Below are 72,089 nucleotides of genomic sequence, written 5' to 3' on the forward strand. Positions count from 1 at the left end.
AAAAGACTTTCCTCTACAAATGCATGACTCCTGTGAGAGACCACTTGTTATGGTAGCATAGACCGACCAAACAACACCAAAGAACAGTCGTTCAAAACAGTCAGTACATTACAACAGTTTGTACTAGCTTGGAATAAAATTAATAAAAAACCTGCAGGAGCTGTGAGATGTTTTTGGGATACTCTGGTGAACAGATTTGGATCAAATGAGCCAAAATGAGTTTACATTAAGTCACTCTGAAGTTTTTGCATCATACTTATACTTCATGTTAACTTACTGCAGGGCACAGTGATGTGCCCACAGTGCCCCCTCACAAGCCCCAAGGAGGGGTATGTTTGTGGTATCTCTGCTGCCGTGACAACAGTACAGTCCCACACTAGAAATAACATATAAGTAAATAAATATAAAGGAAAGGTTCCTGAGAGCATACACTGCATTACATTTGCATTTATAGATTATTATATATATTATATTATAATGTATATCATTATAAAGCAATATATTACTGTCTATAATGTCCTCAGGTCTGAAGTGCTGAATGGATCAGTTAGAGCCCAACAGCAGGATTCTGGTACTTGAATTGGTGAACTACTTCAGTGAAGAGTAGACGACATCTGGCTCTGGTTTCCAGTCGAAAACATTTTCAAACACAGAGTTGAAACAGCATGAAGGGAAAACAAACAGTTCTACACAAATCCAACTCTGTTTGTCATGATTATTCAGTGATGAGTACATAGTAATGAACACTTCAGAGCAGATCACATTTAAAATAACATACAGGTCACTTTTGGGGCTGGATCTTGTGGGCCCATGGGCTGTAATGTACGGTGTGAGTTAATAAAAGAACAGGTTAGCAATATGCTGCACATGAATGACCATGTTCAAATGCTGGCTCCACCCCTGTGCACTAAGATCAATAATCTACAAAAATAAATGGACCTGTTCTTATACAGTATGTTTCCATTCTACTTGAGCACTCAAAGTGCTTCATACTACATGTCCCATTCACACACAAACACAGGCAACAAAAAGAACTTGTAAGAATGGGAACAAAAATAGACATTCACACGAGTTTGTTTGACAGTTATTTGTCCATAAGTGAAACTTTGAGTTTGTAGCAAATAAAAGACAAAAATAGGTCATTGCATGCGATGACTTCCCCTGTCTTTCTCTATCAGATACACACACAAACTAAAAAGAACTGATGTGAAAAAAAGAATTGTACAGTGTTATTTATGATAATACTATTATTTTCCATGTACCATTACGGAAAGATGTCTTACTTTATAACTGGCAGCAAGTTTCAGCAGCTCTGTGGTCATCACCTTTTTTGTTTTGGGAAAACACCACCAGCTATATTTGGTCATTGTCATTAATCACACTTTGACACACTATATAGTATCACCACGTGAAATCTCACTGTAAAGCTTTTTATAGAAACAAAAAGAGGAACAAAAGAGGAAGCAACTGTTGTGGTTTCACATGCAGAGTTGAAAGCATAGAAAACAGTTAAAACTGTTAAAGGACAGTTTGAGATGCTGAAAACACACATTGCTCATTTTTTCCTTTACATTACGGGCAGCCAGATTTTCATGCAAAGTTCTACTCTTAACTTTTATTTAATCAAAAGAAAAATAAAAAGTTTGATTTAAAAAAAAAAATACAATATTGATCATCATTAATAGCTGATGTAATGCAGAGGTCTAATGTTGTCTTGGCTCTTATTTGAGTAAAATAAAATGTAGAATAAAGATTTATATTTTCATGTTTTATACAAACACTGACAATTCACTGATTACTGATTTTCATTGAAAAACAGGGAAACGAGATCGAAAACAGGTGAAAACAAAACCTCATCATTACTAGGGATGGGTACCGGTCATGGCACCGGTTCTGACATAAACGGTAGTAACCAGACCGAAAAGCAGCGCACATTTCGGTGCTTTATTTCGGTGCTTTTTTTTCTGAGCCAATTCTAGCCAATCATTTTGCGTTTTCGAGTATAGTAGGCGGGCCCAGGTACGTACGTTCTTTTAGAGCAGAGCTACAGATTAAAAATGCGCAAGGCGAAGCGGTCAAAAGTCTGGCTGTACTTCGCAGCAAAAGATGCAAACTCAGCAGCCTGCAACAAGTGCTTTAAGCTGATACTGTGATACTGTCAAAGGAGGTAACACCTCGATGAAACACCTGGCGACGCATAGCGTTTTTTTAAAGCCGAGAAATGCGCCGTGTTCGATAGCTTGCTGCGAGACCTCACACCGTGCACATCCTCTGCGGGTGTGGTTCCTGTTATCGGACCCGGAGTTACCAGCATCCCCCAAAAACCCGAAGAGGAGAGTCCTGGCCCCTAGCCCTGCCAGTGTAGCAGAAATGATGAGGATGATGATAGCAGCAGCAGCCGTTCTCCTCTGCGTGAGTAGCTTAATGTTGTTCGTGTGTAATTTACGTTGAGTAGGCTAACCACGTTATTACATTAATGCATGCAAGATGAACTAGCAAACACCGTCGTAGTTACATGCGGCTGTCTTCTTGTTTGATGGCAGATACTCCCTTCACCCTGGCCAAAAAGGCTAAAATGACCAAAGAAAAAGTGGAAAACAGTTAAACATGAAACAGTTAAACATGAGAGGTTTTTAGACAAAGTTTGTGTTTTTTCCATTGTTTAAGCACTGCTTCCAGCCAAGAGTGATACCATATATGCCCTATAGCTGATGAAAAGCCTTACATTGTTATCTTTTTACAAAAAACAGCTGAATATGAGAGGTTTTTGGACCAATTTTGTGTTCCCCATTCTTTAAGCACCGGTTTGAGCACCGTTTAAGCACCGGCACCGATTCAAAAGTACCGGTTTGGCACCGGTATTGGATAAAACCTAAACGATACCCATCCCTAATCATGACGTTTTTTAACTGACTTTGAATTTGACTTGTTACAAATACTAGAGCTGTATTTATGATACAAGATAATTGATTAAGTATAAAATGCAGTTTTAATACCAAAAAAGCTTTTATGTGGAGAGCAACTGTAACAGTTCTATAATTTAACTCTTTACCCCTTGAAATCCTGCTCGGAGTAACCCTTGAAGCTTTTTCCTGAACCGAGCAGTTTCTGTCATGTTTCAGGCCTGATTATTTTGCATTTGTATTACAAGTTATTGAGAGTGGTCTTTGTCTATACAGCTACCCTTGGAAAACCCCCTATTGTACTGTTATTTTTCCAAACGTTGATTCTGTTCATCTGGACGTAGCGTTTTGTGGGAGAAACGTTTCGTCACTCATCCAAGTGACCTCTTCAGTCTCAGCTGACTGCAGGTTTCCCCAAACCTTATAAACAGTACATGTGCATAATGACTGAAACCAGCCCACAGAAGGAACAATGGGCTGTGAGGTCAGTTCCTTCATCATTTTCATGCAAATTCTCATGACCATTGCTCAACAACCACTGATCAATGGCCATGAGTACCATTCACAGAGAGTTGGGGAATGGCTGCAATCACAGCATTGTAAGATAGTGAAAGATGTACCCTTAGGCCCCCTCCTCGATTGAGAGATGGTCTTTCCCTTTTCACGTAAATGGCCTCCTTGACTCCGCGCTCAAACCAGCGTTCCTCCCTGTCCAGGATGTTACATCCTCATCCTTGAAAGAGTGTCCACTGGCCTGTAGGTGTGAATAGACTGCAGAGTCATGGCCTGACGAGGTTGCTCTTCTGTGTTGTGCCATCCGCTTCGCCAGAGGTTGTTTGGTTTCCCCGATGTATAAATCCTGGCAATCCTCCTGGCACTTAACAGCGTACACTATGTTACTCTGTTTGTGTCGGGGGACCCGATCCTTGGGGTGGACCAATTTTTGCCGCAGCGTGTTTTGGGGTTTAAAAGCCACAGAGACCCGGTTTTAGAAAAAATGCGTCTCAACTGCTCTGATACTCCTGACACATACGGGATCACTACAGGTTTTCGCCTGGGCAGTGGTTGTCTTTCTCTGCTAGATCGGCTGGAGCTTTCTTTTGGCGCCTTCCCAGCTGTGACAAACGTCCAGCTAGGATAACCACATTTATTCAGGGCCTTCTTGATGTGATGTTCTTCTGCTTCCCTGGCCACTGTGTCTGTGGGGATGGTGTTCACTCTGTGTTGTAGTGTAATTTAAAGTGCAAAAAGCCTTCTTCAGATGTGTTTTCTTTGCTCACCAATAATTAGCCATTAGCTAGTAGTGTCCTTTGGTTCAAACTGAGCTTACATCAAAGGCTGGAGTCTTGTTCTCATTCTGAATAATGATGCAGACAAAGTATATTGTGCTTTCTTTGTGATTTTTTTATGTTTAAATTGTTTTTTTGTTTTTTGTTTTTTGCTGATTTTTGTTTTCTTTTTTGGTTATCGGGGAGCAGAAGCAGTCTCTTCTCTACTTTCTTGCTGATTTAAGAAAACCTGAAGGTAGACTCAATGAGTCTGAAAGGCCGCTTAGCTGCAAGCAAATTATTGAGGAGAAGAGTGAGCGACAAGTGAAAGCAGACAGAATCAGAGCTGAAAGGACCTGCATCTTGGGTCCTTTTTCCTGCCTGCCTGCCACACAGCCAGCCGTGACAGAAAGGTCCTCAGCATCACAAGAAATGGTAAAAACAGCCCGGTTTAAAATATATAGATGTTATGGCCAAAGGAGGAGATAGCACTAATATCAAGACAAGAAAGCTCTTTGCCATGCAGAGAGAGTCACATCCCAAGTCAAGTACCCTGAGATTGTACACTAAGTGGAAGTAAAGAGATCAAGGACTAGGGAGTGTCAAAACCACTGACCAGGATGAAGAGGAAATGATAGACACATTCTATCAGTGGCTGGACAAAGCTGTACTGAAAGACAGCACAGAGGCACTAATCATGGCAGCACAGGATTAAGCTCTAAATATAAGAGGCTGGGGTCTATCATACACGCAGGACCCCAAGTGCATGATACTAGCAAGCAAAGTGTACATGGAACGCCATAAACAAGTGGCTGGCATGGTATACAGGAACATTTGTGCCGAGCAAGGTCTGGAAGTCCCGAGGTCAAAATGGAAGACACCCCCTAGGGTGGTCGAGAATGACTGAGCTAAGATCTTGTCGGACTTCCAGATACAGAAAGACAAACTGGTGATGGCTAACCAACTGGACATAGTAGTTGTAGACAAGCAGAGGAAGATGACCATAGTGATGTAGCAACATCAGGAAAAAGGAATGCTGAGTGCATGATGAGTGCTAATGACTAAATAGAGTGCACCTGTGTGTAATCCAATGTCAGTACAAATACAGCTGCTCTATAACGGCCTCAGAGGTTGTCTAAGAGAATATTGGGAGCAACAACACCATGAAGGCCAAGAACACACCAGACAGGTCAGGGATAAAGTTATTGAGAAATTTAAAGCAGGCTTAGGCTGCAGAAAGATTTCCCAAGCCTTGAACATCACACGGAGCACTGTTCAAGCCATCATTCAGAAATGGAAGGAGTATGGCACAACTGTAAACCTACCAAGACAAGGCCGTCCACCTAAACTCACAGGCCGATCAAGGAGAGCGCTGATCAGAAATGCAGCCAAGAGGCCCATGGTGACTCTGGACGAGCTGCAGAGATCTACAGCTCAGGTGGGGGAATCTGTCCATAGAACAACTATTAGTCGTGCACTGCTAAAAGTTGGCCTCTACAGCAGAGTGGCAAGAAGAAAGCCATTGTTAACAGAAAACCATAAGAAGTCCTGTTTGCAGTTTGCCACAAGCCATGTGGGGACACAGCAAACATGTGGAAGAAGGTGCTCTGGTCAGATGAGACCAAAATGGAACTTTTTGGCCAAAATGTAAAACGCTATGTGTGGCGGAAAACTAACACTGCACATCAATCTGAACACACCATCCCCACTGTCAAATATGGTGGTGGCAGCATCATGCTCTGGGGGTGCTTCTCTTCAGCAGGGACAGGGAAGCTGGTCAGAGTTGATGGGAAGATGGATGGAGCCAAATACAGGGCAATCTTGGAAGAAAACCTCTTGGAGTCTGCAAAAGACATGAGACTGGGGCGGAGGTTCAGCTTCCAGCAGGACAACGACCCTAAACATAAAGCCAGGGCAACAATGGAACGGTTTAAAACAAAACATATCCATGTGTTAGAATGGCCCAGTCAAAGTCCAGATCTAAATCCAATCAAGAATCTGTGGCAAGATCTGAAAACTGCTGTTCACAAACGCTGTCCATCTAATCTGACTGAGCTGGAGCTGTTTTGCAAAGAAGAATGGGCAAGAATTTCAGTCTGTAGATGTGCAAAGCTGGTAGAGACATACCCTAAAAGACTGGCAGCTGTAATTGCAGCAAAAGGTGGTTCTACAAAGTATTGACTCAGGGGGCTCAACAATTACACACCCCCCACTTTTCAGTTATTTATTTGTAAAAACCTTTGAAGTCATGTATGATTTTCGTTCCACTTCTCATGTGTACACTACTTTGTATTGGTCTTTCACGTGGAATTCCAATAAAATTCATGTTTGTGGCTGTAATTTGAAAAAATGTGGAAAAGTTCAAGGGGGCCGAATACTTTTGCAAGCCACTGTATTTGTTTAATATGTGCGTTGAAGGACATGTCCTGGTCAAAAATGACTCCAAGGTTCCTCACAGTGTTACTGGAGGCCAAGGTAATGTATGGTGGCCCTGAAGTGCAAACCACAAAAACAAATCACAAAACGCACAACAAATTGAAAAGCGCAAAAACAAATTGAAAAGCGCAAAAACAAATCTCTTAACGCAAAAACAAATTGAAAAGTGCAACAACAAATTCACTTACCGCAAAAACAAATTCACTTAACGCAAAAACAAATTCACTAAACGCAAAAACAAATTGAAAAGCACAACAACAAAAACCAAACCGGAAGAGGTAGGTACCAATGCTGCAACAACAGGCATCACTGATTGGATGATGGATCCGGTAGCCTTTTGAACCGGAAGTTGTTCTGCCGAACGTGGTTATGAGAAAGAGCAGTCAACGGCTGTATCCCAATTCAGGGTCTGCAGCCTTAAAGTAAGCAGCCTCAACGATCCTCAAGGGCCGCGTACTCAAAGACCGCTAAGGCCGGAAGTGCGAGGCTTGTGAAATGGGACGGTCTAGCCTCCGTCGCGCTGCCCAGGTTGCCTAGCAACCATAACACCAACCGCTGGAAACGTTTCATACAGCTTTGACGAAAATGAAGGAGAACATATTTTGTTCGTGTGTTTGTTTCTACACGAGCTTTGTGTGATTTAATAAGTATCTGAGGCTGAGACCACAGGACTGTAAAATATGATTGCTGGCCTTCATATCTGTACTGAACAGTCATTTAAGATTAGCTAGTAAATAACAATTAGCTAATGTTGTTCATGAGACTAAAGTCAGTGTAAATATGATATGGCCAATATTATAGTTCTTATATTAATCATAAGTTATTACAGCAGTAAGTTTGAACTCTCAAATCAAATCACTTCTATTGTCACATCACATGTGCAGGTACACTGGCACAACACATGTGAATGAAATTCATGTGAGTGAACTCTGTGTCTAATACTGAGCTTCAGTAAAGATTCAAGTTGCAATTATTTATATGTCCTATCACCTTAAATCTTCACTCAAAGACAAGTATCTTTGACAGTGTATATGTAGATGTATTAGATATAAGAGACAAATATTGTCCGTGTAATATGTTGGTATTACTAAATTTGGCTCAATGCTTACATATATGTGTAAAAAGAAAATGTACGAGCTGTGATAACTGTTGCTGATAACATAAAGAGTAGACTGATATATTAAATATTCCTTTATTGGGTGAGAAAATCAGACCATGTCATAACTGCTTTAAGTCATACAGAATAGATATCAGAGCCTTAAACAGGCTGACTTCTGCTAAATGGGTCAAACTGGGCAGAAAGTATACAAACACATAACATCCTTATAGAATATGATGTAACACTATAGATCAACTTACCTCAGAATATATAAAGCATATAAACAATTACAGCAATATGATGCAACAAACACAGCAGTGCTACTAATCCAAAATACTCAAAGCTTCATAGAACTGAAACAAACATTTATTTTTAGCTCCATTCTGCTGCTGATACATACTTTAGGTTTCTGAATATTAAACTTGTTGCTGCCTTTCATAGTGTGTAACTTGAAGGCCCTGAGTACTTTCTCCCACACTGAAAACACTGGAATGATAAAATTATCTGAACATTACCTAATAAGACTGATTCAGGACAGACAATTAGTTATGTTAAACTTTCCTAGCAGTCCTTCACAAACAGGGAACAGTCTGTCTATTCTCTCCATCTGTCAGCTGCTGCTGGCTCTTCCTCCTCCTCTTCCTCACACACTGCTGAGTTTGTCCTGGTGGATCATCAGGGGTGCAAAGCCTCACAGATGATGTGCAGCAGTGGGTCCCTCAGTCTGTCCTCACTCTGGACACTTGCAGTCGTCACACATGGAAATCAAATGTGTGATAAGCTGCAGGATTCAAACACAAGTGTAACTTATAAATACATGTTCATACTTTTATTCCACAATCAGAGAGAAAGAAACAGAGAGAGAGTGCAGGACAGACAGACAGGTGACAGTCTCAGGTGTATACACTGCTACAAAACAGCACAAGAGAAGGAGGATTTAGTGTTTGTGTTATTATGAGTGCTAAAGAAGAAGAGTTCCCAGATGGTACAGTGGACACATGTGTGACTCCTGTGATTAAAGCATCTTTCTTTCAGCTTAACGAGTGAACCGTCAGCTCGTTCAAACACACGTTAAAGTCCGTTTGGCTCGACACCACCGAACAGAGGCAGCAATATAACATAGCTAACATTAACAGTGCAGTGAATCCTGCTTGTGCCGTCATATTCAGGACTGCAAACCAAGCAGCATCACTGACTTTCAGCTTGTTGTGTTTGTGGATATATGACTGACTTTAATTATCCATAAAATCATCAGATTCTCTGTAAGATTAAGGTCAACTATTGTATTATTATATTTTAAATGCTTTAAAACCAAGTAAACGCTGAAAGTACAAACATCGCTAATGGCAAATAACTTTGCCGACATGTGGCCAACAGTAATGTTTTAATGTTCCTCATTATTAAACATTTGCACATAAATAAGTGACATCATATTCAGTACTTACCTTTAACAGTTTACTCTTCGGCCGCTCCGCTTCTGCCGTCTGCGGCAAAGTTATCCACAGTGACTGCTGCGCTATAAATTGTGGGATATGTTGGGCCACGAAGTCTACACCGCCACAGCCTTAAAATTCAGTGAAATGAAGGCCGAATTTGAGGGCCGCATTTCGAGCAGCCTTTGAATTGGGACAGCCTTCGGCGCACCGCTGTGACGTAATCGGCCTTAAAATGCAGCCTTTAAGGCTGCATTTTAAGGGATACAGCCAACATGTTTTGGGATACAGCCAACATGTTTTGTCCAAGTTGTGGAAAAAAGTTGGTAGAGCAGTCACCAAACTTCCGAACAGAACAACTTCCGGTTCAAAAGGCTACCGGATCCATCATCCAATCAGTGATGCCTGTTGTTGCAGCATTGTTACCTACCTCTTCCGGTTTGGTTTTTGTTTTTGCGCTTTTCAATTTGTTGTGCGTTTTGTGATTTGTTTTTGCGCTTTTCAATTTGTTTTTGCATTAAGTGAATTTGTTTTTGCGTTAAGTGAATTTGTTTTTGCGCTTTTCAAATTGTTTTTGCGCTAAGTGATTTGTTGTTGCGCTTTTCAATTTGTTTTTGCGCTTTTCAATTTGTTGTGCGTTTTGTGATTTGTTTTTGCGCTTTTCAATTTGTTTTTGCGTTAAGTGATTTGTTTTTGCGCTTTTCAAATTGTTTTTGCGCTTTTCAATTTGTTTTTGCGCTTTTCAATTTGTTGTGCGTTTTGTGATTTGTTTTTGTGGTTTGCACTTCAGGGCCACCGTAGTAATGCCATCCAGAGTAAGAATCTGGTTAGACACCATATTTCTAAGATTTTTAGAGCTAAGTACAATAACCTATTTTTTTATCTGAATTTAGGAGCAAAAAATGAGAGGCCTGTAACATGGTAGACTAGTGTGCCTGTGTTAATTCAGCTCCATATTATTGTGTGAAGTTGCACTGGGCTGGGAGTGGTTGTGTGTGTGTCACATTTTTGGTGAGCCAATGGCTGTAATGGGGTTGGGCTAATTAGAGGCAGGTGTACTTGATTGCACTGATACACTGGTCTACTTATAGCCCACACTACAAACACTGCTGTGTCATTTTGTCTCTCTGTGCAGGTATGTTATGTGATGAAATTGGATATGTTTGGGATGGATGGATTTTGCGCTATGACTTCTATTGTGAACGTGTCGTTTTGTCTCTCTGTGCAGGCCAGGGCCTAATATATGCCACAGCCTAAGGGCAGCAGAGTTGCAGAGGCTGGAGTGACAACTGGATATATGCTTGCAGGGTGGTGGGTCTCCAAGGACAACTTCTAACCCTGTTAAAGGCAACACGTGGAGTGCAACTGGCTGTGTGGCATAGCTGGCTCTGGCCTTAGGACTGTGTGTTTTATTTGATTCATAAAAGGGACACTGGACTGTTTTATATTTTATCTCTTGATTACTTTTGTCAATAAATTATCTTTTAGAATTTTATTGACTGTCATCATTTTGCCCACGACTGAGACGGTTGGTCAGACCTAGGAGCTTTCTTTGGGTGTGTTACAGGCCATCCAAACTTTATGTGTTTAAGACATTCCTGGAGTTTAACTAATTGAGCGTGTGCTATCTAGCTTCATGGATAAAGTTGGGTGTCAGAGACTGTGTTTGTGGAGTCTCCTCTTTTTGTTACTAACTGGGCTCAAAATTGGCGATAAACTGAGAAGACTTCACAGAAACAGCTTAACTTGCTCAGTTGATTTATTTTACATAGAATCCATTGACAATGGCCTCAGTAATAGTACACATTAGTGGAGAAATGCCCTGCACAGATTACTGTAAAGCACAATATGCTGTAAGAAGATGCGTGTCACAAATAACATTAAGCATGCTGACAAGCAGCCTCACAAAGAGATTCAAGAGAGAGAGATTACATGATCAGGCTTTGTATACTCTGGTCACTCCCACCTCCTCAGGTACAGTTGGATCATTAACAATCTAAGCTAGCACTGGAAGGAGGGGAAAACTGTGCAAAAAAAACAGTGCTACTAGGCCGTCATGTCAGTTATTGAGTATTTTGTTCATTAGTTTTAATGTTTCCGTAGCTAAATAAAGAAATTAAACTGAAAAGTAAAAGTAAAATGTATTCCTTATCTTCTGAAACTTTTTTTTTTTTGTGGCAACTTCAGGTCTGTCAGCGTGCTGAGGTCACAGAAACAAGAAAAGCAGCTTCAGACTTCAGAGTGTTGTTTACAGTTTTCTGTCATCATGATCTCCCCTGAAGTTTATCAAGCATTAAGTCCACAATACTGTAATGATGATTCTGACTTTGGTCATGGTTGCATAATATTTTAATAATATACAATTAATTCATATTTTTTATGTTAATCAAAAATTAACTTTGTGAAATTTGTATTTGAGAATGAAGAATGTGACAATATATTTTGGTTCAATATTTAATTCATTCAGATGCAATTGTTAAATGAAAGAAAAATATATTCTAATTTAGCAAACTAATTTATCAAATATATATATATATATATATATATATATTACTTTTAATACATTAATTTCACACCTGTATTGACAATACTATATTGTATTCATACAGAATCAGTTTGGTATCATTGTCTGTCTGTTCACTGATTGCTGAAACTAAGAGCTACTTTGATCTGTTTAGATCTAAAGTATCCAAAGTTGAGCTCTAATGTTTCTTCACCCTTGTGTGTGTGATATGTGATTTCCTACATGCTGGCAGAGCAGAGCGGCTGTTTGTGCTCACAGATGGTGACGGTGTGGAGAGACGGTGGTGTTTCCTCAGAAGAACTAGCAGAGTCACCAAGGGCACGAGTCCTTCTCACCACCTTGACTTGCTGACTGATGCTCATCTGCACTGCACAGAGGAAATCAACTAACCGAGGTTTGTCCAGTGCAGTGTTATGAAATGTATATTTGTTTTATGCTTACAGATATGTTTTTCTTGACAGAGGCTCTGCAGAGGTTAGACAAAGCAGAGAAAATATGTGCTTTACATTTTACTGTGATTTATTGAGATATTTGTTGCCTGATGTTTAGCAGGAATGGAGAAATGGAATCAAAGGGAGATGTTTTTGATGTTTTTGTAATGATGTAAGTAAACCTTCAATATTATTTATTTTCTTGGTTATATTAGGAGTGTTTCTGAGTGAGGGAGAGAGGAGTCATCATCCAGGTAAAGTGACGTGGATCAGTGGATACACTTGTCTCCCCTTTAAAGGAGATACTCTTAGAGAGAGACGATCCGAGTCATCCTTAAATGTTAGTGCTTTCAAATACACAAACATTTTTAAAGGACAAAAACGAACATCCAACTTTGACTGTAACACAAAATAAATCTTTGCATGTGTGTTTTCAAACTCTCAGATGGGCAGGATATCAGTCTTGGACTGTCTAACCTGCCGGAGCAGCACTGAATGATCACCACACATGAGCATGTTCCTGCAACATTCAGCATCTGATCTGCCATCTGTGTGCTTCTGCTTTTGGTAAGTAGAGTTAACTAACTACAGTAACTATAAACACATGCCATCCATTTCTAACAGCCTGGTTACTTCCTGTCAGTTATTTTAGAAACCATGTGGTCACCTGACCTAACACTGTTTCTTCTTCTTCCCCTTAATGTTGAAGTGTCAAATGTCAACCAGCTGGAGAGGAAACTACACCAGTGTACTGGGATGTTTCAGCAACACCTGCCAGATGCTGTTCCTTCATGGTGACATCACCAGAGACAGCCCCGCCCACCTCAGGACCTCGCCATTGATCATGATGATTATAATGATGACAGCGAGCGGAACTAAGACTGTAAAAATCCACGACCAGAATGTTTAGATGCTTTCTAATTATTAATGAATACTGAGAGCCTCTTTCTGTGTTTTGTCTGTTTTGGGTTTTTTTTACCTCATTTGTTACTAACAAAGTTCAACAAACTCACACAGTTTACATTCTGTATGTTTCCATCTTTACCAGCCACACTCTTAACTGCAATTAAGAAAACAAACCGTAGAAATCGTTGCTTTTCTCTTTTGTAATTGATGATAATTCAGTGAATATACTGCGCTGCTTCCTTTTGTTTCGTCTCACATTGCTTTAAGTTTTTCAGTGTTCAGTTATTTTTTACTGCTGTTTGAATTCTCTGTATGTTTGACCCTGTAGACTGTTTAATGGACTGCTTGTCTTCCTGTTTGTAACCGCCGCCTGTTTTTGACTAAAGATTTGGATTTCTGACTTTAACACAGCCTCTGCGTGTCCTCCCTTTGTGTCCTCTTCCTCTGTGAATGTGTTGCATGTGTCAGATTCATTTATTAACAGCTTTCCCACAGTCAGTTGCATCAGCATTCATTCACAGCACATTTCAGAAGGATTCAGATTAATACAGTGATCTTATAGTCAGAATTATCCTGACAGACTGCCACTGTAAATTATCTTTCATCAGGTCAATTTTAAAGTTCAGTATTTCAAAGCAGGAGTTATGAAGAATCATATTGGCATTAGGACTGTAACAATATGTACTTACAAAGTCAAAGTTTTTTAATTATGCTAGAATATTGGAAGACAATCAACTTTTAGTGTTTTCTGCATATTAATTATACTGAAATAGAGATGGTGACCATAACTGTACAGAAGCACTAAACAACTGACAATCTAACAAACATTATTGGCCTGAGCTGTCATGCACAGTGAGTCTGATCCTGTGCTGTGAGAGTCTGATAAGCATGTTTCTGGTCAGTTTGGAAGAAATAATATCACAATGTTGATCTTTTTTCAATATTCCTTCTCTTTTACAACATAAACTGTGATCAAAGCTACTTATGTTCACAGCATGTAATAATAGTGACAGTCCAGGGCATTGTGGTCTGTTGAGCTAGGGTTAGGGTTAGCAATTCAGACATATGTAATCAATATTACTCTTGCTGGAACAAACGCCTAGGAATTTATATTATAATTCATGAAATATTCAAATTCAGTATCAGTCGTTTTATATTATAACCACGTATCCACCCAGGGTCATGGTGGGGCAGGGCTCTGTCCTGGGATGCTTGAGTGAAAGGTAATGTACACCCTGACCAGGTATCCAGTCTGTCACAGTTGTTTTCAATATTTGGTTCTAAAATATGAGTGAAAACAAAAATCCAACTAGGATTCTTGCATATGATGGATGAAGTCTGTCTTTGACTGTATTGTCCAGCTGATCCATCAAACCCCCAGCAGGTGAACCTTATTCATGACATAACACAGTAACAATCTAAAAAATTAAACAGCAACAGTCTAAATCTAAAGTGCATTCTAAACTCCTCTTCAATAAACTATATAGATGTGCAGTGAGTCATTCAGGACTGTAAAACGTGAACTACAGAACCCAGAGTCTTCATCATTAAATCTCTGGTTGCTTCATTTTTCTATCCTATATCAGATACTTTAAAGGTTTTAGTAAAGTTGCATTCTCATGGTGAGGCAAAGTGTTTTATGTGTGTGTGCGTGTGTGTCATGAACGGCTGTAAAAGCCCTTTAATTAAAGAACAAAGCGGGGTTTGAGTTCCTACGGCGGACAGCTAATAACAGGAATCGGACGCGCGGTCCACCCTAGTCCACAGCAACCACCATAGCAACAGCCTAGCATGTCTTTAAAAACATATTCTGTCTTCATAACTATCAAAAACGTGAAATGATTTGCAAAGCGTGAAAGTGTTGCAGAGAGCTATGGCGGTATCTTTGGAAGCTGTTTACATATACGATGTAACCATGGAGACAGTCAGTCACGTGAGCTAGCGGTGCATGTTTACTACAGTGAATAAGGTGATTGCGTGCACAGCGTCCACACGCTGCAGAGGGTAAAGACATTACTTCAATATTGTTTTATATTTATATATATTTGCCTTCTGTTGACCATCACCTCAGGTTCACCATTACAGTTTCAGCATACAAATGTCTAAATATGAACACATTAAAAAAACTCATGTCTCAGAAATAAGCACAGCTGTTCATGTTTGTCATTATAGTTTTATTTGTAAGAAAATTGTGAACTTCAAATTGTGTATCTAATCAAAGAACATTTGACAAGTCTGAGTCATTCCTTTGCCCTATGAGAGCTGGAATAAATATATATCCTGACAGTTACAGTTGAAACAGTAGAGACAGGTAGAAATGGGCTCAGATTAATCTTTGCTTAGTCAGATACCTCCTGTGTTCAGTCCATCATATTAAAAAACAAACAATAGCACGATCCGTGTGAGTTTGCATCCATTTCCAAATCGTAGTCAAGCAGCCCAGTCTCATAAATAGGTAACAGAAATGTCTCTAATGTAGACGTGTACAGTATAGTGTAAGCATTAAAAGATCATAAAGGAAACACTAACATTTATGTGAAACTAATTGTAATAAAAAATGAACAGGTGATTTATAGATTTAAAAAGAAAGAATCTGAAAACAACACTTTTTTGGTCTAAGTGGTCAAAGTAGAAAACAGAACTGATGTTCAAGAACAAACCGTAGCTGCACTAATATTACACATCTCCATTGTTGTGGTGAACAATGTTGCTTTTAAAACCACATGCAGTGTGTGACCATGAACGCCACTTCGCTGAAGCATTTTTCTTCTTCTTCTTGCCATCAGAATGGAAGCAGACAGAGCACGAGCTGCTTTGATCTACTGAAAGGAAAAAGCAGAACATCTGAGCTGAAACCATTAAGATAGAAACAATAATTCAATGCAGTGTCTCACATAGCTTAGCCTGTTACAACTGTTGATACAAGCTAAATATAGTTAAAACACAGTGTCAGGGAACTCCAGTGTGGGAACTAGTGGCTTTAGGTTTGTAGTCATTTAACTTTCATCCATTCATCCATTTAATTCAGGAGGAAGAAATGTCAGGTTGGTGCAGGCTGGTTACATGCATTTGCTCCCATGCTGTCTTTAACTAAATGACTTGGTTCACTTTATGGCTGGGCTGTATGTGAGGTTATATCATGTTATTTGGGCAGGAGTACCTGTCCCCTGTTAGGCTTAGAAAGTTTCTCCAAGGGTTTCTCCATAAGCAGAGCTTCTAACTGTTATAGCTTTTAGCACATCTGTAGCTGTGCAGGCTGACAGGTTTTTGATGGCTCTTTTTACCCCACACTGGTTGTGTGTAAATAGCCCCACTAGTTCTTTTGGGTTGCAGTTTACTTGGGAGGAAGGGGTGGGTCTGCCAGGACTAGATGAATAACAATTATCTGGCATACATAAATTTCATAATGCATGCATATATCTCTATCAATTAAACCTGGCCTGAGAGCTGCCATTTTTTACATTCAGTTGTTTCTCTTAGAAATTTTGGATCTAAATAATGAATGTGTTACAGTTAAAGTGACACTGGTCAGTGTAAATGGCTCATAGGGACACAGAAACCTTTATATTAGATACCATCACCTGACATCGAGTGTCAAACAATATCAAAGCTGTAAAAGCTGTTTACAGTCAGAATTTATAAAAACTATGATTGTAAATAAATTCAAACAAGTGAGCTTTTCTCTTTGTGCTGAATATCAACACTGTGACTTCTTAGACTGTAAGCTTTACTTCAGCACAGTTGTAGAAGTCGTCACTCCAAATGTCTTTTGATAACAAGAAAAAAATACCTTTTCAGTCCACGGCCTGAAGTTCTTCTCCAAACATCTTCTGCCATCGGCTTTGTCTGCTGGTTTGAAGACAATAAACCACAAAAAAGATGATTTAGTCACTTTGTCTGCATCATGCAGCTCGAATGTGTTGTGTAACGATGTTGAATAGCCGCTGTTATCCCTCTGCTGTGTCAGTAGGATTGTACTGTACAGCATCTCATTGATATGTGAGGAATGCTAATGTAACACGATAACAGACGTCTGGTCTTACATCATTAAAATATAAGGAGCAGGAGATATTTAGATATTTTTATTATATTTTATAGATGACAGATATTACTAAATAGATAGAATTTACTAAATAGCTGGATGAACATGAAAAATATGTCCATAATCACAAATGACCATGAGAGCCAGTAGAATTAATTCAACTAAACACTCAAAAGACGTCCTTAAATGCTCTTTAAGTGGCAGAACAAACAAACAAACAGTTAATCGCTTACTTGAGATGAAATCTGCTCAGCTACTTTGAAAACAGCTTCTAACTGGTTCCTCCTTTAACAGGATGACTGCTCAGGGGTAAGGCCATCATGCAGTCCAGCAACCTTTATGGTCCTGCTTTGATTCACCAGGAACTATTAGGGAAACCTTTCAGCGCCTCCTGTGAAAGACACAGGCATAAACATACAAACATTTATTAACATGTTCCACAGTCTTCCAGTTTGATTTTCTCATCCTGTGGACAACAACGTACAGAGATGCAGGTTTATGTTAACTTTTGTAAGGTTTCTTTACTGAACATATCCAGCTGCAGCTCCACTGTGATCCTGAACTGGATAAGCACTTAAGAAAATGTGTCAATAAATGGACAAACATCAGCTTACTATATTTATCCAAACAGACTGGACCAATAATGCTTCACTGAGTTAGAGACTTTAACAGTCTCTTCTATGTAAGAATGTCTCGTGATAGACCTGCAAACTTGACAACAAAGGTTTTTCAGACTACATGTAGCTGTCCTCTATGTCAGCTCACACATTTACATTCATGTCACACTTATTTCTGCTTTCCCATTTTTATCATTATTACTTACTTTTTGATTAGATACCTTGAGTTTGTAAATGATCAGATTACATAATTGGGATACAATTCAATACAATTCATGTATCCAATTCAAGGTCGCGGGAGGATGAAGCCTATCCCAGCTGATACAGGACAAAGACAGGCTGCCAGTTATCGCAGGGCTAAGACAATACGTGTAACAGAAAATCCACTTAAATGTTTGATATTTCTAATAATAATCATAATTATGACTATTAATTAAAATATTATTTAAAGGTTTCTTTATAAATACATTTCGATTTTTTTTTATAACCCCTAGAATATAAACCTGAGCTGTTTCAGATTCTGACCTCTGACCTCAGTGACCAGGCTGTGTCCTCACTGCAGCTCCCTCTTCACACTGACAAATGAAACTTCTGTGGAAGAAAAATCTGGAATTTTTTTTATTTCCAATCCACTTAAACTATTAAGGATTAAGCAACAGTGCTCATCTTTGCTCTTCTGAAATCTGTGTTAAACAACAGCAAACATAGCTTTACACACCACCAGCAGCCATAATGCTAAATTTTAATCTTCAAATGTTTCTGAGCCGTCTTCAACCTGCTTTTAACACAGAAAAGTCCCACAGTCAATGCAGCCTGACTTTATCCTAAATGTTTAGCACACACAGAGACACAGAGGGACTGTTTAAAGTTTAGTGTTAACCTGAGTCACTGTTCATTTACAGTATTACAGAGTCTGGCAGTCTTTGCATGATGTCCACGTCACTGTAAGCTTCTAGCTGACTCTCAGGTGTGACAGGTGTGCCAGCAGGAAAGAGTAATAATAACCTGCATCCTGAGGTTTGTCATGCAGGATTAAAGGAGCCAGGCTTTGTTCACACAGCTAGGATTGTATTTACACTGACCCTGGGTCAGTACAAGTATCATACAGTTTAAACGAAGCACTGAAACTTGCACATATTTATAACAGATGCATTGAAGCTAATCGAGATATTTACTGTTAATCTGTGGCTGCGATTAATCACTTTACTGGAAACTTTATTAACTAGTAACTTCATCAGTCATGACAGAAACTAATATTTCTGTGCTAACATCGTTTAAACAGTAACAGCTTTACTACAATATAAGCTAACGTTTACACCGTAACTTTAAGCTAGCACCATAAAGACGGTAAAACACGTAATAATATCTACAAATGCATCTTAAAGCTGTTATATTAGCACTCGCTGTATTACTATAACCACATTAACATTATTGACACTCGCTGACTTTTAATAGTCATTTTATAAATGCTGTCCGTTTAAATGGTCTTACCTGTAACACTGCTGTATCCACCGGATTCCAGCCAGAGTGGATTCTGGAGTCTTCCCACGCTCCAGTTACTGATCCTCCATCTGGATGGATGATAACAACCTTCTAAACAATCTAGCAGGTGGAGATGGCCCACATCTATGGGACTGATTTCTGCTAATAACGCCTGATGGACTGAACATCCGAAGCGGGTGAATAAAGTCACCCGGTCGCTAGCTGTGCCATTACCCAGCATACACCTCTCCCTCCATAAATGCAATAAACGATACAAAAGTAATGGCCTATAATTAATTTATCTGCTGTATCTGCTGTTTCTCAGGTAGTTGCTTACATTATATAATATATTGTGTTCAGTACACGTCACTACAATGTGATTTCGGAAATGTATAAATATACGGACAACAGGCTCTTCGGCGGCAATAAACAACGTTTAGGGAGCAGCATAGTATTCAATGAGAGGACCCTGCACGTCAATTCTCGACGCGAGGGGGGTACCCTGCGCGTCGATAAGTGAAGCAGAGGGAGCCTGACCATGCGTCACACATTTGACGAGTTGGGAGTGAGAACGTGTTGTACAGGCTGAAGAGGAGGGAGACCTTCCAGCATGTTATTGTCAAGGTCAGCGGTGGCAGACCATGGAGTTGTGGGGAAAGTAGGACACAAATGCAGGACTCTCTGATGAATGTGTTTATTTACAGTGAGACAAATAATAACACAACAATAAATCCAGGACAACACAAAACCACATATTGCAGCTATTACAACAGCATACCTTTGTCAGAGAAGAGTAGAACTAAGGCCTTCTTCACTGTGTTTCAAAAGAAGCTTCATGAAGGGTGAAGGGAGCAAAGTTATGCTTCACAAAAAGAGTTGAAAGGCCTCCCAAACTCATACTGACTGTGTGAGATGCATCTCATTCCAAAGACAAACATGTGACAGTCTTATGAAGTTAAAGAGCTCTGGCTCAGGCTCTGCTTACAAGCTGCACATTAGTTAAAAACCATAAATAAAATTTAAAAACCATACAATAAACAGACAAAGAAATACATATAAATAACAATAAAATAAATACATAAATGAAAAAAGAAGATAAAAATAAATCAGTATATATTACAACTGTGAGTGAGACTGAGCCTGTGCAGACGCCTGTGTGTCAGGAAACTTCATCTTCATCCTGCTGTGGGGTCAAGTGATCGGTTACTGAGGAATTTACTTAGTACAGCGGAAATATGAGATTAGAAAGGAAACACAACTCACAGTGTGCACGTGAACACACATACGTATTCAGACCACCTTCACTTTACTGGCATGAGTTATGTTGTTTGCTGAACCAGTTTCCAGTTTGCATTGTGTGCCAGTATTCTGGTCTTGTCCCACAGGGAGGCCCCGGGGCAGGCCCAAGACAGGCTGAGAGATTATATCTCTCAGCTGGCCTGCCGGACAAGCTGGAGGAGGTGGCTGGGGAGAGGGAGGTCTAGGCTTCTCTGCTTGGACATTCTACCTGCTTCCTGGTCTTGGATAAGCAGAAGAAGATGGATGGTTATTCAGCCAAACGGGAAGCAGATGGTTCTTTTTACCAACAAAAGGGAAGCTGCTGCTGATGATAAAGGAAGCTACATCGTTTATATACATGAATGCACAGAGGATAAAACTGAGAGAACAGGAGAAGATAAGTTATTAAACCAGCTCTCTGACGGGTCAAAACCAGGTCTGCTCTCATGTGATGTGTGCACAGTCTGCTCTGAGTGTTGGTACTGTGTAGATAAACTCAGAGCAGACACACAACATGATTCCGACTGCAGCTGTTTTGAATCCACGTGATTTCATTTATTATTAAGTTGTTGTTCATTAACAAAATTCCAAGAGCAAAAAAGAAAGTCAAACAGAAGGTTTTACTGTTTTACTGCAACATAACAGTCTAACAGCCGGGTGGGAAGTTTCCAACATTTCCTGTCTGGTTTCAGTCATTATAAACATTTTAATGACATAAAGATCACTGTGTGTGTGGCTCTGATGGATTAACAGAAGCTTTGCTGCTGAACTGTGTTTGAGCTTCATGCAGCGCAACTTTTAACTCTCCATTGTCACCAAGCTTTAAATCTCATCCTCCTGAGACATTTCCACCATCAGGTGATGTTGGATGACCTAATCTCATTCCTGCTGGATTATTTATGAAACACAGCAGTGACTCTGAGTCAACATTAGAGCTCACTGGATTCATTCAGATGTCAGTGTAAGTGAGGAAGCTGTTTTTTGCACCTCAGGGCCACCAAATAAAAGAGTTACATAAGTTTTTTGTGAATGTAGGGACACCGGATCGTTTTTCTTTTTGTTTCATTTGTACTAAAGTAAAATTGTTGGGAGTTTTCTGAACTAAAGTTAAGCTGAAATATATCACAAATATATAAAGAGAAACTGAACTGAAACAAAACTTGTTTATATTTGTTGTATATCTGACATTCACAACGTGTCAGAGAAATACAGAAACAAAGTCAATAAAGAGTTTATGCTTCTTCTTCACTCTGGTAAATGTAATTCTGTCTATGAAGTGCCATAACATTGTCAAAATAGATGCAAACTGTTTATTAAGCACATTATTAGAAAGACCAGTAATATGTACATTGCTAGTAAATCGTTTTTGTTAACCCCAATAATCTGCAGTTACCACAGTTTGACCAGAGCAGAGATTAAATGCGAGTCAAGATCATTTAAAGCTCACCAGAGTTTTTAGTCTTCAGCAGGTTGAAGCTCGTTAATGTGCTGGCCTCCTGCTGTGCTTTCTTTATAAGCTGATATTTAACAATAAAAAAAATAATGCTGCGCTGTTAGTGCTCGTGGTATAGGTCTTAGCTGATCAGTGATATTTAAAGACAAACAATCATTATTGTGTATTTTTACTTATTTATTAAAACTTTATATCACACTTTACTTAGAAAAATGACGACATGAACAGTTTATGAACTTTTTTTTACATTTCCAAGACCTCTGATTTCCACGGCCTTGAGTTCAGAGCAGAAACTTATAAATCAGCTGTTTAGTATCTACATCCTCTGCTCTTCCAGGTAACTTTAACAAAGAAACTGCTGAGTTTGACTCTCTCAGCTTCCGCACTGATATAATTTAAACAGACAGTCTCCCACTCCTGTCTTCAACCCACTCACAGAGGAAGCGCCAAAACGCCGAAGTTCCAAAAATGGAGAGGTGCTCGACAGCGGACTCAACGTCATCTTCATCGCTCTGCGCCGTCCCCGAGGCGCTGCAGGGCGGGTATAAAACACTGTCAGTCCACGGAGACCTTCTCGAAAACACCATTCCTTCCCTTCTCTCCTCCTTGTTCCAGAACCTTCTGTGTGTCCTCAGAAATCCTCAGCAGGTTTTTATTTAGATTAACTTTTAGATTAACAGTGTTTGATCTCGTAAAACCAGAGACAGGTTCTCGGGATCAAAACATCGCCCGTGAAAACAATCAGACTGATCCACAGAGTGCCTGTTGCACCAATTTAAGAGCTGGCAGGGCGGCTGAAGCGCTTTCTGCGTGCACACAGAACATGTGGAACATCACCCACGCGGCCTTTACGGCTATGCTGTGGAACATGATCTGCGTGATTGTCGCCTCAGCCCACGAAGGTAAGTAGAAAACACGTCTAAGAGTTAAATTGTTTGTTCTCACTGAACGTTTTGCAGACAGTCTGCTGCTTGTTACGAGCTGCAGAGCCTCTTGAACACTTGTTAGATTTTACACGTTTTCAGTTCGTTTTTGTTTAATTTTTAACACTTCGAATCCAATCAGATTTCAGAAAATCAACGCCAGCCGAAATTTAGCTTTCAGAAGTATTTTTAATTATGTTTTTAGAAAGTTAGTGAGGTTGTAAGTGTTGTTACAACCACCAGAAGAATTGGTGAAACAGTATTTATGTTTCCTTTAAAGTGTTTTTGCTCTGGGTTTGCTCTGGTGCAAAGGAAAGTTATTGGTACACATACCAATGCTTTTTTTTAAAAAAAATCTCAGTGAGACAACCTGTTTAAATAAAGGATTCAGTGTTAATTTTAGCATTTTTTTTTGCCTCCATTAGGAATCACTGTCTTATTTTTTTTTTTATTTTTTTTTGCTGTGTGTGTGTGTGTGTGTGTGTGTGTGTGTACAGTGTACTAGATATTACGGTAAGAGTAACTGAGACCGAATTTCAGAATAAAAGCCTAACTTCAGATCACCAGTACACACCCTCACAGTGATACTCGAGTAAAGTTAGACTGGTTTTAGATTTCAAAATGAGAGCCCTGTGAAATTGCCAGAATGCATATATTATGTATTTGTTTCACCTCCAAATTCCATTAAAAGTAAACTTCCTGTTTATATGTTTATATGTAAAGCTTCAGTCTAAGTGAATGTTAGGTGAGACATAACTTCAGTTTATCAAAGAAATGCAGAAAATATGTTCCAACCAAGAATAAGCCAAGTAAAAAAAGAGTGCTTACCCCCAACAGCTGAAACTGTACTCTTTGCCTCAGAGCAACGACTTGATTGGCTTGTATGTCTAGTATGTTGTAGATGTAATTGGGAAAATTGCCATTTTTACTCATTCGGAGTTCTCGCAATGTTTTAGCCAATAATTCTTTGAGAGCCACGTCTCTCTGTGATAACAAAAATCACTGTGTGCCAAACGTCACTGTCGGTGTCAACTCTGCCTCCTGTGGTTCAGGGAGCTAAGAGGGCTTTTTAAGCTAAAACCATTTTTAACCTCTGCTTTGTGTTTTCATTCTTTCAGACCACAAAAACATCACAACTGAATCTGGACAGAACATCACTCTACCATGTCGAGCTTCAAACATGTCCTTCATAGCCATAGAGTGGAGCAGATTTGACTTAAAGCCAGAATATGTACTTTTAAGCCGTGACGGGCACTTTGACCCACACAACCAGCATTTATCTTTTGAGAATCGAGTTGATCTGCAGGACAGAAAGATGAAGGATGGAGACGTGTCTTTGATTCTGAAGAATGTGACGACTGATGACACTGGAACATACGAGTGTCATGTCTTCATGGAAGAAACACGCTCATGGAAATCCATCAGCATCATCTACCTGAGTGTTGATCCTCCAGGTGAGTGAGTAGAGTTGAGTGTGTGTGTGATCAGAGGTGAAGCTGCTTCCTGGTTGTTGATGTTTGTTTCTAAAGATGTTGATGAGACTTTGTAGAAAGCAGCTGACACCTCACACCTGTTTCTCACCTGCAGGTCCGCCAGTAGAGAATCGACCTGTGGGACTGATCATTGGAGTCATCGTTGGTCTGTCAGCTGTGGTGATTTTTGTGGCCTGTCTCATCTATAAAAATCCCGAAAAAAGACAAAACATATTTCTTGTTCCATCTTGTCACGAACGGATACGACATTGTTTCTGTAGACGAGCAGGGGCTCATGTAACATCGGCAGTAATATAATTTCCCTTCCCCTTCCCCTTTCATCCCCCTTCTTGAATTGCCACCTTATCGTGGTGGAGGGGTTTGTGAGCTCAGACGATCCTGGGAGCTGAGTTGTCTGGAGCGTTCAGCTCCTGGTAGGGTCTCCCATGACAAACAGTTCCCAGGTGATGAGCCAGACTAAGAGCAATTCAAAAAAACATTGTCCTGTTTGTACCAATCATGTGGACAACAGCTAAATCTGATTTAGCGACTTAGTGTTACCTAAGACATGATTGCGTATTATAAAAACCTGTGATAATGAAAGGACAATATGTAACTGTTAAATGTAATAAAATGAGTTAGACTTGAAACACGAGACCACAGAGTTCTGTGTGAACACACCAACATGTTGGCTGGTGTGGACCAGGTAAAGACAACATGTACTCATACAAATATCAAAGATGAGTAGCTCAATTACATTTTATGCAAAGGACAAGTACTCCAGCTGGCTTCTGTTGTTACCTGGTGTTACTTAAATATAATTGTATTGACAGTATTTGAATTTACTGACACAACTTCTTTTTTTACTGTTTACACGTCAAATCTGTATCAGGTATCCTGTAAATTCAGCTGTCATAATAACAGCACTGAAGGTAAAACAGCTTTCTATAGACTGGGACACTTCAGGCTAAATTATGTGTTCACTGCATCTAAAAAACAATAATGATGCTAATGGTTATTACTGTGTTTATTATCAGGTGATTTGTATGTTTATGCCATTAAAAGATGGAATCAAAATACTTCTAATGGCATTTATTGTACAGTTTTATTTATGTTTTATTGTTGCTGTGCACTGAAAGCAGCAGTTTGGGAATCAGATTGTTTAAAATGAACTTGATGCAAAAGTGTTTTTCTCTTCAGTACTTTGTGTGATCCTGATACTGACTGTGATTAGTGTGACTGGAGCCATGGTTGGTTTTCTGTCCTGCAGAACTGTTAATAAAAGCTGTTTGTTGCATGTTTGGTCTGTGTGTCTGGTCTCTCTGGTATCAGTAACTCAGATTATCAGTGGTTAACCCTTTGGCTGCTGGTTATTGGTGCTATTCTATCACACCAGAGAATACGAGGGAGAGAGAACCAGGATGTTTATACTGCAGTTGAATAGAAAGATGACACATCCAGGAAGTGCAGGGAAACATGAGGAAGATATAGATTTTAATGAAGGTGAGCTAAGAGACTTTATGAACTATAAGACCTCTTAACCAGTGAATCCACGGTTATTTAGTTTGACTAAAACTAGATGTGGGGAAAAAACCCAGAACATTCTGGTTAAAATACAAACTAAACTATTGGGGGGAAAAAATAAAAGTGATCTGTTTTCTTTCTTTTTTTAACTTCAAAAATTATTATTAACTACAATAGATATACAGAGGAAGTTAATTTTATTACCCTAAATTTTAAAAAAAAATCTGGAATTTTGAAAGTTAAGACTTTCAAATCACATGAGCCAAAAAAATTTTCACAACAGAAAATAAATAACAAATGTTAGAACTGAGAAATTTTACAATCCAATCATTTCAAATTTGATGCCTAATGTAAGTCTCAAAAATGTTCTTTTAGACAGGCAGAGACCCTCAAAAGACACTTTTGAAGTGGACTGTTTCAAAGTGGGAAAGACTTCTGTGTTCAGACAAATCCAAGTTTGACATTCCTGTTGGTAATCACGTACGCCACATTCTCCGAGCTAAAGAGGAGGGAGACCTAGAGTTCAGTTCAAAAGCCAGCATCTCTGATGGTATGGAGGTGTGTAAGTGCATACAGTATGGACAGCTTACATGTTTTGGATGGAACTATGAATGCTTAAAGTTCTATAAAGGTTTTAGAGCAACATATGCTCCCCTCCAGATGACTCAGGGAAGGTCTTGTTTGTATTTGAGCAGGACAACACAAAATCATATACTGAACCTATAGCAACAACATGACTTTGTCCGAGAAGAGTAGAACGAGCAGCTGTTTCCATTATCTAAGGGCTTCTTCACTGTGTTTCAAAAGAAGCTTCATGAAGGGGGGAAGGGAGCAAAGTTATGCTTCACAGCATCAACCTCACTGTGAGGAAAGAGAGTTGAAAGGCCTCCCACAATGACTGTATCAGATGCATCTCATTTCAAAGCTATGATGGTCTGATCCAGTTAAAGAGCCAGGCTCTGCTTACAAGCTGCACTTATCTTCATCAAAGACAACCTCAAACTATTCAGCTGCTAGAAACCTTTATCAAAGCAACACTAAAACTCCAGAAAGTCATAAGTTTGATGCTCAGACACCTTCAAACTGATTTGAAAAGAAGAGGACAGGCTACACCCTGGTAAACTGGCCCCTGTCCCAACTCTTCTGAGACCTGTAGCAAATTTGAAATGAGCTCATTTAGTGGATGAAATCGTAATTTTTTTCAGTTTAAACATGTGTTATGTTATTCATGTTAAATAAAATAAATAAAACATTGGTTAATTTTGTTCAAATTTAAAGAATGGCCCAACTATTGTAGAATTCAGGTTGTAGTTTTGTTTGGTAAAAATGTTTTAACTGCCTGATGAGGCACTGATGGGAGTGTTTACTGACTTATTACAACTGTGAGTCAGACTGAGCCTGTGTAGATGCCTCTGTGTCAGGAAACAACTTTAACCTGCTTTGGGGTCAAGCAATCAGTTACTGAGAAATTTGCTTAGTACTGCGGAAATATGAGATTAGAAAGGAAACACAACTCACAGTGTGCACGTGAACACACACGCATTCAGACCACCTTCACTTTACTGTCATTAGTTTTATGTTGTTTGCTGAACCAGCTTTCAATTCGGATTCGGGAGACAGACACTGTCTCTACTTTTAAGATTAGCCTTAAAACTTTCCTTTGTGATAAAGCATATAGTTAGGACTGGATCAGGTGACCCTGAAAGTGCAGGCTGCTGGGAGATTCCCATGATGCATTGAGAGTTTTACTCTTCAGTCATGTTTTTCACTCAATGTTCTTACACACAACTCTGCATTTAATTATTCGTTATTATTAATACATGGCTGTCTTAACCACTGTGGTTTTGTCCTGTCTTAGTCCCCTCATCCCAACCCAGTTACAGTTTTTCTCACTTTCTCCAAACCTACACATTAAAAATGCTGTTTTTTTCATAACTCAACTCCTGGGTAAAAGCCGTAGGTTCGTAAGTTGGGTTAGTTTGACCAAATATTGGTTCAAAAGTTGTGACTCAGGACTTCTTGATGCATGCTCAATCATCCAGGTAAGTAAATCTCACTCAATCTCAGCTGACTGCAGGTTTCCCCAACCTTATAAACAGTATTTTTGGCCGCCATGTCTGCAGCCTGCCAGGCACTCAAAGAAAGCTGGACTTCATTGAGATACCAGCTATTTGCTCTACGGAGGAGTCATATTAACAACATTCTCACTAGATTTTGTTCTTTTTACTTTTAATCTATTGTCTTGGCTATTTTACTAAGTCTCTGAAACGAAAATGTATACAAATGGCCCACTTATTATAAATTCCCTGGCAAATAAACGAAAGGAGAAATGGTTTGTGTATCAGGTACTATTTAGACTCAATCCTGTTGGCATCATTGTGTCCTCTATTTTTAATTAAATGCATATTTAGCTCAGGTTAATATCGATCTTCTAATATCTTGATCAGATTCCACGCACACTGAGTAAGTCATTATGCACATAAGACACGGCATCCACAGGAGTGCACAATAAAAACAAACACAGTCGGATAAAGTTTACTTGTTGACTCTGAGTCGTGTTGGTCAGAATTCGCTTATAATAATTTAAGACATTATCTCTTTTGGGTTTTCTTTTATATTTAGAAAAGAAAATAATTTAGTCTTTCGTTTAGTTGCTTTTCATTTTATTTATTTTCATAACTGTAATTAAAATCAAAGAAAATAGTTCTGCGCAGTCGGTGTGGGGATCTGACGTTTCAATATCAATCCGCAGACTGGTATAAAACCGCAGGAGCGCCAGAAACAGACTGTTGCTGTTCCGTCTGTGTTCTGTGTGTATAACTGAAGGTTGCACTAGTTTGGTCTTGAATTTTGAGTGCGTAGTCTTTTTTTCATAAAACCCGAAGCTCGTCTACACGATCAAATCAGGAGACATTGCCCCTAAACTATCGGACTGATTCGGAGAGTGCCTCTGTTCCACTAAATTAAGACTAAAAGGTCAGCCTTCTGTGTACGCACAGAACATGGATGACATCATCCGCACAGTCTTTACGGCTGTGCTATGGACCCTTGCCTCATCCCACGAAGGTAAGTAGAAACCACATGTTTAAGTTAGAAGGCTTTTGTTTTCTGTGTAAAAGTTTCTGTAAACGGCCTGCTGGTTCTTGGATTTGCAGAGTCTCTATTCACTATTTTTGTAACTATTTTTAGCTCTCAGTAACCAGAAGGCGAGCAGAGACGTGTGAATTATTGTTGGTGTCACGAAACTGCGTGAGCTGCAAGCCTCAGCTTCGAGAAGCTTTTGTGTGTGTGTGTGTGTGTGTGTGTGTGTGTGTGTGTATACTAGATATTGTGGTAAGAGAAACCCACACCATATTTCAGAATAAAAGCCCTTGGGTCTCGCCTTATTTTATTTTTTTTCCCCGTCTTATTTAAAAATGATATTAAAAGTGAACTTTCTGTTTCCACAAACTAATTTCACCCTACGTGGACAGTACACATTTTCACAGAACTACTATGGCAATATCAAGTCAGTCTGATTTTTATATTTCAAAATAAGAGCCCCTGGAACGTGCTTATGAGCCATTCTTTGAATTCAGAATGTCCTGTTTATACAGACTAATTTCACTTCAAATCAACAGTACACATAACAGTGCTCCTGGATTAATGTCAGTCTGGTTTTGGATTTCAAAGTGAGAGCCATGTGAAATTGCCTGTATACGTATATTATATCTTTATTCTCGCTCCAAATGCCATTAAAAAGAAACTTCCTGTTATTTATTTTGCAAGTTTATATATAAAGCTTCAATCTAAGTGAATGTTGAGTGAGACAACTTTAATTTTTTTAAAAAGATGCCGAAATATGCTCCAACCAAGAATAAGCAAAGAAAAACAAGAGCACTGTCCTGGACCGCCACTGTGCCTCAGAGCAGCAACACCTTTCACTTCTATGTTTTTGTCCTCCATTTGGTTGGCTCCTTTTTTTTTTTTTTTTTCTTTGTTACTGGGAAAATTTCCATTTTTGCTTTTACTGAATTCTCGCAATGTTTTCAGCTGATACCTCTTTGAGAGCGGCGTCTCTCTCTGATATCAAATTGTGTGCCAAACGTCACTGTCGGTGTCAACTCTGCCTCCTGTGCTTCAGCGGAGCTTGGAAGCCTTTCTATGCTAAAACATTTTTAACCTCTGCTTTGTTTTCATTCTTTCAGACCACAAAAACATCACAATTGAATCTGGACAGAACCTCACTCTGCCATGTCGAGTTTCAAACATGTCCTTCATAGCCATAGAGTGGAGCAGATTTGACTTAAAGCCAGAATATGTACTTTTAAGCCGTGACGGGCACTTTGACCCACACAACCAGCATTTATCTTTTATGAATCGAGTTGATCTGCAGGAAAGAAAGATGAAGGATGGAGACGTGTCTTTGATTCTGAAGGACGTGACGACTGATGACACTGGAACATACGAGTGTCGTGTCTTCATGGAAGAAACACGCTCATGGAAATCCATCAGCATCATCTACCTGAGAGCTGTTGTTCCTCCAGGTGAGTGAGTAGAGTTGAGTGTGTGTGTGTGTGATCAGAGGTGAAGCTGCTTCCTGGTTGTTGTTTGTTTCTAAAGATGTTGTTGATGAGACTTTGTAGAAAGCAGCTGACACCTCACACCTGTTTCTCACCTGCAGGTCCGCCAGTAGAGAATCGACCTGTGGGACTGATCATTGGAGTCATCGTTGGTCTGTCAGCTGTGCTGATTTTTGTGGCCTGTCTCATCTATAAAAATCCCGAAAAAAGACAAAACATATTTCTTGTTCCATCTTGTCACGAACGGATACGACATTGTTTCTGTAGACGAACAGGGGCTCATGTAACATCGGCAGTAATATAATTTCCCTTCCCCTTCCCCTTTCATCCCCCTTCTTGAATTGCCACCTTATCGTGGTGGAGGGGTTTGTGAGCTCAGACGATCCTGGGAGCTGAGTTGTCTGGAGCGTTCAGCTCCTGGTAGGGTCTCCCATGACAAACAGGTCCCAGGTGATGAGCCAGACTAAGAGCAATTCAAAAAAACATTGTCCTGTTTGTACCAATCATGTGGACAACAGCTAAATCTGATTTAGCGACTTAGTGTTACCTAAGACATGATTGCGTATTATAAAAACCTGTGATAATGAAAGGACAATATGTAACTGTTAAATGTAATAAAATGAGTTAGACTTGAAACACGAGACCACAGAGTTCTGTGTGAACACACCAACATGTTGGCTGGTGTGGACCAGGTAAAGACAACATGTACTCATACAAATATCAAAGATGAGTAGCTCAATTACATTTTATGCAAAGGACAAGTACTCCAGCTGGCTTCTGTTGTTACCTGGTGTTACTTAAATATAATTGTATTGACAGTATTTGAATTTACTGACACAACTTCTTTTTTTTACTGTTTACACGTCAAATCTGTATCAGGTATCCTGTAAATTCAGCTGTCATAATAACAGCACTGAAGGTAAAACAGCTTTCTATAGACTGGGACACTTCAGGCTAAATTATGTGTTCACTGCATCTAAAAAAACAATAATGATGCTAATGATTATTACTGTGTTTATTATCAGGTGATTTGTATGTTTATGCCATTAAAAGATGGAATCAAAATACTTCTAATGGCATTTATTGTACAGTTTTATTTATGTTTTATTGTTGCTGTGCACTGAAAGCAGCAGTTTGGGAATCAGATTGTTGTTTAAAATGAACTTGATGCAAAAGTGTTTTTCTCTTCAGTACTTTGTGTGATCCTGATACTGACTGTGATCAGTGTGACTGGAGCCATGGTTGGTTTTCTGTCCTGCAGAACTGTTAATAAAAGCTGTTTGTTGCATGTTTGGTCTGTGTGTCTGGTCTCTCTGGTATCAGTAACTCAGATTATCAGTGGTTAACCCTTTGGCTGCTGGTTATTGGTGCTATTCTATCACACCAGAGAATACGAGGGAGAGAGAACCAGGATGTTTATACTGCAGTTGAATAGAAAGATGACACATCCAGGAAGTGCAGGGAAACATGAGGAAGATATAGATTTTAATGAAGGTGAGCTAAGAGACTTTATGAACTACAAGACCTCTTAACCAGTGAATCCACGGTTATTTAGTTTGACTAAAACTAGATGTGGGGAAAAAACCCAGAACATTCTGGTTAAAATACAAACTAACTTGGGGAAAAAAGTTAATTTACATTTTTAAAAGTTAACTACAATTGCTATAGAGACGAAGTTTTTATAACCCTGGAATTTTGAAAAGTAAGACTCTCAAGTAATAAACGTTAAAACCTTTGCCAAATCTATGCTCAAAATGAGCTCGTTTGAAACGTGATGCCTTCTGTAGGTCTCAAAGATGTTGTTCTACAGAGGCAGAGAGACAGAAGTAAAGAGGCTCTCCAGTCTGTGAAAGAGTGCATAGAAAGATTGTGGAATAATTCAAAAGAAGTTCCTCAACATCAAATTGCAAAGGCTTTCCAACTCACATCATTAAAATTTTCAGAGAAACTGGAGATGACTCGGTGTGTAAGAAACCAGGCTGAAGACCTTTACTAGATTAACGTGGTCTTCAGGCTCTCAGATGACACTGCATCATTGGCATGATTTTATCTCTGACATTGCTCAACAGTCCCAGGAATACTTCCAGAAACCTCTGTCAGTTTACACAATCCACTGTGCTATCTGCAGATGCCAACTAAAGCTCTATCATGCAAAAAGGAAGCAATTTTTAATTTTTTTAGGGAGTAACGGAATACATGTACTGGCGTTATGTATTTAAAATACAAAATATGAGTAGCTATATTCCATTACAGTTACCGTTTAAAATGCTGGTATTCAGAATAGTTACTTTGTTGAAATAAATGGATTACACAGCGGTCTTTTCCTGTTTCATATATTAGGGCATGCCCTCTCTATTTCTGGTAATGCCACACCGGTGGAAACAGTCGCGGCCCATGCCACCTCTACTTGCGGCCCGCATAATGACGTGAAGAAATATTTTTTGAAATTATTATTCAAAAAATGATTTAATATAATAGCAGAGTGTTACAGGCATAGCCCTAAAGAATGTAGCTTCATGGGCAGTGTAGTCCGTGCTGCTGGGAGAATGGACTGCCATACACGTTATGTGTCTGTGAGCGCAAGGAGGGAGAAAAAGGAAAGTCAAAAAGTACCAGAAACGGGAGCTGGAAGCATGTAAATATAGTAATAACCACTACAGCCAAACAGAGTGCCTGACGAGACAGTTGTAAGTAAGCGATTAAGACTCGACTGTACACTGTGTTCGTGTTTTCCTCCGAAACAATAAGTCCAATTGGAGCAGCCTTTCAACGCCTCTCTCTGTCTCTCGTTAGCAAAGTTGACCCAGACAACAAAGTAAAGCTAGTTTTCGGCTACCACCCCGACACGGAACCCGACGTATCCGACCTTTACTGCGGTTCGGAGCCGCAGACCAGTTTTATATATACGTGCGGATTAGTTTTCAATGCGAAATCGCTGCAAAAAGTGCAGCCTTACCTAATGTCCGCCCTACTGTTACTCATTTTATATTAAGATTTAAAAATGTAGTTGGTATTGGTATTGCAAGTAACCTTCAGTAATATTAATAAATCACAGCAATAGCACATTCATGTAGTTGTAACAGGCATGATAATATATTAAGTAATCCAAAGTATTCAGAATATGTTACTCTCATTGAGTAACGTAACGGAATACGTTACAGAATACATTTTGGAGGCATGTATTCTGTAATCTGTAGTGGAATACATTTTAAAAGTAACCTTCCCAACACTGTATTTAAACATGCAACAGAAGTACCGTCATGTCCTGTGGGCCAACACTCATTGAACGGGAAAAAGTTCTGTGGATAGACAAGTCCAAATCTGACATTACTGTTGGTGAACATAGACACCACATTACTCTGGGTTAAAGAGGAGGGAGACCTTTCAGGTTTTTTCAGAGTTCAATTCAAAAGCCAGCATCTCTGATGGTATGGAGGTGTGTAAGTGCATACAGTATGGACAGCTTACATGTTTTGGATGGAACTGAATGCTCAAGGTTTTAGAGTAATATATGCTCCCCTCGATGACGTCTATCTCAGGGAAGGCCTTGTTTGTATTTGAGCAGGACAACACAAAACCATATACTGCAGCTATTACAACAGCATGACTTTGTCCGAGAAGAGTAGAACGAGCAGCTGTTTCCATTATCTAAGGCCTTCTTCACTGTGTTTCATGAAGAAGAAGCTTCATGAAGGGGGGAAGGAAGCAAAGTTATACTTCACAGCATCAACCTCACTGTGAGCAAAAAGAGTTGAAAGACCTCCCACTACAACTCTATCAGATGCATCTCCTTCCAAAGACAAACATGTGACAGTCTTATGAAGCTAAAGAGCCAGGCTCTGCTTACAAGCTGCACATCAGGCTCATAGAGGATCATATTAATTAATTCTACAGGTGCCAATAAACCCTCCCACACAGATGCAGTCATTTATGGCCTGCATTTGTATGGCGCTTTACTCAGTCCCTAAGGACCCCAAAGCGCTTTACACTACATTCAGTCATTCACCCATTCACACACACATTCACACACTGGCAATGGCAAGCTACAATGTATCCACAGCTGCCCTGGGGCGCACTGACAGAGGCGAGGCTGCCGGACACTGGCGCCACCGGGCCCTCTGACCACCACCAGTAGGCAAACATGGGGTTAGCATCTTGCCCAAGGATATTTGGCATGCAGCCAGGAGGCAGCCTGTCTGCCGTCCAGATCTTTCACTTATAGAGAACATTTGTTGCATCATTTAACAAAAAAAAAAAATCATCAAAGACGACCTCAAACTCTTCTGCAGCTTGAAATCTATATTAAAGCAACAGCAAAACTCCAGAAAGTCATAACCTTGATGCTCAGATGTCTACAACCTGGGTTGAAAAGAAGGGTAGATGCTACACCCTGCTAAACAGTCCCTGTCCCAACTATTCTGAGACCTGTAGCAGGCATCAGATTTGAAATGAGCTCATTCAGTGGATGATAATGTAAAATATCTCACTTTAAATGTATTATGTTATTTGTGTTCTAATAAATGTTGGTTCATATAATTTGAATGTCTTTTAGTTTTCATTTTGTTCAAATTTAAAGAATGTCCCAACTTTTGTGGATTGCAGGTTGTAGTTTAGTTTGGTAAAAAAAATGTTTTGGCTGCCTGATGAGGCACTGATAAGAGGTTTTTATGACAGACTGAGCCTGTGCAGATGCCTCTGTGTCAGGAAACATCTTCATCCTGCTGTGGGGTCAAGTGATCAGTTACTGAAAAATTTGCTTAGTACAGCTTAGAAAGGAAACACAACTCACAGTGTGCATGTGAAACACATATTCCACCTTCACTTTATTCTCATGAGTTATGTTGTTTGCTGAATCAGCTACAAGCTTGGATCCAGGAGACAGACACTATCTCTACTTTTAAGACTAGTTTTAAAACTTTCATTTGTGATGAAGCACATAGTTAGATCAGCTGTCCCTGAATCCTCCCTTAGTTATGCTGCAAAAGGTGTAGGCTGCTGGGGGATTGCCATTATGCACTGAGTGTTTCTTCTGCACTCAGATGTTTCACTCTGTTCTCACACACCCCTCTGCATTTAATTATTAGTTATTATTATTAATACTTGTTTCTCTTACACACTGTGTCTTTGTCTTGTCTTCCTCTCCTCACTGCCAACCAGTTGCAATTTTTCTCACTTTCTTTGAATCTACACCCACTACCCCATATTGACAAATTCTAATATTAATATTACTAATATTAATAATGATGATGATTAAATATAGGGTGCGGTTGATTCATTCACTCATTTGACTTTAGAGATACCTGAAGCTTTAAAATAGAAAAGGATAAAGTGGATCAGCAGGGAGAGGAAAACACAAGTGTGTGTTTTTTAACCTCTATAGAGAGATTATAGGTACATGTTTATATGATGTGCAAGAAACAGCACAGTATGCGTATCAGTGAATTATGAGTAGTTCAACTTCAGGAAGTTTCATCCTGGTTAAACCTCATAAAAAACATCCACCACCACTTTATGAAGCAGCCCGGTAAGAAAAAAGCAAACAACTTTTCTTCAAAGTCAAGGAAAAATGATTAATCAAAGACAAAGGAGGGATGTTTTTGTTTTGTGGCATTTTAACCACAGCTCAGGCCTGAGATTTGAAATAATGTGCCAATTGTTGCATATCTTGTTCTGTTTAATTTCATAAAAGTATTTCTTGTCATGATGCATAGTATGAAATAATTTAGTTCAGCCAAACAGGAAACAGATGGTTCTTCTTAAAAGAAAAGGGAACAACTGCTGCTGATAAAGGAAGCTGCATCACTAACTTAAATGAATACACAGAAAGAACAGGAGAAGATAAGATATCAAATCAGCTCTCTGACCGGTCAGAACCAGCTCTGTATGTATGTTAGTGCCAAGTTCCTGCTCTCATGTGATGTGTGCACTGTCTCCTCTGTGTGTTGCTACTGTGTAGATAAACTCAGAGCAAACACACAAAATGAGTCACGCTGAGGCTGTTTTGGATTCACATGATTTCATTTATTAATAAGTTGTTGTTCATTAACAAAATTCCAAGAGAGACAAAGAAACAGAAGATTTCACTGTTTTGCTGCAACATAGCAGTCTAACAGCCGGGTGGGAAGCTCCCAACATTTCCTGTCTGGTTTCAGTCATTATAAAGATTTTAATGACATAAAGATCAATGTGTGTGTGGCTCTGATGGATTAACAGAAGCTTTGCTGCTGAACTGTGTTTGAGCTTCATGTTGATGCCACTAACAAAGAAGTTCACCAAAGCCTGTTCTTTTTAAGGAAAATTAGATCTTTTAATGTATCATCTGACACGTTGTCCTTGTTTTTCAGAAGTTTTATTGAATCCATTATTTCTTTCTGTATTGCTGCTTGGTTTAGTTAAAAGAATCTAAAGAACAAGAATCGGTTTGGACTTTTGGTAAAAACTGCCAGCAAAGTCTCAGGGCATTCGCAAGATGGGCTTTTGGACATTTTTAACAAGCATGTGCTGAGGAAGGCTCATTCTATTGTTAATAGTTTTAAACATCCACTTCACAGTGAGTTTGACTTGCTGGCCTCTACCTGTGAAGAAGACCAAAAGACTGCAGGTTTCCTTTATCCCTACTGCAACACGTCCTCTTAATAGTAAATAACTGTCTTGTGGCTGTTTATCATTGTTTTCCTTAATCTTATTGTTGCCTTTCCTGCTAAACTAATTTTTGCTTGAGAGAAAATACAGTATTGAATTGGACTGATTCTGTAGAAAAAACAGTGAATCAGTTCCAACAAATGAAACAGGTGGAGCTTTGGGGCCCTTTGGAGGTCAGAGGTGTAATGTAACACCCTGCGATGCTGCTCCTATAAACATGACCGTCATTTATTTTTCGATTTCCAACATGATTAAAATCATATTTTGATTTTCTTGAAGTGTGTTTAATAAATGCAGAGCACTAACCGACAGGAATGCCTGAACTGGTGTGTACTGTGAGCTGGACTGGGAGCTCCTGGCTTTTTACTTCTTGTACTCATTGTTGTGATGGCTGCTGTTTTGTTTGTAGAAAACTGTAAAAAGACAAATTCATCCCACCATCCTGCTCCCAAATGGACCAGCTGACAGCTTTTCTGAAACCTGACAGCTTTTTCAAAACTTCAATGTTTTTTTCTTTTGTGATTAAGACGATGAAAGCGCCAGCCTCATGTGACCTTGAGTATTAACAACAACAGCACATTATCACCAAGCCTTTAATCTCAACCTCCTGAGACATTTCCAACATCATGTGACGCTGGAAGCTCCTGTGCTGCCACCTGCTGATGATTTATAAAACACAGTGGTCACTGTGAGTAAACATTAAAGCTCAGTTGATGAGTTCAGATGTAGGGGTAAGTGAGGAGGCTGTGTTTTGCACCTCAGGGCTTCCGAATGAAAGACTCAAAGTTTTTGTGAGTGTAGGAACACTGGGTTGTTTTTTTGTTTCGTTTGCACAAAAGTAAATTGGTGGGGGCTTTCTGAACAAACGTTAAAATGAAATTTATCAGAAACATAAACATATAAAGAGAAAAAAAAAACTAAAACAAATGATAAAAAGTGTCTCTTACAGTTTATGTTTGTTTTATATCTAAGATTCACAACATGTGAGAGAAATAAAGAAATATTAAAGTCATTAAAGAATTTATGCTTGTCTTTATTCCAGTAACAAGTACAGTGTTAGTAAGTCATCTAAGGTTAACCTTTTCAATTGAAATGATCTGCAGCTACACTAGGTTGACCAGTAGATGGCAGCAGAGATTAAATGCTAATCAAGATCAGATTTAACCTCAACAGTGAAGTTTACTGAAAGCCCACACAAACAGACCAGTACCTCCTCTTTGACTCCCACCACCTGGAACACAAACTTGGAGTAATCGGGACCCTACAACACTGGGCAGAGAATGTTCCCTCTAAGCCTGAAGGCAAAAAGAGGGAACACAGGCATGTAAAGGAAGCTCTTAAAACACATGGTTATCCTAATTGGGCTTCAAATCAGCAAAGATAGACAGAAAATAAGGTCAGACATCAACTAAGGAGAAACAGAAGGAGAAATGGAACAATATTATCATCCTTTATGTAGCAGGTTTATCAGAGAAACTCAGGAGAGTCTTCTCCAAGCACGACATCCCAGTGTACCTCAGACCCAGCAACACACTCAGACAAAAACTGGTTCGTTCTAAGGGCAAAACTCCCAAACACAAACTTAACAACGTAGTATATGCTGTGTGGCGAGGAATGCTCAGACCTCTACCTTGAAGAAACCAAACAGCCACTTCCCAAAAGGTTGATTCTGTTCATCTGGACGTAGCATTTTCAGTGGAAGAAATGTTTCGTCACTCATCCAAGTGACTTCTTCTGTCTCAGCTGACTGCAGGTTTCCCCAATCTTATAAACAGTACATTTGCGCAACAGCTGAAACCAGTCCACTGAAAGAACAATGGGCCATGAGGTCAGTTCCTTGATTATTAATATGCAAATTCTGATGACCACTAATCAAAGACCACTGATCAATGGCCATGAGTACCATTCACAGAGAGTTGGGGAATGGCTGCAATCACAGCATTGTAAGATGGTGACAGATGTACCCTTAGGCCCCCTCCTCGATTCAGAGATGGTCTTTTCCTTTTCACATAAATGGCCTCCTTGACTCCACACTCAAACTAGCGTTCCTCCCTGTCCAGGATGTGTACATCCTCATCATTGAAAGAGTGTCCACTGGCCCATAGGTGTAAATACACTGCAGAGTCCTGGCCTGATATGTTAGCTCTTCTTGCCTTTCACAAATGTCTAAGCTTTGACTAAAGTCCAGCTGGGATAACCATATTTACTCAGGGCCTTCTTGATTGTGATGTTCTTGTTCTGGTCGCTGAGGACACTCTCCATACTTTGCTGTGGCTTTCCATTAGACAACAAGGAAGTCAAACTAATGTAATAATAATAATAATGGATTGGATTTCATATAGCGTTTTTCAAGGCACCCAAAGCGCTTTACAATGCCACTATTCATTCACTCTCACATTCACACACTGGTGGAGGCAGCTACAGTTGTAGCCACAGCTGCCCTGGGGCAGACTGACAGAGGCGAGGCTGCCATATCGCGCCATCGGCCCCTCTGGCCAACACCAGTAGGCGGTAGGGTAAAGTGTCTTGCCCAAGGACACAATGACCAGGACAGAGAGCCCGGGGATCGAACCGGCGACCTTCCGGTTGCAGATACCACGGTCGCCCCGTGGCTCAGGGGGTTGAGCGTAGCGTAGTTCATGCCACAGTCAATTGTTTGATTGTTCAATTGGTCAATGGTTTCATATGAAATGGAAAAGCCCTCTTTTCTATTACGAGACAACAATATAAACCCCTACAGCACAGTACCTGTTATACCTATAGCATCTAATCACTTTAATAAAATATAATGGTCAACAGTATTGTACGCTGCACTGTTTATCAGGACAAGGAGAGATGAGTCCACTGTCAGAGGCCATAAGATCATTTGTAACCTTCACTAATGCTGTTTCTGTTAGTCTCATTCATGAGCAGTATTAGTTTTCTTTTAAGATCCAGAAGTCTGTGATGAGTTTCATAGTCTCTAACAAGCGTTTTACAATTAAAGGACCAAAATATGAACATAAAAAATAAATAAATCCATCCCATACAAATGTTACTCTGATTTTATTTTTATTTGAGTACACTCCAAAAATTCTAACAGACAGCTGGTGCTTAGAATGCAGTTGAATAAATATTAAAAATAGATGATGTAATCATTTATGTACAGGCTGGAGCCTTCATGATCAACATGCTGTTTCAGATGCTGCTTCTCTCAGTGGAAATGCGCTAAATTTCTAAATTAGTGAGACACCGGTTCCTCTCCATCTTAGTTATCTGCTTTAAGGTGCGTGCTTGAGAGTTATATGTAACTAATGTGAAATCAGACCCCACTTCCAGCAATCCGGTTACTGAGGTTGAACTTTTCATAAGTTCCAGGGCGATCTGCTGGATCTCCCCTGCTTCATTGCTGCTGTCTCTGTGGTTGGCGTGCCTATGGTACTTCTGAATTGGCTTGAACTCATTTAGATTATTGAACCTGTTGTGCAACACACAAACAATTAAAGTTTGTTTTGTGAATCTTTGAATAATTCTGTGTGTTTATTAGCTTTATTGCTAATTTACTTTACTTTAGTTGGGACCAATAAGTATATTTGACCTTACTATTATTTTGAATGAAATTCATTACATGAATGAAATGTTATGACGTGTTTGGTTAATGGTTGTTGTATAAAATATAGCATTAATTATTTGACTGAGTTATCTATGGATTTATTTATTTATTTGAAAAGCTTTCTACTGTGATGGCAGGAGACAGCTGTTCAAATTTATTTTGAATGTTGATTTTTTATTTTATTTTCCACAATCAGAGTCCTGGTCAAGTTGCTCAACCACCGCTGCATTGTGGTAGAACCTACCAAATTCACACAAACTAAAAAATGAACTTAAACTATTTTTAACATGGCCTATGATAGGTCAAATAAACTGGACTGAAACTCGTCCCACTTCTTTGAAGATCACATTATTTGCTTTGTATTATAATTATTATTGTTATTATTGTTTATAATAGCTTTCTTTTTTCTCTCTGTCTCAACATATGCCTTAACAACCTGACAAAGTCCACAACACTATAATAAATACATTCATGAGCTCTATTTCTTAGCCGAACTTACTTCTGGTTATCTTATTACCCATTGAGCTGCAGTCAGGTGCTATAGCCCTTTACTGCATATACCAGGGAGTCAAGTACTTGTTATTTGAGGCTTTTTTCAGAGCACCTACAGTATCAAGAGTTGTACACAGCAAACACGCAACATCCAAGAAACGCTACTTTGCTAAGCTATGATATGATGAAACTATCAATTATAGTTACCAGAGTACTAAAGAAAGTTTAAGCATTTGTTAAACAAATACCTTCACAATCAATGTCACGGTTCTGGAAGACTGAAAGGCTCTGTCCCCTTTTGTCTTCAGTTGTGTACGAGGAACAACCAACAAACTCTGAGCCTGTGAGCGGAGATAACGAGCAGCTGTTTATTATATAAGAAGCTTGGGTAAATAATCTGGGCCCTGGCCATTTAGTGCTCTATATGTTAAAACAATAATTTTAAAACGAATTCTAAAATCTGTTGGGAGCCAATGTAAAGTATATAAAATGGGAGTAATGTGAGCACCCTTGCTAGAACGTGTTAGTAGCCTGGCCGCTGCATTTTGTTTAGCTTGGAGGCGAGAAAGAGATGATTTGTCCAAGCTGGGAAACAGGGCATTACAATAATCTAAACGCGATGACACAAATGCATGAACAATTTTTTCTAATTCAGCTGAGGAGACCATATGTCGGAGTTTAGAGATTTTTCTTAAATGAAAGAAACAGGAACGAGACAAAGACTTTACATGTGAGTCAAGGCCCAGAGAAGAATCAAATATAACTCCAAGATTTCAAATATTTGACTTGGCAGAAGGACAGAAAGAGGCAAGAACCTGACTGATTTTAGAAAGTAGTTCAGAATAAATCATTATAGACCCTCAAGAGAGCGGTCTCAGTGGAGTGATGCTTTTGAAAGCCAGACTGAAAAGGGTCAGCAATCTGTAATCTGGATAGTAAGGATCTGAACTGATTTCCTACAATTATTTCCAGTAATTTGCTTAAAAATAATTACTAGTAGAGCTAGGATCTAGATTCTGCTTTTTCAATCGAGGAGTTACCTCTGCATGTTTAAAGTAGAATGGAACACAGCCTTGCCTCAGTGAACTGTTGATGATGGAGAGCAATGTGGGACCAATGCTGGTGAAAGTCCCAGACAGGACACTGCTGCTTAACCGGTTACATTTGATTCAATTGCACTCAGTCCTTTCTGTTACCGCCCCCCTGTGCTCAGGCTTGGAAAGAACATGTCCTAATCGTGTGTGTGTGTGCGAGGGGGGGGTGCTTGTGAATTGTATTTTACCCTCTTATGCTTTTGTAACTCCGCTCAGTCTCTATCCCCGGTGCTGTAAGAGTAAAACTCTCTGGACTCGAGATGGGTAGAGCTCAGACGTGGTTTATTCCCCTCCTTGTGGGTCTGCAATAACATGGGATATGAGTAACCATGGGTTTCAGGCAACAGCATTCCGCCCAAACACAGCAAAAGCTTCCTTGCTACTAACGGGATAAGCTTAGGGAAAGCCAGTTTACCAGTAGCAGACTTCCGCTGTGGATTTTCAAAATAAAAGTTTCAAAATAAACCCATGGTTGCGGTCCCAAGTTTAACAGGAATTTAACAACAACAAAACTATATTCATTCTTTTACATCGTTACACTTTGGACGTTTATATTTTTACAGATACTCTCAATATGTAAAGCACTTTGTCTTTCTGATCGAACACTTCTAAGCGATATCCACGAGTGCCCTAAAATTTCTAGTTGTGCATGTAATGCATAGAAGCCGCCATGTCTCCCAGCTGTGTTTTGCTCTTTATGCACCAACGTCTGTTGTCGTGTAAAAAAAAAACTTTCGAGGGTTTGCTGTTATTACCGCGATTCAGCTAGTAACGCAAGAAGTTCATCATTAATGAAACCAAGCAGAAACCACTCAGCAAGTTGCTCATTTGTCACTGGTAGAAGATTTCTTTCGCATTCTGCTTCCGTGTAACAAGGAAATTACGTATTTTCGCAATGGTTGGAATAAAATCTGTGTCTCTCTGCTGGACTCTGCTGTTTGTCTGCCTGCTGGCTGCTGCTGCTGCTGCTCAAGGTGAGTTATGTATAGTGTGTGAACCAAAGTACTGAGCAACAAACACGAGCTAGGAACTAGAAAGGGAGTTCAAAATAGGCAGGGTAACTTTCCGTTATCGCGATTCATAAGCTGTCACATGATGAAGCTGGTTCCCGAACTACGAGCGCGGTCACGTGACAGGGGTGATGTTGGTAACGTCTGACCGATCGGCTGATCTCCAATATTTATGTGTTTTTGGTTTTATTTAAATAGCCTTACTGATATTGGTAAATACACTGTAGTAAGCAGGAGAGGCGGGAGTAATGAAGTACAAATACTTCGCTACTGTACTTAAGTAGAGTACTCTAGTATTTATTTTTCAGACAACTTTACTTTTACTCCCTACATTTTTAAACAAATATCTGTACTTTATGCAACTTACATTTTCAAAACTTTTGTTTTAACATTTCGGGCCAATGCTGGCCATCAAACATCAAACCGATTTTAGCCTAAACAGTAACACATGAACGATGTCGCATAAGAAGAGATAAAAGAGGCATAGTCGGGGGTTACAGTTTCGCAGCACAATACTGGAAAGACTGCAGCAGTCCATAAGTTGCGGTTGCAGTACTTCAGCAGCTAGCCCTGCTGAATACGAGCAGGTACAAAGGGAGTAAACATGTTGTGGCAGGTCATTTCAAATGTAGAGTTTCTATCAGCTCAACAAGTTAAGATAAGGACAGAGGTGGCGAAAGTACAGACATACTTACATACTTAAGTAGAAGTACAGATACTAGTACTACAAAATACTCCTGTAAAAGTTGAAGTGCTAATTCAACTGCTTTACTCAACTATAAGTAAAAAAAACAATGTAGTCAAATTAAGAAAGGAAAAAGTAGCTCTTTGGAGGACGTTTCTACCAGAGCTAACCGAACCCTGTGATATATTATTGTACTAATAAAATAATATCAGTAGATGGAATAAAAAATTTATTTCAGTGTATTTTAATTCTAATAAGGGTACTCAGCTTGAATCAGGTAAGTAAAACATGAGCAGAGAAAAAGCAGGAAAATAAAATATAGTTGTATTTTCTGTTGCCTATATTGAGAGTGACTTTGCACACTTTTGCTACCTCTGGTCAATCACTTCAACTCTGTGATGAATGAATAGAAACTACTGACTACCCTGTAACCCCCTAAGGCCTAGTGTATCATATTTGATACATACAGTTTTCGAGACTTCTATGTACATTTTTTAGACAAATTTGTCAGAGGTTTGAGTAAACCCTTCATTTTCAAAAATTTAGAATTTTCTGCCAACCATGTAATATTTCAGGCTTTGAGGGGATAAAGACTGAGTCATCAAAGTGTTTAGTTTATAGTTAGTTTAGTTTTTAGCTTAGTTAATCTTTTCAAACTCTAGTAGCAGGTGGTGATTTTGAGTAAGGAGGTAAATGCTCAGAAAATTATTAGGTAAATAAAATGTAGCAGACTGAGATACCTTACCTTACACTACTCATGCGACTCAGCATGCTTAATGTCATGAGTATACACACAGTGTGAGCAATTTTGGTCAAAGCAAAGCTTCGTGTCATATTATGGTGAAAATGAATAGTTTGACCTAAGAGAAGCACATTTGCAGAGAAGAGGACTGAATTATGACACCAGGAGTCTTAGGATAAAGAAGAGCGATCAGTTCACACAGCGACCAACCTGTGAGAGTGTCCTTACAGGATCCAAATCTAGTCCACAGTGCCAAAGACACCAAATAACAGTGTTGAAAATGACATGTTATTGGATTAGTCTTGTAGCAATTACAAAGAAAACATTCTTTAGACAGCTTTTACTTCAGCTACAGTTCATGTACATATGTTTTATTTTATTTTTCCATCTGTTTGTTATATTTCTTCATCACTTACAGGTTCAGAACAATAAAATTCAGTGATCTCTAAGGAAAGTTTGTCTGACACGTCCAACCCCAGAGTTTGCATCCATCATAAACCATGAAAAACACTCTAAATTAAATGTATTTCAATTTAGTGAACAAGGTCACCATTTGTCCTTCAGCAAACTTTTTTAATTCCAAGGTTATTATTGGAATGTATAACCAGTCAGGAAATTTCTGTAGAGCGCAGAGAGAGAGTGTGAGGGAGAGACAGAAGAAGAGGCTGCTGCACTAGAGATAAATAAATTTATTGATCTTATGAAAAATATGTTTAAAAATATATAAAATAATAGAAAATGCTAAATATCAGCCCCAGTAATTGGCTAGGCTGATATTTAACCTTTGGGGGACCCCGAGTCCCCAGAGCCGGATCCGTGACAAGCTAGGTACATTTTTTAATTTTGGAACACACATCTAAGTTAACAAACAACCAAATGCAACAATTTAAAAATCTGATACACATATTTTATTCACAACAGAACCTATATCTAATGTTCAAACTGAGAAAATATACAATTTCAAGAAAAAAAATTAAAAAATGTACCTAGCTTGTCACGGATCCGGCTCTGGGGACTCGGGGTCCGTGGGCAGTGGGGACTATGACTATTTTTATTTTTAGTATTATCATTATTAGGATTATTGTCTTTATTATTATTATTTGGTGTGTCGTCTGCACTGCCTCTGATCTCTGTCCTCATCTGTATATAGGTAGGTTTGTGTGTGTTTGTGTGTTGCTGTTTCTGTGGCCAAGTTACAGGCATCTTCAGGCCTGAGGGGTGTGGTCTGGCTTGAGGACTGGCCACACCCGAAGTCCTTGCCACACACCTGCTCCTCATCTGGGCTCGTCGGGGGAGCTATTTAGAGGAGTGATGGAGCTTCCACCGACGCTGGATTATTGCGTTTGACTACATGTCAGTCTTCAAGCACAGTCAAGTGTGAGTGTATGCCTGCTGGGATAAGTGTGTAACGGCTGCCTCTATTGTTGTCCCCTCAGGAGGAGTGTGGGACGAGAAGGAGCAGTGAGCACGGGGAGTGCAGGTACACTGGGGCAGAGAGCACTACACGGAGACTTTTGGGAAGAAGACACTACACGGGAGTCTGGGAAACTGGGGATTTATTGTTGTTTACTTCACCACCTTGTAAATAAACACTGTTGCACTGAAGAGTCCGGCATTTGGGTCCTATTTCCCCATCTCCCCACGGTCTGCCTACACAGACCGTGACATAGCTAGGTTATTTGGCAACAGATCTATAACATAAGTAGCTGCAAAATGTTATTAGCAAAGAAAAAGTGGGATAGTCAGAAATAATAGAAAGTCCACAGGAGTACAGAGAAAATAGGTGTACAGCAAAGACAGATGGAAAAGGCAAAGGAAAAAAGGTTTATACATAGTTGTATGTGAAGCTGGACAAGCTGGGCATACACTGTCCGATTTGAATGCTCACACTGTGCATCCATAATGTAACTGTCTCTCCCTCTCTGTCTTTAACTCACACAGACACAAACACACAACCATCAACTGCTAATGAGAAACACTGATCAGGCAGCTGTCATTGAGCAGCAATGTCCATCCAACTCTTTTCACGGTTGTTTTGGTCGTGATAATTTTGTGAGGCCACATTGAAAAGGCTCGGATGAGTTTGCCAAAGTTCTACAAGTTGTGCCTCCATAGCTTGTGTCCAGATCACACGCTGCACTGCCGTGCTGCTCCGTCTTTCTACTTCCATTTCTGTTTGCGCCTGCGTAGTGTGAGAGGCTGCGGTGACACCCTCACGACGGCCGACAGGATGTCAAACAGGTTTGACTTTCGGTTTCTTACGACCAAGCGATTGATGATTGGGAGCTGGTTGTGAGGTGTTAATCGTTTCTCGTTACTCCATGTATACTACACGATGCACGACTCACTATTAAGGCGAAACTTGGGCCGATCTCCAAAACGGTCTCATGACTGAAAGATTGGCTCAAAATGGGCCAAAAATCGCACAATGAATGCTTAAGGAAGGCAAAAGGGCTTGTATTGTTGGGCAGAGAGATCAAGAAAAGAGGATGTGCAGCAGGTGATTGTGGTTAAGGATAGACATGGAAGTATGCTAATGCTATGATCTATAGTCGGAGGTGGCAGAGGGAATATTGTCATCACCCCGCTGGGCAGGCAGACAAGAGTGAAATCCAGAGCAGAACAACTTCATTGGACAGTTTCAGGCCTGAGCAGGAGAGCTGAGGAGGTGAGGCTGCAGACTGAGGCGGAGCAGCGTTGATGATGGATGAAAGGCTGAAAGTTTGGTGATCAGAGGCAGTTTTGGATGAGATAATGAACTTTGAATGTTCTAGTTTTACAATAATTATTTAATATGTGTTTCTTTCATTTTTCTGTCCAGCTTCGAGGTCAATTTGAAAATCAGCTCTTCAGTCTGTTTCACAGTAAATGCTCTGTTTTTATACTGTTTTATTTTAGTGCAGTTAATGCTCCACATTATCCAAAATTTATTTTTAACTTTTCCTAACTTTCTTTCTCTGTAATAATTAAATAATTTACATCTGTTGGCTGATATATTATTTCTTTTCAGCTCAGTTTATTTGTTTATTCTAATGTGTATTTGAACTTTAGGATCTGTAATGCCATGATGTAAATCATTTATCAAATTAATAAACCCTTTAAAAAGATCTTAAATGCTTGTTTTGATTAAATCTTAATTAAAATGAGAAAAATTAGCTGAAAATGAAAAACTTCTTCATAAAATGATTTGTTTGCCATTTCTGATGTTGTTGCAGGATGAGGTCAAAATGACCCCTGCGGCCAGTTCAAGTGTTAAAATGACATTTGGAGCGGCTGAATCATAAATAGTGTTGTTATATCCAAACTACAGCTTTTATATTTGGGAGTAACTGCTAATTATAGTCATAATGTAACAGTGTATGACAGAGGTCTATTTTTAAGCACACAAACAGTGAAGTGCGTGTGGTCATTCTCTCTCTCCTAATAATAATTTAGGCATTATTTTAAAAACACAATCTAAATGAATGTGGAGAGATCCACAACCTTAATTTCATTTGTCCCATACAAAGAATATCTCATATCCTTCTGCATGGACAGAATCACCACTCAACTTATTTAATGACTTTACCTCAGAAATACATTTTATCACTATCAGCCAAGAAAATAAAAAACAATAATTTAATTTAAATGTGATAAAGATTCAACACCTCTGACTGTCCTGAAGCTCCACTATGAAATTCTTCAACACACAGTTGGCTCATATGATTTCCTTTTTCTATTTGACTGCTTCTTTTATCACAGGTGTTTGAAAACCACCATATTTGCTGTTACACAGACTCAAATTCAGGATTTTCTGAGAGCCATGATACTGATAATTCCTCTGGCTGTAAAAATTGCAGTAAACACCACAGTGTGCCAAATTCTACAGTACTTCCTCTGATTCAGTAGAAACCAGTGATCTCTCTGCAGGTCTGATTGGCTGCTGGAGAAGTGAACAGTTGCATTTGGATATTTTTAACCTCCTTGTTCTGTGTTGTTTCCTCTTTTAGTCCAGAAAACCATCACAGCTGAGTCTGGAGACAGAGTCACTCTGCCATGTCGAGCTCCAAACAACAGACACATCACAGTTGTAGACTGGAGGAGATCTGGCCTGACAGATAAATCTGTCCTTCTCTACCGGGACAATAAATATGATCCAGATGAGCAGGATCCATCTTTTAAGAACCGGGTGGCTCTGCAGGATGTGAAGGATGGAGACGTGTCTCTGATTCTGAAGAATGTGACAACTCATGATACTGGAATATATGAGTGTCGTGTTGACCAACAGACAGAATCACACCGCAGGAAGAGAGCTGTTGACCCCATCAGCAGCACCTACCTGAGAGTGGGTGAGTAGAGTTGAGTGTGTGTGTGATCAGAGGTGAAGCTGCTTCCTGGTTGTTGATGTTTGTTTCTAAAGATGTTGTTGATGAGACTTTGTAGAAAGCAGCTGGTCTGAGTGATGTGATCAGAGTGCAGTAGATAATGTCTGACAGCAGTTTGAAGAGGAAATGGATTCTGTTCTGTTCTTCACTCATCACCTACCTGACAGCTGACACCTCACACCTGTTTCTCACCTGCAGGTCAGACAGGAGGAGACACAGAGGATGGAGGGAAGGAGGCAGGAGGGAAGGAGGATGGAGGGAAGGAGGATGGATCTGTTAGACCGAGAGTGGGTGTGTCTGTTTGTGCTGTGCTTCTTGTTGCTGTTGTTGGTTTTCTGATCTACAGAAAACATAACCAACAACAGAATCAGGACCCATACCAGCCTCCTGCTGAACAGCAGCAGCTCTGATTTGTTTCCAAGCTATCCACAGTATAACTGTGAGTCTCCTGCTGCTGTTTCAAACTCTCAGTGCTCTCATTAAATTCAGGGAAAGACAGACAATCTGAATTTGTTCTTTTATGTCTTCACAAACACAATGACTTGTACCACATTAACTGATATCACATTTGTTAAACATTGTTTTACTTTCAGTGTTTCTGTTTGTTCTGTCACACTAAACCAAGTCTCGAGCTTTCGGCTCCATCAGACCATAAAATACTAAATTGAACAGAGGACAGACAGCACACAGGAGGACACTCCACAAAGACACAAGGATAATGGATCTTTGAAGGACACAATGAGTCAATCCACTGTTGGATCCACTGCTTAGTGTGTGAGAACAAACAAAAACCTCAAAGTAAACATCATATGATATCAGTTAAAATATAAAGAAAAATATATTTTTTTGCTTTAAAAGTTACTAATTCATGCCAGGTTTAATCTTGTGTTATCTGAAACCAGCAAAAGTCAGATGGTCGTTTAAAGTTTTCTCTGCCCAACACATTTGTCCCCACTTTGGTGAGGTTGACACAGCAGCAGGTCACATGCACTCACAGCAGTGGATTCAGACTGACAGTATTCTGCTTACTAAACCTGATCCATAATATTCAGATATTCTGCTTCCTTTTACAAACCACATACGTGTCCATGTCCTGTTCATATTACTTAGTGTCTTTAACCAGAAACATAGTTTTTCCTTGATTGTTTTTAAATGAGTCAAAACAGTGAAACCAGGTGACCATGTAAAGGATTACAAGGTAATCCTTTACATGTTTAAATGCATCAGAAACTAATTAAAAGTACTATTAATAATAACAGTAATGGTAAAACATCAACTAAATTAATTAAAGATTAATAAAGAAAAGACATTTAAATGAAACCCTAGTAACCATTTGTGTAATTTGGTAGCGCCAGGAGGTCATCAGAAATGTTAGTTTAGATGTTGGTGATGTTCCAGCTGCTGATGGTATGATGCATACCGTCATGTTACCACCATGCTGGTATTTTCTTTGTTAATGAATGGTTAAGTTTTTATCAGGGAGAACCAGATTTTAATTTATTTTTTATATATATTTTTGTATTTTATTCAAGATGTGATTTTTATATGGTTATAATGGTTTAAAACAAAACCCTTTTATTACTCTAATATTTACCACCACATATAAATGTAAATTTATATATGCCTCCTTTTTCGTATACGTTCGGCTAGTTCTGTAGCTTTTGTCATGGATAATGGAAGAAAAAATTATTTTTTCCTTTTACCACATTCCCTTTGAGCTTGATCTCTGGTGCTTTATAGTATTTTAATTTCTTTATGAAAAGCTGCAGTGAGGGAAAGCTTTTTGTGCTGGCACTAAACTATGGAGGACCACAAGGGCCACGTGCATCGAAATAAAGAATTCTCTGCTTAAATAATGAATTGTAGAATAAATTCTGCATTTGTAAATTCATTTTGAATTTCAGTTTAATAAACTGACCTTTAAAATGCTTTTTAAAAACTTTATTTCAAAAACCTCATCGCAAGCAAATTCATTTCCAGATCAGGTTAGGGTGACATTTTCTGTGACACTGACATCTGTATTTGTAATTGGTAAGTTAGGTTATGGAAATGTATAATTTTCACATGTTCAGACTTGTGAAAATCTGGAAAAGGGTGAAGGAGAATCTTAAAATCCTTTATCAGAGCTGTGAGAGCACACAGACACGGCAGTGGGTTCATGATGTTCAGAGCTGGGATCAGAGATGCTGATTTTTGTGTCTGTGTTTAACACGCTTAAAAGATCAAGAAGTCAGGGCACACTGCTGGTTTTACAGACAAGAAAGAGTACATTTTCACACATCTGTTCCCATTCTGTCAGTGTGTCAGTGTCAAAAGGGAATCTGAATAGAGGTGTATCAGTTAGAAACACAATTCACATTTTCCATCAGCACTACTTCTGAAACCCAAAGGAATATGTGACAGCAAAGTTTATTGATGCTGCAGAGAAGGCAGGTCAGTGCTGTACAGATGACATTCATATTTTAGTTAAACTATATACACTCATACAACCACTGAAAGTGTATATTATAATGAGAGGGCCCTGCAGAATATATGCAAATTAATCTTTTGTGGCTGTGTGGACCAGTTAGAGACCAGCAGCTGGACGTCAGTGGTTGGACTGGTAGACTACTTCAGTGAAGAGTAGACGACATCTGGCTCTGGTTTAAAGTCTGAACACAAACACACACAGCTCAACATGAGAAGAATAAACAGCTCTGAAAACTCATATGTTATGTTTATGTAAACTAAATGAACACAACAGGAGACTGTTAGTATCAGAGCAGCCACAGTTAAAATCTGTGAACGTTTATGTTAAAGATGCCATGTCAGCTGTCCCATTACTACTGAATAACATCAAACAGCCATCTGATGTTGTTCAGTGCAACCATCAAAATAAAAGTGTTTAGTTTGGTAGTTTATATCAGTCTTAGCAGAGTCAATTACAGTAACTTGATGATAAAAAGAAACTTGTTGTTGAGTATTTAGACAGTGAGACAGAGGCATAAAAAATAAGTCTTTAGTTTGTTATTAGTGAATAAAGAGCAGCTGTACCTGTTTGTTCAGACAGCTGTTTGTCCATAACTGATGTCTTCAGTTCTCAGGGCTAAGTGGACAACAACTGTCTGGGCAGTAAAACACACACAGAGGACATCACTGCAAATACCACAACTTATAAATAGACTGTTAGTTATTGTTCCTTATGTAGCACAATGAAAAGATGATGTGATCGTCATCTTTTTTCTGTTTTGGAAAATCACCCGCTAGTTATATTTGGTTGTTGGTTATTAACACTCAAAGAAGAGAAAAACATTTTATCACAAGGTACAAAACAGAGCCACACTTTGTCACATTAAACACACACTATCATCAGCACTGTGATGAGAGATCCCTGTTTAGCTTCATGTGTCAGCTCAGTGGAAACAACAGGAGGACGTAGCTGATGTTGGTGAGGATGCAGATTTTTATACTCTTCATGTAAAACTGATTTTACATACAGTTTTTGGGGGGATTTTACTCCGCACAATCATTGACAGCACTGTCCTGATTCAAAGTCCTGGTGTATCCTTGGCTCTCCTTCCTCTTCTTTTTGTCTTTTCAGAAAAGGTGGCTATTTTCTTATTTTGCATACAGTATTAAATTGGATTGAAAAATCATAATAATCCTGGAGCAAGGAAACATTTCCATAACTAAGTGGATGGAAAACAAATCTAAAAATCTAATAATTTATGGTATTCAAATCATATTTTTGTAGCCATTTTCCTTGATATAATGTCAAGATCACTTTTACTTTTATCTCCCTATAATCCACAAAACCTTAAGGTCAACTTGAACCCACCAACAGACCATACGGCCAGCCAGAAGAAGACACTACTGCTGTGTAAAGATGCAAACTGAGCTGAGAGATTAGGTTATATTTAAACTGACTGAGCACAGAGCTGCTCACATCAAAACCTGCTGAAGCCACTGGATGAACGAATGAATGAACAAATCTGTCACCATCTTACAATGCTGTAATTGCAGCCATTCCACAACTCTCTGTGAATGGTACTCATGGCTATTGATCAGTGGTTGTTGATCAATGGTCATGAGAATTTGCATAATTATGATGAAGCAACTGACCTTTCAGCCCATTGTTCCTTCAGTGGGCTGGTTTCAGTCATTATGCAAATGTACTGTTTATAAGATTGGATAAACCTGCAGTCAGCTGAGACTGAAGAAGTCACTTGGATGAGTGACAAAACGTTTCTCCCTCTGAAAACGATACGTCTAGATGAACAGAATCAACTATTGAAGCTTCATCACTGCACTTAACTCTAATAAGGTATTTGGGTCTGTGGGAGCCGTTTTCAGTTTTTAGTTTTAAAAAAATCATAGAAATTATTCTTTTTTCAAACTGAGATTCACTGGCCTTGGTTCATTTTCTGTAAGGAACATAAATCAGAAAACATTTCCGGTTCCGGGACGCTGCTCATGCAGTCCCAGCCAAAACTGAGGAGATTCTCAGGAGGTGCAACCAACGACTATACCTCCTTAGGAAACCCAACTGCTTTGGAGTCAGCACACCCATCATGATGACTTTCTACTATGCCTTCCTGGAAAGCATCATGACCTTCTCCATCACCTGCTGGTTCCACTCCCTCAGCCTTCAGAACAGGAACAGACTGCAGCAGACTGCATCAGTGTGCTCTAAAATCATTGGCCTGCCTGTCAAAAATCTTGCACAGGTTTTCAGCCAACAGGCCCTTAGACAGGCAGCCAAAATCATCAACGACCCCTCTCACATTCTTCACCTCGCATTTCAATGGCTCCCCTCTGGGCGACGCCTCTGCTGCATTTCCTGCAGGACTGAGGCTACGTCCACACTAGCCCAGATAGATTTGAAAACGCTCCGCGTCCACACTAGCGTTTTCAGTCGTTTTCACAGAGTCGTGCATCCACACTGAAACGGATGAAAACGCTTACGTTCCAGTCCTGCGCATGCGCAAAAGCAAGTGAGAATTAAAGAATTTGAAGAAAAGCTATCTGGAGCATGTACAAACTGATATTCATCTTTTTTAGGGCAGTCAAAATTGAGAGCAATCAAAAGAAACGCTGTATAATGCACTACGCTATCTTTGTTTATTTGGTCACATGACTAAAATATGTCATCGTTTTAGAAAGTCTGTGTTTTCGTGTGTCCACACTGCGATAGGACAGCTGCGTTTTGAAATGTATGCGTTTTCAAGAGCGTTTTCAAATCGCTGCATTTTTCCCTGAGGAAAGCACTGTCTCAGTGTGGATGGTCAAAACGGAGAGAAAACAATGCGTTTTCAAACGAAAACACATTAGTGTGGATGTGGCCTGAGAGGAGGAGAGCCACCTTTGTCCCCAAAGCCAACTCCAGCAGATAAGAACATTTCCCACACCCATAAACATAAAATACTCAACACTCTTTTTATACTGCCAACACTTTACTCACTTTTACTCACTTACAGTTATTTATTCACCCTTTCAGTCACTTTAATTTTAAAACTGTATATTCTGTGTATTTATTATCGCATTCTTACTGCCTGTTTATGCCCTGTCCTTATCTTCAACGTCATGCTGCTCTGTTGTATCTTAATTGCACCTTGAGGATAAATAAAGTCTTTCTGATTCTGATTCACATTGACCTCCCCCCGTGTCACCCCCCCTTTACATTTGAATCACAGGGTCTTCGGGTCCACTGGACCCGTGGCTAGTGAAAGTGTGGAAATCATATGTCCTGTATACCCTCATTTTCCCTTTCTAATCTCTGGGCCTGTGTGTGTGTGAGAGAGAGAGAGAGAGAGAGAAGCAGAAGGAGAGAGTAAAGCATGTGAATTGACCCAGGTACGACCCCCCAGTGCTTTTCCTGCACAAGGTTGCAACATTGTTGCAAAATTGAGTCACCCAACACTGTTTGCACCCACATTCCTACACATTTCACCCTCTGTCTTGTGGGAACAAATCTTAGGGATCTGACACTATATCTCTGTCATTGTGGTTCCACCACAACTGATCAAGATGGCAAAGTGATTCACTGTTCAGACTGCCTTACAGTGGTTATTGAAAGAGACAGGGGTTTTTGATGGTGATGCAGAGGAAAAAGTTTCAGAATGCGAGGATCACATTTCTGAAAATTCAGAGTGTGTCACTGAGTTTGAAGAGGACAAAGAGCATCAGCCAACTCTGGAGTGTAAAAGAGCCTCAGGATCAGGATTAGCAGCCGGCCTCAAGACCTGCAGGTGAGCACCAAGCCAAAGGAGTAGCCAGTGAGTAGCCAGCTATAGGGCCAGACTTTCAGCAGCTTACGGATAACACTGTACGGATGGCAAAAAATGGCAAAATTGAATGGTCTTCCTGCTCAAGGAATGAACACCCCGGCATTGCTGCCAATGTGATACCAGGACCTAAATGCTTGGCAGTCACTCATACACAAGACATCAAGTCTTCTTTTGACCTTTTCATGCCATACCCTATCATCAAAATCACCCTGTAATAGTACTTTAATAATCCTGTAATAATCTACTAAAATAAATGAACCTGTTCTTATACAGTACTTTTCCATTCTACTTGAACACTTAAAGTGCTTCATACTACATGTCCCATTCACACACAAACACAGGCAACAGAAAAATAACTTGTAAGAATGTGAACAATACTAGACATTCACACTAGTTAGTTTCTTACTTTATAACTGGCAGCAAGTTTCAGCAGCTCTGTGGTCATCACCTTTTTTGTTTTGGAAAAACACCACCAGTTATATTTGGTCTTTGTCATTAATCACACTTTAACACACTATGTACTATCACCTTGAGAAATCTCACTGTATAGCTCTTCATAGAAACAAAAGAGGAAGTAACTGTTGTGGTTTTACATGCAGAATTGAAACCATAGAAAACGGTTAAAGCTGTTAAAGGACAGTTTGAGATGCTGAAAACACACATTGCTTGTTTATTCCTTTACAATTACGTGCAGCCTGATTTTCATGCAAAGTTCTACTCTCAACTTTTATTTAATCAAAAGTATATTGAAAAGATTGGTTTATAAAAAATGAATAAAATATTGATCATCACCGATAGTTAATGTAATGCAGAGGTCTAATATTATCTTGGCTGTTTGTTTAAGTAGAATAAAAAGTAGAATAAAGATTTCTATTTTCATGTTTCATACAAACACTGACAATCCACTGATTTGCATCGAAAAACAGGGAAACGAGATTGAAAACAGGTGAAAACAAAACCTCATGATGACGTCTTTTTAACTGACTTTGAATTTGATTTGTTACAAATACTAGAGCTGTATTTACGATGCAGGAGTTTAAGTATAAAATGCAGTTTTAATACCAAAAAGCTTTCATGTAGATGGTAATTTTAACATTACCCTTTGAAAGTCTGCTTGAAGTAACCCTTAAAGCTTTTTCCTGAACTGAGCAGTTTCTGTCATGCTTTAGGCCTGATTATTGTGCATTTGCATCACAAGTTATTGAGAGTGGTCTTTGCCTATGCAGCTACCCTTGGAAAAACCCAGAAACTATTGAAATGGTAGTCAAACCAGGTTTTTCCTGATGTACACTGAGGTGTTAAAACTGAGGGACTAAACACCATAAATAGAATTTAAAGGAAAACAGAGAAAACTAAAGCAAAACTACCCATGGTAAATGGTCTGAATCTTATATAGTGCTTTTCTACTCTCCTGAGTACTCAAAGTGCTGTATACAACATGCCACATTCACCCAATTCTCATAAACACTTTCTCTATACTTAGTGCTTTTTAACTACATGCGTCCAATGGATGCATCGGAGAGCAACTTGGGGTTAGTATCTTACCCAAGGATACTTTGCATGCAGACTGGAGGAGCCAGAGAATGAACCACCAACCTTCCAATCAGTAGGTGACCTGCTCTACCTCCTGAGCTACAGCCCCCCGCATGGCTCAGCTGACATTGCCGACATCACAAACATGAACTACTGCAGGATGTGGGATGGCTGCAGAGAGATTGAGGAAGAAGAGAACATGTAAAGACAAATAATGAAGGCTGTTACTGTGGGGACACAGAACATTGGGTTAGGGCTGGGCGATATGGCCTAAAATCCATATCACGGTATAATTTGAAGCATGTGCGGTAACAATATATATCGCGATATAGTCTTTTCTTCTGTATAAGTATTTTACACACTAAAATGCACACTGAAAATCCTTTAATTTTCTCAAAAATTGACAGTGTGCCTTATGTATGAATTCTGGTTGTGCTTACTGACCTCAAACAGATTTTGTGTGGTACACAGTGCTCAAAAATATGTCAAAAAAGTTTTAGTACGACTTTGGCAAGCTATGAAGCCGCACGGCCTGATGGATTGTCAGAGCATTACGGCTACCATAGTCAGGAGCCTCGCGGAGTAATCTGGGTCCAAAACTCGGTCAGCTTCAGGTCCCAAAGTCAAAAGAACACTGCGGCATCACTGAGAGTTAAAAAATGTCTAAATTCTTTCATCTTTAATAAAATGATCAGCGTTGCTGCTTTACCAGGTGTAACAATTAAGTTTAACGTCCAGGCATCCATGAAAACAGAATTTATCAAATTCAACGCAGTTAGAAGGAAGTTAGCTCGCTAGTTTCAACCTAAACATGATATAGCATGTTCTGACTGAGAGATATTTGAAAAAATTCAAACGTACAGCTCTGCTATCACTTCCAACATAAATGAAGACAGAAAACTAAGCAGTGACGTTTCTAGGGTTGCTGAAGTTGCACTAGCTGGTATATAATGATCTGCCACCTGATCGCTAGCAAAACAGCTACATTAGCATAACATTAGCACAGTGAAGCTGAAGGATGAACGCTAACTTTTTTACACTCGATAAAAGTTAACGTGAGGGTTTCTGGTGGTTAGGGACAAATGCAATTGCATGGCAGGATGCTCTAAACGGAACAAACTTCAGTCAGGAGAACAACTGAGATAATCCATCCACAATACAAGGTTAGTCATTAATATACTGCAACAACATGGGAATAGAGCAACTGTGAGAGAATTCGGCATTAATGAATCAATGGTAGGGAAGTGGAGGAAGCGCAGTTTTTGGCTTTCCTCATATTCCAAAAGTGCTTCGTCTCTTTGCTATTACTGTCACCCGGCATAATTTGCAGATGATGTTGTTTGCAACCGCTGCAATGCTTTCAACAAAAACAGGCACAGCTTGACGATGACACCATCATCTAGCCAAATTTATATCGTTTGTACCGTATACTGTTTATACCGCCCACCCCTACATTGGGTTAAGGATTGTCCTGGAAAGCAGGAAACTGTGGCTGACTTGGTGAGGAGGTAGAGAAAGGGATGGGTCCTTAGGATCACAATAGAAGGTAACCACACAAGATCAACACACACACACACACACACACACACACACACACACACACACAATTATATTGAAAAGCTTGCTACATGTAACATGAGTAATAATCCCACGTGAGGGTAGCCTAGTGAAAACCAAAAAGACAAGGGGCAGGTACAGGGTACATGTACAGCGTGCCAAATCACCTTAAGTTTCCAACCCCCACACCATATTTGCACAAGTTCTCAAATATCATCCAAATATCCTTGGGCAAGATACTAACCCCAAGTTGCTCTCCAATGCATCCATCAGAGTATGAATGTGTGTGTGAATGTTAGTTAAGAAGCACTAGTTAACAGCTAATGAAAAAGTGCTTGTGCGAATGGGTGTGATTGGGTGAATGCATAAGTTGTGTAAAGCGCTTTGAGTGCTCATGATAGAGTACAAAAGCGCTATATAAAAACCAGTCCATTTACCATAACCAGTGCATTTATCACAGCGACACTAATCATGGCAGCACAGTAACAAGCTCTATATACAAAATCCCTAGAGGCTGGGGTCTGCCACACCAGACAAAACCCCGAATGCAAGATGCTAGCAAGCAGAATGTACATGAAACGCCATAACCAAGTGGCTGGCATGGTATACAGGAAAATTTGTGCCGAGTAAGGCCTGGAAGTCCTGAGGTCAAAATGGGACACGCCCCCTAGGGTGTATGAGAATGATCCAACAAAGATCCTTTGGGGCTTATGGACACAGAATGACAAACGGGTGATGGCTAACCAACCAGACATAGCAGTGGTGGACGAGCAGAGGAAGATGGTTGTAGTGACAAATGTAGGACTGAGTGGATAGAAACATCAGGAAAAAGGAACACAAGAAGTACAAAGAACTGGGAGAAGAGCTCGAGGAGATGTGGTGGGTAATGGCAACAGTGGTCCCAGTGGTAATCATGTGATTGTTTTACGTAAGCAAGGTGATAAATAAGTTCAAAGTTAATAAATATTATAAGTGATTCATGCCCCCCCCCCCCCCCCCCCCCCCCCCGCCTGTCGCGATTTTTTCAGTCGCGCGGTTCAGCTCCTGCTCAAACTGTACGATTGACGCGCAGGGGTTAGAAGTTCATAGGTCATGATGCAGGGTCTCACACTATACGGCCCGATGCTCTGATGCGACCTGAGTGCTCACACTGTGCGTCCATAAAATGAAGGTCATAACAGAAATTCTGTCACTCGCTCTCCCTCTCTGTCTTTCACTCACATAGACATGCACACCACCGCCATCAACTTTGCTAAATTGCTAATAAAAAACATTGATCAGGCAGCTGTGATTGAGCAGCAGTATAAATCCAACTACTTTCACGGTTGTTGTGGTCGTGATAATTTTGTGAGGCCACATTGAAAAGGTTCGGGTGAGCTTGCCATAGATCTACAAGTTGTGCCTCCATCGCTTGTGTCCAGATCACATGCTGCACTGCCGTGCTGCGCCGTCTTTTTCGCTGACATTTGTGTTTGCGCGTGCGCAGTGTGAGAAGCTGCGGTGACACCCTCACGACCAAGCGATTGATGATTGGAGCATCCGTGTGTACACCTGGGAGCATGAATCCGCTTGTTTTTAAAAGGTTCCTACACATAATGATCTGTTAGATGGTGTGGGGAGCCACAGCCCCGTCCACCAGGGCATGAAGCAGGTATGGAGGAGATCAAAACTCCAGACATCCAGAGGCCCTCAGAACACAAGAGACCAAGGAAAACCAACAGAGGGGCAGCCGCGCCACTATCCTGGAAAGAGCTGAGGAGAGCCCCAGATGAGGGGTCACTCAGCAGCTACGGAGGAGAAGCCAGGGGGGGTTGCAGCGACGTGGCCGTGAGCTCCGCCGGCAGCCAGCTGTGCCAGAGTGACCGAGTCCCGGAGGCCGAGGGCACCCCACCCCCGAAGGGGCCTGAGCGAGCCCCAGGCTCCAGGCCCTGACAAGCAGCCACCAGGAGTGAGCCGGTGCCTATCTAGACGCCCATCCCCGAACACAAAGAACCACCAATGCACCCATCCCCGGACACAAAGAACCACCAATGCACCTATGTCTGAGGGCGTCTGCCACTGGCAGGGGGAGTGGTGGGGGAGATAGGCCTCCATACCTTGGAGGGCCTGAGATGTCTCTAGAGAGGTGGTGTCTGATACCCGACCTGACATATAATATTAATGGTAATGGTATTTGTACAGCGCTTTACTAGTCCCCAAGAACCCCAAACATTTACATATCCAGTCATCCACCCATTCACACACTGGTCATGGCAAGCTACATTGTAGCCACAGCCACCCTGGGACGCACTGACAGAGGCAAGGCTGCCAGACACTGGCGCTCTGACGGGCCCGGTGGTGCGTGAATGGGTGAAGTGTCTTGCCCAAGGACACAATGACCAAGACTGTCAAGCCGGGGCTCGAACCGGCAACCTTCCGATTACAAGGCTCTTGAGCCACGATCGATATACACACAAACATACAGGCACACACAGATACAAACATCCATTCCCACCCTCATGTTCTCATATGCAATTGGCTCAACACTCACCCAACGTGGAAACAACCTGTACACACAATCACACTCCCCAAGTGTACTCTATACCCCAGTTCTAGGTACCCTTGCCCCTGGAGGGGGAAACTGGAGACACACCCAGGTAGAGTTACCCACCCCGTCATCCACTCATCTTCCAGGCTACACAAGACAACAGACACCCACGCTGAGTACTTCCTCCACCTCTCCTATATCTCCCCCACCTGCAGAGTGAGTTCTTGGAGAGAGCAGACCTCCTGCAAGATGTAACAGCCTCTCCCACCAGTTGAAGACCCCCTCAGGTGGCTTGATGCACTGGCAGCACCCTGCACCAGGGCTGAGCCCCCATACATCCACCCGCCCACAACTTCGGCGAATCCCTCGACACCCCAAGCCTGTCTCTACCCCCACACCAATCACAACAGCGAAGGTGGGACCAAACTATGACCCCCCACCCCCACTAGGTGATGGAGCTGATCAAAGGAGCCCAGAGCAATTGATCTGATGTGGTGGCAGAGGCTGTATCGAGACTAATGTAATCTATTAGATAATTATCAGGGCAGTGAAAACCATATGGGCTATATTCTTTTCTGTAGTGACATTATCTAAGCTGCCCAACAAACACACTAAAGGGGAAGTTGGAATATTACATTTCAGACACTTCGATAAGTCTTCACATATCTCGCGCCACAACTTCTGAACTGGTGGACAGAACCAAAGAGCGTGGATATAATTGTCTGGTGTATTGGTTTGATAGTGTGAGCAGTTGTTGGTAGATGTAAAGCCCATTGTGAACATCTGATGACCTGTATAGTGTACTGTATGTAGTATTTTGTATTGAATTAATTGAAGACTGGGATTTCTAATTAAATGAAAGGTTTTTAAGCATATCTGAGACCAGAAGTTTTGGTCTAAGTTAACTGATAAATCCGCTTCCCATTTTGCAATAGGGAGTGATATTGATTCATCTGTTTTAGAAAGCATTCTGTATATTTTGGAAAGTAATTTTGGGGTTTTAAGAGTAAGAAACGGTACCACACTTGATGGTGTTTGTAGTTCATCAAGTAGTTCAACTTGACCAGGTTTAAATTTCTTTTTTACAATGGATTTAATTTGTTAAAATTCTAAAAATCTTTTCTTGTTGATCCCATTCTGCCCCGTGCAGAAGTAATCGATGAAGATCTGACAGAAGAACAACAACAAAATCACAATGTCATAGCTGTGGACAGCAGTTGTGTTGGACAAGTGGAGGTTGAGGTACCAGCTGCAAATGTGGACAGTGGTGATCGGACAGACAGCATCACGGAAGCTAAAGGGCAGACGAAGCATTGTGTGTGCAATGAACAGGGCAGAGCAGAAATAAACACAACACTGCTTGATAAGATTGTTAAGGTTTGCTGTGTTTTGGTGAATATGTGTGGTTGCCAAACCAGCGCCAAATGAAACTTGCTCTTGTTGAGTATTCATAAAGTTGTTGTGTTGCATGTGTAGTTCATTGTAATTAATTGTACTTTGTGTGAAGTAGTTTCAATTAAACAGAAAAGAATAGTATACATGGTTTTTTTTAATTCTTGATCTTATCACATGTACTTAGCAAGTACATAAAAATGAAATGCAAACTACTTACATGGCAACACACAGCTGGCATCAATCTTGAACCACAAAATGAAACATTACAGGCTATTTAGAGCAGCATATTGTTTGGAGAAGTATTTCCCAACAAGTTCAGGAAGACACACTTTAAGAAAGAAGTCTTGTGCTTGCTTTAAACGTGGTTCCCAGAAATCCACATCAGGGAAGATGCGTATGACAGAAGGTCTCGCTGTGTCCACACAACGAGGTCACAGTGCAGTTTCATTCAGTCGTTGTGAGTGCAGTACCTGAAACACACAAATAATTCTTAAACTGGTTTGCTGTGTATGCGCTGACTCCACAGACAAGGTATGCGAAGATCGGGATAGGACAAAGGCGGTAGGTCGTCTGGGTTTCCACTCCGCTTCCTTATTTCATACGGGTCCACATTACCGATGCACGCAATTTTTTCAAAGTACCGTTTCTTGGTGTCTGGGCGCAATCGGTCGCGATACAGCCCTTTGTCTGTGGAGTCAGCGCATACACAGCAAACCAGTTTACGAATTATGCTTATTATTATTAATAAGAACCTTCAGACTCTGCAGCTGCATAATAAAAGCCTGTAAGATAAAATTAGTGCACATGACAGGTGTGTGATTCATCTGGAAGTTATGTGCGGATTAGTGTACAATGAGAGCAATTTAGTATGTTTTTAGAGGCCATGAGCAGTGTTGGTGCCCAGTCTGGATTTGTTACATCCATTTCACATGCTGGTTTGCCTGCAATAATGCTAAATCATAACCTACTCAGTCGACATGATGACATGACGTGGTTCTGCAGCATCACACATTAGCATGTTTTATCTCATTATCTATGACCTCAGCACATTGAAAATAACACTAAAAGCATTTTAATAGTGATATGAATTAATTTAGAACTCACCGGAAAGAAGATGCAGAGACCAAACCAACAAAAAGCTGGGGATTGCACAGAACTCGATCCGCTCGTCTCACCGCTGCAATGCAAGCCTGACGTCTTTGTTTAGTAATATCGGATACATGCGATCCCTCACGTTGCCTCCAGGTTGAAAAACGATGAAAAGAGAGCCCATTATCCAGCTTCTTGCCTTCATGATCGTGTGATCAAACGTTGCAACTGATAACACAACACGTACGAACCATAGTTGAAGCTGTATCCTGTCTAGCTTACTGTCATGGCGGAAAGGGAGGCGTGGCCCACCTCCAGTGACATCAACTCCAAAGCCCTATTGTGTAACTAGTCTGTCAAATGGAAAAAATTCTGTTCCTTCTAATATATGTTCTAAGTATTTGATTCCTTTACCACTCCAATCTGGAAAGTTTATCATACTATTGTTTTGTAATATGTCAGGGTTGTTGTAGGTGTACTTTTGCATGGGATTAATGAAGACTCCATCAATTTTAGAAACTCCCAGCATGCTGTCAGAGAAGAGCTGATGTTGACACTTTTAAAGCATTCATATCGTTGGATGATTGAGCTGATAAATGGTAGGTCTGAAATCTCTAGATTATTGCAAAGTGCTTGTTCTACATCTAGCCAAGGTTCGTCTAAGAAGGTACGTTTCAACCATCCTGAGATAAATTGAGGCCTGTTGGCTAAGAAGTAGTGCTGAAAGTTAGGTAGTTCTAATCCTCCTTTATCCTTGGTCTTTTGTAGTGTTTTTAAGCTTATACGTGGGGGTTTATCTTTCCAAAGGAATTTAGACATATATGAATCTAGAGATCTGAACCAATCTTGTGGTGGTTTAGTTGGGATCATTGAGAATAAATAATTTATTTTTGGTAAGACCATCATTTTTATAGCGGCAACCCTTCCCATGAGTGATATGGGTAGACATTTCCATTTAGCCAGATCGCCTTCTACTTTATTTAAAAGTGGGATGTGGTTTAATTTAGTTAGCTCTGCAAGCTTGGGAGAAACATTAATACCCAAATATTTAATATTTCCCTATTGTAGTGGTGTAGAAGAAGAATTATGGAAGGAGCATGTCTGTGAAGGTTCTCAGTCATCCAGGTCATCTTAGACCTGGATGACGCCCAATTAGGATAACCACATGTTTTTATCCTAATTGGGCGTTTATAAAGTCAGCAAAGATGCACAGAAAAGAAGATCAGACACCAGCGAGGGAAGATAAGAATGACAGATGCAACAACATTGTCATCCCCTATGTAGCCGGTGTATCAGAGAAACTCAGGAGAGTTTTCTCCAAACACGACATCCCAGTGTACTTCAGACCCAGCAACACACTCAGACAGAAAGTGGTTCACCCGAAAGACAAAACTCCTAAACACAAACTTAACAATGTGGTGTATGCTGTACAGTGCAGCGAGGAATGCCCAGACCTCTACATCGGAGAGACCAAACAGCCACTTCACAAGCACATGGCACAACATAGAAGAGCCACCTCCACGGGACAAGACTCAGCAGTTCATCTGCATCTAAAGGACAAAGGTCACTCTTTCGAGGATGCCAACGTTCACATTTTGGACAGAGAGGACAGATGGTTTGAAAGAGGAGTGAAAGAAACCATTTTTGTCCACTGTGAGCGACCGTCCTTGAACAGAGGCGGTGGTTTACGAAACCAACTGTCTGCCATCTATAATCCAGTTTTGAGATCCCTTCCCAGACGCCTTAACGCCCACTCACATCCTGGGCCATCTGACCTCAGGAAATCACATGATAGGGTGGGACCAGGTTTCACAATGAGCTCACCCGAAACCCTGGCTGATTGTGACCCACACCCACTTTCACACCTTGGCTCATGTGATCAGGTAGAGGATCATCAGGGGGACCTTTGTCCCCCTTTGGGGGGAAACTCCCACTAGGTTTAAATCTGGGACTCCCCACCAATTGACCCTTAGAATTGAAGAAGCTTCTCGGATGAGAGGTGAAACGTCTTCAAGCAACTCAAAGAAGTCCAGACGCTTTTCTTTCCAAGCTCCTTAGTCTATGGAAGGAGCAATTAATTGGAAGGACTGTAGATTTTGATCAGTTAATTGAGTAATCTGATATTCTTACAAAAGAGGTTTTCAATGCAATTACCCCAGAGAGATTGGTTTGTGAGTTTTGGAGAAAAAGTAACACATCCTCCGCATAAAGGCTGATTTTATGTTCCACGTTCTTGCATGTTATGCACTTAATTACTGTATTCTGTATAATTGCTGCTGCTAGTGGTTCAATAAAAAATGCAAACAGTGAAGGGGAGAGACAGGAGTTCTGTCTCTCAGGAGACAGGGGGAACAAAGCTGCACACACTAACATGAGGCACACTCCTTCAAAACAAACAGGAAACCATAAACCACTAAACAAGGACGCAGACTGAGAGGCAGAATATAACACATAGAACTCAAACAATACATGACCACAATTCCTAAAACACGAATAAACAGAAACATGAAACTCTAGAACATCATCAGCACGACAAGAGAAATAGGAAAACAATCCACAATACAAAATAAAACCAAAATATACGAAACTCAAAATGCTGGGTCAACACTGACCCAGAACCGTGACAATATTTGGTCATTTGTTTTGACACAAGCTGTTGGGGAATTATATAATATTTTTAACCAGTTAATGAAAGAGTTTCCAAAACCAAATTTGTGTAAAGTTGCAAATAGAGATTTCCAGTTAACTCTGTCAAACGCTTTTTCTGCATCTAAAGAGAATATTGCAGTTTCAATGTTTTTACTGTATGTGCAGTCTATTAAATTAAGTAATCTACGTGTATTTGTTGATGAGTGCCTACCTTTTATGAAACCAGTTTGTTCAGGATGAATTAAGAGCGGGGTTATTTAAGAGCGGGGTTATTTTCTCTAATCTCTTTGAGAGAGCTTTGCAGATTATTTTAAGGTCTACATTTATAAGGGACATCGCACGATAGCTTGAGGGATATACAGGGTCTTTGCCTGGTTTTAGCAGGAGATTAATGTTTGCAGAATTCATATTTGATGGAAGTCTGCCCTTTTCTTTGATTTCCAACAACGTTTTGTAAAAAACTGGTGCTAGAATCGTCCAGAATTCTTTGTAGAATTCTGCAGGAAAGCCGTCTGGACCTGGAGCCTTATTATTGTGCATACTTATCAGGGCTTCCTGGAGTTCACCTGGCATCAGTGGCGAATCCAGTGCCATTGCTTCAGTGTCTAATAATATTGGAGTTATGTTGTCCAAAAACTGATCAATTTCGTTTTTAGATGGGTTTATTCGTGGTGAATACAACGTTTTATAGAAATCCCTGAAAATGTTGTTTATGTTTTCTGGGTATATTGTATTCCCAGATAAATCTTGAACAGCACATATAGTTGTTTTTTATTTATTTATTTTTAGCTGGTTCACTAGAAATTGACTGGATTTATTACCATAATATTTCATAATTTTGTAAGCGTAGTCTTTGTACTTAGAATTTTTTTTTATTAATTATTTCATTTAATTCTAGTTTTGTTTTGCATATTTTGTTCAATGTTTCCTGATTTTGGTGTGACATATATGCTTCTTCTAGGGATTTGACGTTTTTTTCTAACTCCTGAATATTTTTGTTTTCTTTCTTTTTATGTGATGAGAAAGAAATTATTTTACCTCTCATCACAGCTTTCCCTGCTTCCCATAAAACAGAAGCTGATGTTGCGGGAGTGTCATTAAAGTCTAAATATAGAGTCCATTCTTTTTTAAAATATTTAATAAAGTCTTCATCTTTGAGTAGTAATGTATTAAATCTCCAGTTTTTACTTGGCGTAGTATTATTCTTGTGTATTAGTGTTAAAGATACAGGAGCATGATCGCTGACAGCTATAGGGTAAATCTCAGTGTCTGAAATATCAGTGAGCTGCTGACCAAAAAATAATCCAGATGAGAGTAGGAGTGATGAACATGTGAGAAAAAAGTATATTCCTTACTGGTGGGGTGAAGGGAGCGCCATGCATCGCAAAGACCAAAGTCGCTCATATAGTGTTTGATTATATTTGTGGACTGCCAATTACGCTGAGTTCCTGCTGTATTGAGCCTATCCATTTCTTCATTTAGTCCAAGGTTGAGGTCGCCTCCAAGAACAAGTGAGCCATCTAAGTGTTCAGAGAGTGCACTGAAAAAACCATGAAAGAATGAGGGATCATCAGCATTTGGACCATATACACTTACAATACATAGCTTTTTATCAAGTATAGATAGTTTAATGATTAAGAATCTGCCCTCTGGATCTATAACTGTATCGGGTACTGTGAAATTAATATTTGTATGTATTAAAATTGCTACTCCCCTTTGTCTAGAATTATAACAAGCTGAGAACACATTAGGAAATTCAGGTGTTTTAAGTTCATTCGAACCTCTAGGTCTGTGGGTCTCTTGTAAAAGGACAACATCTGCCTGTAGTTTTTTGAGTTGGTTAAATATTTTTAACCTCTTTTCTCTGGAGCCAGCTCCATTTGCATTCCATGAGACGAATCTTAGTGCACCCATAGATGTCTGTGTGTAACTAGGGGTGTATGCTATGAGGTGCCGTAAGGGACATTATTACTGAAACGCTCTCACACACACTACTGAAACGCTCTCACATACACTACTGAAACGCTCTCACATACACTACTGAAACGCTCTCACATACACTACTGAAATGCTCTCACACACACTACTGAAATTTTACCTCTCACACACACTACTGAAATTTTACCTCTCACACACACTACTGAAACGCTCTCACACACACTAGTGAAATTTTAGCTCTCACACACACTACTGAAACGCTCTCACACACACTACTGAAACGCTCTCACACACACTACTGAAACGCTCTCACATACACTACTGAAAACCAGGAAGATTTCAATTGAACAGGAAGGTATTTTAGCTGCACAGGAAGGTGAGGAAAAACAAATAACACATTAATGCACAGCTAACACCGCGGTGACGTCTACAACAGTCTGTTAGAGGTATAATTGAAAAATCTTCTGCCTTCATCAGTGACTATCCAAACATTGTTGTAGGATAGCAGCCTCTATTGCAACAAGTCGGGGCATCCTGGATATGCTAGCTGCCCACATAATCTGGAAAGACTGTGTCTGACAGTACCTCATCTACAATGAAATTACATCGGATCCTTGTCATTTTTTACATACATTCTTTGTTGTTTGAGGTGAGAACCAATGAAGAAGATGTTGAACGATTTTTTACTTGTGCTCTGCAATGTATTGAGGCGCTCCAAAATGAAAATACGGGCAATATCAGACAAGAGCGGCTTTATAGAGAGCTAGATGATCATACACGAACTCTATCAGAATTTCTTGCTGCTGTATCTCGATATGATCCAAATAATAGGGTTGCCACAAATCTACTAGGATCCTTGTATAGATGTTTTTGCAGCTTGCTACATGAATATGATGCTAGACAGAGATGTGCTTATGTGACCCATAGATTGTTACCCCCAACCACCTTGAGTGGTCATCCAGGTCGGCCACGATACACTATATCTGCTGAACAGATGTCTCACTTTGTTTCCATTGGTATGACATGGCAGAGAATTGCATCATGCTTTGGAATAAGTCGAAGAACCCTGTACAGTTGTATATGTTCCAAGATGGCGCCGAGTATGGCAGCCTCGTCGCGAGCTCCCCCAAGCAACAGCTGTTTTTTGTGTTTAATTTTACTTTTTCTTTATTTTTTCACGAGTAGCACATGTCTCCTTGTGTACGACCGACAAACCTTACTGGACATAAAAGACGGACTTTCTCATCACTTTCCGGAGTTCAAGTTTTGCAACACGGACCCTCCGTTTGCAGACCCCCATTCATCTCACCTGAGACGCCTTTGTTCTGGGCCCGTGGAGGCCGCAAACGCCGACGCAGAGGGAGAAGATCTGGCGTTCTGGTTCGACTGAGACGGCGCACTAACAGACCACCGTTACCCAGCTTATTACTGGCTAATGTGCAGTCTCTGGAGAACAAGCTGTGCGAGCTTCGGGCACGGATCTCATTCCAGCGAGAGATGCGGGACTGCTGCGTGATCTGCCTCACAGAAACCTGGCTATCGGACAAGGTACCGGACTCCGCAGTACAACTACCGGGGTTCTCTGTGCACCGCGCGGACAGGTCACAGGAGCTTACTGGGAAAAGCAGAGGCGGTGGTGTGTGTTTCATGATCAACAACAGCTGGTGTGATTATGCGAACGTGCACCCGGTCAAATCCTTCTGCTCACCGGACCTGGAGTACCTGATGGTTAAGTGCCGGCCATTCTGGCTACCGAGGGAATTTACAGCAGTGATTATTACGGCTGTTTACATTCCCCACAAGCCGACACTGACCGAGCACTCAGGGAACTGTACAGCGCGATCAGCAGTGAGGAAACCGCACACCCAGAGGCGGCGTTTATCACGACCGGGGACTTTAATAAGGGTAACCTGAAGAAAGTCTCACCAAAACTCCACCAACACATCCATTTCAACACTCGTGGAGACCGGCTTCTTGACCACTGCTACACCTCTTTCCGGGATGCGTACAAAGCCCTCCCCCGCGCCCCATTCGGCCAATCAGATCACCGCTCCATCCTGCTTCTACCCGCCTACAGGCAGAAGCTGAAACAGGAAGCTCCAACCCTGAGGGCGGTGCACCATTGGTCGGACCAATCGGAGTCTACGCTGCGGGACTGTTTTGATCACGCGGATTGGGAAATGTTTCACGTGGCTGCTAAAGACATCGATGAATACACAGACTCAGTCTGTGGATTTATCAGAAAATGTGTGGAAGATGTCGTCCCATCCAGAACAGTTAAATCCTTCCCAAATCAAAAACCCTGGATTAACGGAGATGTTCGCACGGCGCTAGCGGCACGGAGCACCGCTTTTGCCTCCGCGAACACATCGGACTACAAACACGCACATTACCAACTCCGGAAGACGATCAAAGCAGCCAAACGTGAGTACAGGGACAGGGTGGAGCAACAGTTTGACAACCCTCGGAGTATGTGGCAGGGACTAAACACGATCGCAGACTTTAGAGGGAAAACCAGCACACCGCAGACCACGGCCTCTCTGTGTGAGGATCTAAACGTATTCTACGCTAGATTCGACACAGCGAACACCATGAGACCGGACAGTGTGCGCACCGCGGATGACGTCAGTGCGCACACTGTGTCTGAGGAGGATGTGCGGAAGTACTTCAGGAGAGTGAACCCACGCAAAGCTACTGGTCCGGACGGGATTCCCGGCCGCGTCCTCAAGTCATGCGCGGCTCAGCTGGCTGGAGTGTTTACACACATCTTCAACCTTTCCCTCTCTCTGTCTGTAGTCCCAGCCTGCTTCAAAATGGCCACCATCGTCCCTGTACCCAAATCCTCCACCATCTCCTCATTGAACGACTGGCGACCTGTAGCCCTGACCCCTATCGTGAGCAAATGCTTCGAGAAGCTGGTCAGGGACTTCATCTGCTCCGCACTACCCGACTCACTGGACCCTCTACAGTTCGCATACCGCCACAACAGGTCCACTGATGATGCCATAGCCCTGACACTCCATGCTGCCCTGTCACACCTGGAGAAGAGAGACACGTATGTGAGAATGCTGTTTGTAGATTACAGCTCAGCATTCAATACCATCGTTCCCTCAAAGCTGGACAGGAAACTGCAGGATCTAGGACTGAGCAGCTCCCTCTGCAGCTGGATCCTTAACTTCCTGTCTGACAGACGCCAAGTGGTCAGACTGGGCAGCACCACCTCATCCCCCATCACACTGAACACTGGTGTTCCACAGGGGTGTGTACTGAGCCCTCTCCTGTACTCACTCTACACCTACGACTGCACGGCCACTAACAACTCCAACATCATTGTGAAGTTTGCGGACGACACTACAGTGGTGGGTCTTATCACCAACGGTGATGAGACGGCCTACAGGGAGGAGGTCAGCGCCCTGACCCACTGGTGTCAAGACAACCATCTCACCCTCAACGTCGCAAAGACAAAGGAGCTGATAGTGGACTTCCGGAGGTGCAGAGGAGTACACACCCCCATCACCATCAACGGCGCCGCTGTGGAGAGAGTGAGCAGCTTCCGCTTCCTTGGTGTACATCTGGCTGAGGATCTCACGTGGTCAGTACACATAAACAAGACAGTGAAGAAGGCGCAGCAGCGCCTCTTCTTTCTCAGGAGACTGAAAAGATTCGGCATGAGCCCCCGCATCCTCAGGACCTTCTATCGCTGTGCCATTGAGAGCATCCTCACCGGATGCATCACCACCTGGTATGGCAACAGCACCGCTCACAACCGCAAAGCTCTCCAGAGAGTAGTGCGGTGTGCTGAACGGATAATTGGAGGTGAGCTTCCCTCCCTCCAAGACATCTACAGGAAGCGGTGCCTGAGGAAAGCGGGGAGGATCATCAAGGACTCCAGTCACCCCAGCCATAAACTCTTCAGACTACTTCCATCAGGAAGGAGGTTCTGCAGCATCCGGTCCCGAACCAGCAGACTCAGAGAGAGCTTTTTCCACCAGGCCATCAGACTGCTGAACACGTCATAGACACCTCACCCTCACTACTGGAACTTCAACATTATGCACTCCATACTGTACATTAATGCCACTGTTTTGCACATACCTACCTCTGTATATTTTATATTTTATATATCTTATTTTATTGTTTACTCTATTTCATTTGTAAAAC

General features: G+C 40.5%; 2 protein-coding genes and 6 long non-coding RNA genes across 13 annotated transcripts in view; 4 read left to right on the forward strand and 4 right to left on the reverse strand.

Moving 5' to 3' along the window:
* The first annotated feature begins 11,708 nt into the window (after window positions 1-11,708).
* Window positions 11,709-13,375, forward strand: LOC102081260 (uncharacterized). 2 transcript variants are annotated; one of them, XR_003216837.1, is made up of 4 exons: window positions 11,709-12,057; window positions 12,310-12,434; window positions 12,540-12,661; window positions 12,821-13,375. It is a non-coding gene; the product is annotated as an uncharacterized LOC102081260 (long non-coding RNA). The 2 variants fall into 2 exon arrangements; XR_002061396.2 differs by having other exon boundaries at window positions 11,712-12,057; window positions 12,804-13,375.
* A 1,778-nt stretch (window positions 13,376-15,153) lies between these two features.
* LOC109201395 (uncharacterized) lies at window positions 15,154-18,494 on the reverse strand. Of its 2 annotated transcripts, none has more exons than XR_002061423.2 (4): window positions 18,185-18,494; window positions 17,276-17,433; window positions 16,791-16,849; window positions 15,154-15,819 (listed from the first exon to the last, which is right to left on the reverse strand). It is a non-coding gene; the product is annotated as an uncharacterized LOC109201395 (long non-coding RNA). The 2 variants fall into 2 exon arrangements; XR_002061422.2 differs by having other exon boundaries at window positions 15,783-15,822.
* Window positions 18,495-19,855: 1,361 nt separating this feature from the next.
* LOC102081400 (uncharacterized) lies at window positions 19,856-22,445 on the reverse strand. Its single transcript, XR_268035.3, has 3 exons — window positions 22,309-22,445; window positions 21,867-21,923; window positions 19,856-20,660 (listed from the first exon to the last, which is right to left on the reverse strand). It is a non-coding gene; the product is annotated as an uncharacterized LOC102081400 (long non-coding RNA).
* A 14-nt stretch (window positions 22,446-22,459) lies between these two features.
* Window positions 22,460-25,285, forward strand: LOC112841672 (uncharacterized). Its single transcript, XM_025903716.1, has 3 exons — window positions 22,460-22,774; window positions 23,914-24,249; window positions 24,383-25,285. Exons 1-3 carry the CDS (start codon window positions 22,696-22,698, stop codon window positions 24,583-24,585), a joined length of 618 nt encoding a protein of 205 aa, XP_025759501.1. The 5' UTR covers window positions 22,460-22,695; the 3' UTR covers window positions 24,586-25,285.
* A 3,276-nt stretch (window positions 25,286-28,561) lies between these two features.
* On the forward strand, window positions 28,562-31,641 carry LOC102078435 (uncharacterized). The gene is made up of 3 exons (XR_002061385.2): window positions 28,562-28,857; window positions 29,979-30,317; window positions 30,455-31,641. It is a non-coding gene; the product is annotated as an uncharacterized LOC102078435 (long non-coding RNA).
* An 11,378-nt stretch (window positions 31,642-43,019) lies between these two features.
* On the forward strand, window positions 43,020-50,274 carry LOC102081459 (butyrophilin subfamily 2 member A2). 4 transcript variants are annotated; one of them, XR_003216737.1, is made up of 5 exons: window positions 45,677-45,963; window positions 46,047-46,090; window positions 48,600-48,938; window positions 49,173-49,210; window positions 49,241-50,274. It is a non-coding gene; the product is annotated as a butyrophilin subfamily 2 member A2 (long non-coding RNA). The 4 variants fall into 4 exon arrangements; XR_003216734.1 differs by lacking the exons at window positions 45,677-45,963; window positions 46,047-46,090 and adding an exon at window positions 43,020-43,147; XR_003216736.1 differs by lacking the exons at window positions 45,677-45,963; window positions 46,047-46,090 and adding an exon at window positions 43,021-43,147 and having other exon boundaries at window positions 49,173-49,192; window positions 49,238-50,274.
* Window positions 50,275-62,552: 12,278 nt separating this feature from the next.
* LOC112844199 (uncharacterized) lies at window positions 62,553-63,420 on the reverse strand. The gene is made up of 2 exons (XR_003216918.1): window positions 63,357-63,420; window positions 62,553-62,722 (listed from the first exon to the last, which is right to left on the reverse strand). It is a non-coding gene; the product is annotated as an uncharacterized LOC112844199 (long non-coding RNA).
* A 5,683-nt stretch (window positions 63,421-69,103) lies between these two features.
* The window catches only part of LOC109196578 (G2/M phase-specific E3 ubiquitin-protein ligase-like), a 7,867-nt gene continuing 4,881 nt past the window's right edge, over window positions 69,104-72,089 (reverse strand). Inside the window, exons 6-7 of the mRNA XM_019350785.2 lie at window positions 69,238-69,510; window positions 69,104-69,147 (exon numbers count right to left, since the gene is read on the reverse strand). Coding sequence (XP_019206330.2) covers window positions 69,104-69,147; window positions 69,238-69,510 — 317 coding nt within the window. The remainder of the gene's footprint in view (window positions 69,148-69,237; window positions 69,511-72,089) is intronic.

Source organism: Oreochromis niloticus, linkage group LG3 (assembly GCF_001858045.2).
Source record: "Oreochromis niloticus isolate F11D_XX linkage group LG3, O_niloticus_UMD_NMBU, whole genome shotgun sequence".
Lineage (NCBI taxonomy): Eukaryota > Metazoa > Chordata > Actinopteri > Cichliformes > Cichlidae > Oreochromis > Oreochromis niloticus.

Excerpts from the sequence above, each read along its gene's own strand:
- LOC112841672 (XM_025903716.1), top strand. The coding sequence starts at position 22,696 with ATGTGGAACATCACCCACGCGGCCTTTACGGCTATGCTGTGGAACATG. Across the intron at positions 22,775-23,913 it reads TGTCGCCTCAGCCCACGAAG|ACCACAAAAACATCACAACT; the intron begins GTAAGTAGAAAA and ends TCATTCTTTCAG. Across the intron at positions 24,250-24,382 it reads CCTGAGTGTTGATCCTCCAG|GTCCGCCAGTAGAGAATCGA; the intron begins GTGAGTGAGTAG and ends TCTCACCTGCAG.